Raw genomic sequence first — 72,089 nt, forward strand, 5'->3', positions numbered from 1 at the left:
TGCAAGTGCCGTGGCCCAGCTGCCACCTCCCTGTGTCAGCTGGGCTCATTGTCAGGCGGGAATGCCCCGGGAGGCACAGCTGATGTTCCTGCTCCTGCACAGATGGGCGCTTCCCTTCCTGCCCTGGCCTTTGCTGGAGTCCCCGAGCAGGCACTGCTGCGGGGTGGAGCTGAGCCGTGATGTCCCCCAGCCATCCTTGTCCTCCACCATCCCTCTGCAGTGCCCTTCAGCTGGGGAGCTCTGCTGTCTGTCTCCACTGGGCACTGGCACTAGAGTGACCTCTGCAGCACTGAACCCTTTCGCAACAGACACCAAAACCCCTTCTACATTCTTAAAAGGTCAGTTCGGAAATCGGCAGCATCAGCAAGATAAGGACATTCCCCAGCTGTCAGGGCTGCATGTGGGGGGGGCGGGGGGGAAATCCACAAATGTTAAAAAAATGAGTGAGGTATTACGGTACCACTGGATTGCATTTCACTTCTCTTTGCATTCCCCGAGTCGTTTTGTCAGTGTTTCTCGAGTTTCAAGAGGGGGAGCTAGTTAGCTGACAGAGCCTAGGTTGTTACAAAAACTTCCTTGACAGCAGCCCACAGCTTGAAGATTTTAGGTGAAGCAGAATGAAAACCGAGTTCACAGCTTCAGACTCATCCCCGAGAAGTACTTTGTATGGCATTGCTACTCCTGCTTTCCCCATAAACCTGACTGATTATTGAAGATATCACATAGACACAGCATGAAAGCTGATTATGTCTTGACAAGCGAAAAAACATAAACAGAATTTTTAATCATGAGACACACAAATGAGCTTGTAAAAAGCTTAAGAATGTATAATATACAGATCTAAGTAACCAAGGGAATATAAACTTACATACAGAATGACCTGTGACTGAAATTCTTGCATCAAAGATTTTAACATAGTACAGGATCTCACAGAAGAAATGTCAGGGAAGGAAAGCGGCTCATATCTATGCAGATGAGGACTTTTGCTCCTAGCAAGACAAAATGCGTTCACGTGTCCTTCAGAAACGCGGAGAAGCCCTGGGCCTTTGCAGGCTGTTGTACCAGTTTGCTTGTTACGTGGAAGAGCAAGTAACTTTTACAGCTCGTGCTGTCTTTGAGTTTTCAGAACAAAGATCGAGCCTAGTCCCTTTGTGTGGTTTATCTCTTCATTCGCTATTCTTCTTCCTTAGTTATAAACTCCCCACCCACGCACACACCTGTGTGCTCGCCTGCCCTGGAGGTGCTGCAAGTGGCAGAGCCCTGACTTCTGTTCTTCCCTGGGCAAACATTCGCACAAGCATGTGGCACGGGCTGAGAAATGTTGTAACTCCTGTAAGAGAGCTCGCTGTGAAACAACACGTGAGGCTTTGTGCAAGATCGCTGCTCTACTCCCCAAATACAACATGCTGCTTTTTTTTGTTTGTTTTCTTTTAGATATACTCTTTTAATTGAAAACAATTTGGCAAAATTGCCAGTTGTTACTCCAGTTGCTGGAACTGTTCAGCAGGCTACAAGTGTATGCTGCATTTGTCCCATCCAGCTCTATGAAGCCAGGCAGTTCAAATGGTGAATGACTTCTATAAGCCCTTCTTCCCACCAAGCTCTCGCTCGAAACATTGAGGCCTGGCAACAGTGGAGCTGTAAAAGGCCCATGCTGTGCTCTGAAAGTCACACATGGCGACTCTTGTTCTAAAATCATGTTTATTTCTCATTCTTGCTACAAAGCGATACCGTGACAGGTCAGGTCCCACTGCATGTGGCTGTTGCCAAACACCGACTCCACTCCCCTTTATTCCATTTCTGACTCTAGATTTTCTAAAGCATTTGTCACAGCCAAAATCATTTGCTAAGCTGAAGCAAGTAGCATATCATATTGCTATTGTCAATGTTCCTCCATGATTCCGTGAGGAAAATCTCCCACAGTTGATACTTTAACTCTTTGGTTTCTGTAATACTGCCTTCCATGAGGGGGACAAATCTTCTGCTCCATGGTAAAACTGATGCTATTTGTATGTGTCTCTTGCAAAGAATGAAATGTTGAAGTCAGTGGAATCGCTGTCATTGATTTCTTTCAAGTCTTGACTTAGAATTGTAAAGCTACTGGGGTTTCTAGGAATATGGGGAAAGTCCCAGAAAATCCCAGGTTTTCATACTCTGAAAACATGAACCCATGTTTCTTTTGTCTTTGCATTATTTCATGTTTTCATTTTCATTCTATTGTCTGAACCTTATGATGCAACTTAATTTCTACTTTACATGTCAACTGCTTTACAGATCAGCCTTCCTCACTTAGACACATGTCAAAAGAGAGTAAGGGCTGATTGTTACTCACAGAAATTACAATAATTTTGGTATGCTTGCCAACAAATTCCACTCCTGATATACAAAGCAAAGGAGATCAGCTCAGAAGAAACTGGCCAAGGCTAGCCTCTGTGGTCATTGCCTCCCAAACACCATTGTGTTTGTGGGCTCTTCCCAATTGAAAGCGTGAAAGGTGAGGAAGATTCCATTACCCTTTAGTTCCTTTGCAAATACAAATCACCAGTAAAGGATCCTAATAATAGGAAAGGTGGGGAGGTGTGCAATATGACATCTGCAAGAACAGTAGTAAAGCAAATAATAACATTAAAGAATTGCAATAGTAAAGCAAAATATATATTATTCCTTTTTAAAGTATTTTACCATTCGTGTTTTGTTCCTGGAGACAAAGAAGTAATTGTATGCTCACTGAGGGTACGCAGTCATTAGTGCCTGTTAAGGTGATCATGGTATGTTGCAGACTTGGAAGATGCAAAATCACTGATGCAATTTTATTCAGGCATGATGCTTAAACTTGAGACTGCTTGGCTCTCCCAGTGGACTGAACATAATCCCACTCTTCTGTCTGTTCATAAAATGCACAGTTGTGTTATTGTCCATGGGCACTTGCGTCAGTGCTGGGGAAGAGGCAGGAGCCTACCTCTACCTGACAGACACTTACCTACCAGGCAGCCAGGTGGATTGTACAACAATCTTTTTAAGGGCATTGCAGATGCAGCAGCAGAGGGTAACATGGATAAGGTCTGAGCCCAAAGGGAAGCATGTATCAGCAGAATCTTTGCAGATTACCTTGAGAGTAGATATACTGATTTTAATCACTTTTGCATGGCAAATCACATCACTGTGGTTGCACACCATGGTTCACAGTTATGAGGCAAACTCTCCCTAAGCTCTTTATGAGTTTGAGTAGAGAAGCAATCTGAATCACTATTGTCTAAAACTTTTCTGAACTAGAGTTTAATATTGCTCCTACAAGCATCAAGTTATTGGATCCAGTGTGTTATTTCCTTTGCTGTTAAGAGTTTCCAACTTTGGGAGAATAATGTTCTCAATTTCAGCTGAATCGTTCCTTTCAAGATATAAGATAAGGTCCATCAAATCACATTGTTTTATAATTATTTGGATAGTGTTTTCTGCCTTGATGGCGGTACTGAAAGTATGAAGTTAGCTGGCGGCAGAGGTAGAGATAGAGCTCATCATTCATAGTCTCCATGGATGAAGCTGAGCTGACTAGGTTCTGAGAAAGGGCACAGTCCCTGTTCAGAACATGAAACCTCAGGTGAATTTGTTTGGTGCTTAGGAGATCAAAATCTTTCCATTATTTGGGATGGGAAAGGCATGTGTATATTTGCTCCTGAGCTCCTCCTTCCCTGTCTCTAATCCTTGCGCTAGCCAAGTGCAATAGTCACTGACAGGGCAAGGAAAGAGTAGTGTCCTTTGTTCACAGCATGGTGTTTCAAGGTGATGTCAGCCCTGAATTCAGAAAATAAAACTGATGAACAAAGCAGGAGAAGCAAAAACATGACATGTAGAAAGGAATAAACTTTTGGATGATTCTGTCTCCACCTTACTATACAAAATGATTCCTGAATTAATTCTCAGTCGGCACGGCAGCAGCATGGGGAAGAGCAGAGGGGTATCTTCTAAGGCCAGGTTGCTCCCTTCCAATTAATGGTCCCCCAGGAAGACCGGTGCAGAGTCATGAAGAGAAAGCTGGAGTCCCCACTCTAGTGGTCTCTCCTAGGACAGACTACCCCAAGGTTGTTCACCACCCTGTTGCTCATTTCTGCTACGCTTGCCACAAAGACCAGATGCCATAGCACATAGTCCACTCATCTGATCCACTTCAGCAATTCCTAAATATTTATTATACCTTGTTATCTAAAATTAATTATCTATTACCACCATATTATCATTGTCTTCTGTGATAAAAACAAAAAACTTCATAGCAGCATTTAAGACTCCCCGTCAGAATCTTTACTCCTGTATACAGATTTTTGTAACACTTCTGTTTTCTTGCTTTCTATTTAGATTCCCTGGCATTTACAATTATATCAGGAAGGGGCCATCAGCTGAACAGCAGTGAACTTGCTAGCTGAAGCCTACAAGCTTTGTGGGACTTGTTTACCAGGCTTGTGAATTCTGGCAAAGAGGCAGCCGTAGATTTTCAATTAAATTAACAGATTTGCACAGAGCCCTAATACCTGACATGAACTGTTTGCTAGTAGGAAAATTACTGCATTCCTCTTTTAATTCCTTACCTTTCTCAGCTCTTAATATAAGCAGGAAAGAACAATTGCTTTTAAACTCATGGGCTCCCTTCCTTCCTCCCACTCCTGTCATACAATTTTCATGGGGCAGTTCAAGTGTCCTTCTACAGAGCAGTTTTCTTGACCATAGAGGGGCCACCTAGAAAATCCAGTCTATAAAATCCAACTGATCTGTGGTGAACATCTCAAATATCCAGGAGTTAGATATCATATGTTCAGAGATCCAGACTCCTCTGTGTGCAACTCTGGGCTTCTGACAGCCTTCTTCTGGCCTCTGGACTTGTGAATCTGTCAGGACATCTTGCCTCCTAACTGTTTCACCTGGGGACCTTCTTTGTATATCAAGTGTCTCCGTGCAGTTCAGGGGTGCTTTCTGTAACTTTGGGATTTCTGCCGGTCTGGAGGAGACATGATCCACCACAACCTTAATTACCTCCTGGACACACTTATTTCTCCTTTGCTTGCCTAGCCTTTACCTCTTAAAAGCGATGGCTGAATTCCCCAAATAAGTCAAATGCCTGCTAGTATTTTGCAGTCTTTCATGCTGCATGGATCCTAACAGAAGCAATCTATGGATCCAAGTCTATTCGTGGTTCAAGCTGAGCAATCCTAAAGAGGATGGAGGGAAAAGTCAACCCTTCAGATGACACCAGCATGGTTACAAGACAACCAATGGTCGGTCCTTTAGTACCTTTTGTATATGGAGTTTGAAAGGCAGCTGGCTATTAGTGAAATGCCTCCTGGAGTGTGTTTGTAGGTACAGTACCAAATTTCCAGCTGCCTGGGTGGCATTGCACTAATTGCCAACTGGCATTTGGACTATGTACACAAAAGGTGTCTTGTGACTGCCCGTTAGTGATGTCACAGCTACGTCAATAACCTTCAGTAAACACACAAAGTCTGACTTTTATCCTTTCCCTTACAATTTCCATTACATAATACCTAAGAGACTCTCCAGGCATTACATTTCTAAGGCGATTAGTGCATTTCTTGAGAAGCTAATGTCACTTGGCCTCTGGCTCCATGCCTCAGAGCTCCACAACTGGTGTGAATATTAACCATCCAAATGGCACTGCTTGTTGTGCCTGCTGCCTAATCAAACTGCTACATAAATGCCTCAAGTGTAAATTGCTTTAGAGCCACTCTAAATGCAGGAAAATATTGCAGCATAATTAGGGGAAAAAGGATTTTCCCGCTCTTATCGCCTGATAAAGAACATGGGAAGCCTCCAAGCCAAAGTTAGTTTTCCTGAGAATTCACAATTAAAATCTTAAGTCTTCTCTGTGTGATAAAAAAATACTTATTTTCTTTCTCATAGAGTGGGATTAAATCGACCATGTTTACTATGCCTCCTTACAGGCAGTACAAGCAGACCAGAATCTGGAGTGTAAAACCTCGGAATGAAATAACGTGTTCACTAACTGAATTGCTGGATGACTCTCTGTGGTAGCAGAAAACAACATATTCCATTTCTCTTACTGCCAAAAATATGTACATAAAAGAAATGGGACTAGCATGTTGTTTCAGCTCAGTTATGGAGAAAAGATCTGCAGTTTCCTCATCCTCACAGCCACCTTTCTGCCCTCAGTCTCAGTGCTTCAGTTAGCATTGGGTTTGCTGTGAGTTGTCTCATCACGGGTGACAGGCTCACTGGGGCAAGAGGTGCAAGATGAGATTCATGCTGGCTGACTTTCTGGGATGCAGAGGTCTTGTCACTGGCAGCAGTTCTGAGGTAGAGGAAAACACAGTGCATCGTAACACCTCAGGTCTTTGAAAAGTGGATTTCAATGTATTATGGCACAAGAAGGCAGCTGGGGAATTTATTAACCATGATTTTAGAAAATTGAAACTCTGCTTTATAAGGTGGGTTTTTTGCTTTTTAAGAGTAAGTCAGATCTGAGTTCAGTGCTCACTGACTGAATCTTCATTATGAATTAACAGCAGAATCTCATGTCATAAAAGAAACATTTTTCTCATTCTCCTCCCAAACCTCTGCCAGGTCCTGAATCTGAAGGTTGAGCCTGGAGAATACAAGGGGTTTAGATATGGGGGAAAAGAAATGAGCATTGACCTTATAAAAGAGTCTTCTATAGGATGTGTTTTGAAACACTGATGCTCTTTTTCCAATTCAGTCATTTTCCTCCTCCTGTTTTTGGGGTGGCAGTCTATATTTGCATCGTACATGTTTCACAGTGAGGATATACATTTCAACATTTCAACATTTCAACCCGTTCAATCGCTCAGAGCTACAACCAGCTACAGCTAGCAAAGCCAACTGCCATTTTGTGAGATAAACCCGACTATCTTGTTTTAACAAAGAAACAGAAACTGAAGACTTTAACATTCTCAGTGGTAACTTCCCAGGGGTCTGGTTTTCTCCAAACTCTTACAGAGCAGCACAGTGTGCTTATTGTTGGATGCATTGCCACTGTTTTTAACATATAGCATTATGTGTACATAAGCATTACATTCAGTAGCAAATGCTCAAAGGATCAGTCTTGCTTTTTAAATGGGTGAACACCAATCATTTCAATCTGTTTGTTTCTTGGTCAATCATATTAAAGGAATTATTCATTTGTATTTTATTTCCTTAATGCACTGCTTAAAAATTATGTTATGTTCCAAGATAGTTCTAAGATAAACCAATTTAAGATAATGAACCTAATTCTTCCTTTTGTTTAGCTCTGCTTAATGCTCCTCTGCCAGAGATAATGCCATTTTGTAGGTGGCAGCTATTAACTACAGAGGCACAGGGGTTTGAAACAAAAAGAATCCTCCTGTTGCTAGCTGCTGGTATTATGTCTCTTCTGCCCTTTCCTTAAAAGTTTTGCCATGCAGACCTCCTATGGAATGTTCTTGAGGAGCACAGTGTTGCACTGGCAAGTTTATCACCCTCTGTTCTGTACTGAATATTTCTCTTTCTATGCAAGTGAGTATCTCAGCAGTTATAGATGCAGTGGCCACCCTGAGACCTCGGTGGGTGCGTAGTATTGCCATGTAAAAGACAATTGTAGTATTTGGAGGATAACTAGGACGCACTCGCCTTAAAACAGTAAATTCCCACTTAGGCGAAAGGTAACTTCCACCCAAGGAAGGGTGGAAGGTTCAGCTGGCCAAAAAATTCTGATCAAACATTTTTTTGTTCTTTGAAGCCTTCCACATTTCATGAAAATAGTGAACTTCACTAAAATTCTGGTTGCCCTGCATCAACAAGACACCTGCATCCTCCACACAGGCTTTTTCCATTAACAGAGGAGCCCAAATCTCCCCTGACCCAGAATATCAGGGTGGGACCGAAACAAGCTGCCTTTAACATAGGTTGTTCAGGCCTTCCCAGGCCTGGTGCTCACATGAGCTCCAAAGTCCTGAAAGTCAGACAGCAAAGCTGATCTAGTTGTCAATTATACCAATTTCCTACCAGCTCCCTAGGCAGATTCACTCATCAAGGGTTTCTAAGTCTGCATCAATCAGCCAGGAAAATGCAAATGTTCCATTTTTTCCCTTCTCTTTTTTCTTCATTGGCTCTATTACAGACAAAAAGCAAGCAGGATTCATTCCTTGGTGGAAATCTGATGAACCCAACTTGTTATATTATGATAAAGAAATCAGTCTTGCTGGCCTAGTTTACTTCATTTACTTTGCCTGCCATTAATTTTCTACTTTTCTGCAAATTAATATATAAGCTGATATCCAAACAACCTTCAGTCTCTGTAATACTCTGTGCTGATAAAGCCATTTTCTGCCTAACAGCTAAAATAAAGCAACTTCAAGCAACAGTACATCGGTAAAAGTAATCTCAGATCTGGTACAACTCATTGCAGAAACTGCCAACACAATTCACACAGAAATGGAAGGCATTATCTGTCTGTCATGATCCCAGTAGTACATACCTCAGCAGCAGATTTCTAGGGAACATGGAGGACTTTGTCCCATAATATCACACTCTTTTCCATTTACACAGACCAGTTTCCTTATCAAAGAAGGAGCTCGATCAGTGCGTGAAATCAGAGTGATCTGTATCCTTCTAATTCCTCATGGTTTAGCCAGGAGGGGGTTGCCTATTTTATTACCTGAGATATTTCTTTCTCAGCTGACAAAAGGACCATATTGGATGCAAAGAGCAGAGGCCAAATGTTAACTTCATCTGACATGTAACAAATAGGAAAGAACAAAGCGGGGCGGGAGGGGGAATACGTGACATCTGCAATGTCCCTGAGAGCAGCTGGCAGCTGCGTATCACCAAAACATTCTACTTAGTTCATTTCAAGATTTTACAACACTTTCTGAACAGTACTAAACTAATCCCATATATTTTACAGTTTAGCTTTCAGAATTCGTTTTCAAAATCAGACACAGGCATGGAAATATATTGCCGTGAAAGCACTTTACATAACCGTTTCAGTAATGACTGTAGGTAACTAAAGTGATATCCACAGTGATTCAAAGCAGCTAACAAGGAATCCATTTAGAACACCATCTTCCCAGTTTCACAAGCATCCATGGAGCTATAAAAAATCTGTACTGTAATATGCTTGTCAGGTGACTAATGACCAGAATTAATTTGTTTTCACATCCCAAGATTCCTTTTCTGTTTTATCAACATTTAATTAAAACCATTCAAACCCCTTTGTAGAATCCAAGTTGCTCCAGAAATTCAACTACTATAAAGACTGCGAAAACAAGTAATAATGAATCTTGGTGTAGAGTGGTATTTGCCACAGCAATGAGATCTGGTCTTGATCTGAGCTTCCAGCTTTAGATTTATCTCTGAAAACAGCAACACTTTTCGTGATAGATTTGAAGCGTAGGTGAATTATCTTATGCAGGAATACGGGCAAACCAGAAATGATTGCCACCACCTCCAGCCCTATTTTCTGTTGTCAATTTTAAAAGGCTTTATTTATTTATTTATTTATTTGGAGGCAGCAATATCAGTTTAAAGAGAAGAGTGAGAAGAATAAACTGATTAGGTAGTGAAGGCCTCCCAGTTCCATTCAATACCCATCCATGTTACGAGGTTTATGGTGTAATGCAAATGTTTGCTGTGCAACCTTTTCTCAGCGGTACTGCTCAGGAAGTTAAGTTTGCTCTCCAGAAACCAGTTTGATAGGACAACTCCTGCAATGCAAATGTACTTGCCCTTGTGCTACCGTCCATATTCTAGCCGCATGCCCCAGTCACAACGAGGATCCTGCTGTCTCAATAAGGTAGAGCTATGACCTTTGTCCCACTGAATTTGTGATGCAGTGATCTAAACAGAAATCATTTTCAAGAGCACCTGAGTCAGAAGAATGAAGGTCTTTCTCCAATATGTCATATCTAATGCCTAGATTTAAATGACAACCTAATACTTAGAGAATATACCTGTTCAAAATGCTGTATTTGCTGGCACACCATTAACATACAATACTGTCTTTGTACAATAGTATGATCAACTTGTCAAGTATTCATCCAGTCAGATACTCACTTCTAAAATTCCTTTCTGTTCTTTTAGCATGATGGGAAATGAGGGAATTAAGTTCCAAGTCACATATGCATTTCTTAGGGTGTTCCCCAAGGAGGACAAATTCAGTATCATCACCTTCAATTCATAAAGAGGGATTTAAGGCAAATACAGATTAAATCAGTTCTCAAAGTTCACGCAGAATATCTGCAGCACAGATGGGATTTCACCCAAATTTCTCGAGTTCTCATCCAAAATATCATCCTTCCATTTTATTTTAATGATTTAATGTCTGGATGATAAGTTCTTTTAAACAAAGGTTTTTGTCTTCTTAATCACATGACAACACTTTGGAACTTTCTGCTAACAGCTTTAGGAAAAATCTGATAAATTGGATGCCTTTTTTTTATATAATACGGGAAGTTATATGATTTAATTCAGACAGCTACAGCCAACATTTTTCTCATGAGATATTTACATCGGGTTTGTCTTGCACACATTGTTATAGTTCTGTATGAATATGCTTCCCACCAGCAATGATGTAAAGTGTTAAAAGATGCCAAGTTATTGCTTAAAATGTTGCACCGATTCCCAACATTCATTCCCTGGAGATAGGGAAAAGTCTGGCATTACGTATCACTGCCTTCTAAATATGAACATCTTGAGCAAAACAATCACAGTGAAGTACTGTGATTGTTGTCATGTCTGTAAAACTAATATTTCGGCAGAGTAGCCATAGGAGCTCCCAGTCCACAGATGAGGATTAGATTCATCCTGTAAAGGTGAATGCAAAGAAAGATTCCTGCAACAGGACAAAACAGGGATTTGTTCTGGAGTACTCACACCTCCGTAAGTCACTGAAAGTCTTCACGTAAAGTCAGGATTTTGCAAAATTGACTCAGAAAAGGTAAGTAATTTACAGTTTCTTGTCAAATTGGCAATTTCATGTCTTCTCTAAGTCAGAACAATGGAGTAATTTCTTCTGAGTTCTAGATCAAACAAGAAAATTACTACTTAAGGACGTAATACATTTTACATTGCTAAAATGAATCAGTATCACAAAAGCTGAAAAGCGTTTGCAATCTGATGTGTAATCTTTAGCTGGTTTTTAGCCACCTAATGAGATGACACAAAGTGGTAAAAATCTGGCCATATCGAGAAAATGTGGGCTTTAAAGAAACCTCAATTGACCTGAATTTTATTTCTGGTGCTTAATTTCTGCTTTCGCTTAAGGAAACAAAACAAACAAACAACGAACCAAAAAGAAGAAAAAAGAAAAAAAAAACAAGAAGAAGAAAAAGTCTTCCTAGTCACATCCAATTTGACCTAAAAAAAAAAATTTTGTAACAATTTGTAAAGTGTATTGTCTTCAAAAAGAATAGGCACATGAGTTTTCAAAAAAGCTTGGCCTACACAGAAAATCGTTAATGGTTAATGACAATCATATTTTAAACAAGAAAATATTTAATTAAAAGTTCAAATGCCTCACTGGAGTTAATGGAAAAGCTTTTTTTTTTTTATTTTATCCACCATTTCACATTGAACTTTTAGTGATCTCTAACTTAGGAACAATTTGGTGAATTGCATTCAAACACCGCAGAAACATTTACCTTTAGAGTTTACCTAGAGCAAACCTGGCAATCTGTAGACAAAACATACTTTCCCAGCCTAAATCAAAGGATGAGGAGGGCTAAAATAAAACTTTTCAGTTACTTTGTTGCAGACCTTAACATTGGGCAGAGTTTTCCTCTTCCATGACTTACAGAAAAGCCCATGACAGCTTTCTTGGCAAATGCAGTAGTGTGCTCGGTGTGGCTATGTGGCAGTGATGGCATTTCTACAAAGTACAGCTCTGAATTTCATCATCCATTGGACTCCCATTGCTATGTCACGTTCATTTTCAGTGAAACCTCACATGGGTACTGAGCTCTTTCCTGGTGACTTTTCCTTTTTCTTGCTTTGCCCTTTTCATTTATTACATTACTAAGGCAGAGCATTAAGTGTTCATCTTTGATTGCTAATACATTATTAATCACAATCCACTAAAGCAAACTGAAGCAAGACTGTATCTGTCACAGTAAGCTGTACACCTCTGTCGCTTACAGACAGCACCGAAACAGAAATATTTTCTCTCCCAAATATCTTCTATTCCCACAATTTCCTCCCAAGCTCATGCATTATCTAGCTCCTGGAATATACAATAGCATTTGCAAATGCAATGGGAACATAAAACAGATTAAGAAGTGTCTTGAATTGTTCCCTGCAGAGTTCTGTAGAGCTGTCTTCACATGTAGGCTCTGTCATTTTATGCCTCCCTTTGTGTCTGCAAGACTGCTCGCTGCTTGCAGGCCAGGCTGCTGTGAGGGGAGGTTGCTTCTTGGGTGCCGCGCTGCAGCAGGCTTCTGCTCCCTCAAAGTATTATCCATGTAATTAGTTCACACAGACTGATTAAGAAAAACATCCTTAAGCCCGGGTAACTAGAGTTTGTTTTCACTCTACCAGATACTGAATTGAGCCAGTTAGGGCTTCTGGAAACTGGGATACTTTTGATCCACATGTTATGATAAAAATATAAAGGCTTAATCACTGACCTGGGCATAGAACTGTTGCTTTAAGACAACAACAGTGCTATTATTAAAAGAAAGAAAAAGAGAAATGAATAATAAAACCATGGAGACGTCATGATTTTCCCACAGTGAATTTTGTGACTTCTCATTATGGGGTTATGCAGAGGAGTGAAAAATGAAATCATTACTTTTTAACATTTTATGTTCTTAATGTTCCCACATTAAGTACAGGGGCATAGATACAGCAGAAGCACCACTGTGGCTGGCACAGTTCACAGTTCAGTTTGTGCTTCAGTCAAGCATCAAGATACTTTTAGAAATAATGTGTAGAAATGCATCATAAGCATCTTATGACTGATTAAAATTTCATAGCTAGAACTTTATCTAGTTACAAATACTTTTTTTTTCAGAAATGAAATTTTAACAGAAATTGTTGGCACCAATTTTTAATTCATTTCTTCAATATCCCTTTGCGGGAATTTATTATCACTGGGGCTATTGATCAGCAATTCCTTTGTAAGTTCGTATACTTGAAAATAACTTGTTAAAACATAGCAGAAAACATAACAAAATACATGACATGGAAAACAACCTGGAGAAATGGTAACAGCTTTGACCTGTCTTTCCAGATGGAGATTTTTTTTCTGCATGATGCAGACAGCAGTTAAAGTTCAGATGGGTTTTAATATTCAGATCGATCAGCTTTTTTTTGAGGGTTAGGGTTAACCTGGTGAGGGAAGCGGTTACCAAGGAGAAAGTGCGATGCTATTTGTTTGTCTGCATGCCGTCTCTGGGCCGCTGCAGCAGAAATAGCTGTGCAGTGCATTTGGCTATCAGAGGGTTTGACTGAGATAGCCCCGGAGCAGCTTCGCAATGAGCCTGGCTGGGGAAGAGGCTGGATGTTAGGACACGATTCTGCTCTCAGTGCAGCGATAGACTACAACTGCAGCTCTTATGAAAGAGCGCTGCTGAATTGCTGAGAACTAAGCATTTTCCTTCTTCTGGCAAAAAGTCAATGAGTGAAAGTAAAATTGCACACACACACCCTTCCATTGTTCTGTTTGGAAACCTTCCATTGCTTAACAACCCTGTTCTGTGAAGGGGGAGAAATGCTGAAAACAATATCCCTATCTGAGGATTTGATAACACTCATTTAAGCGTCCTCTCCGAATTATCTATCTACTGCAAAAATCCAGGTGAAATTTTCTTTCATGCGATCTTTAGTTCTGCAATCATTATCACAATAGCTTTCAGCCCACCCACCTGGAATTCCTGAAAGAACTACTAGTATTTTACGCCGAAAGTCCCTTTTACAGAGACCATTATAACTTACATATTAATGAACTAATTTGATAGAATTATTCTGCACAGTAAGTCATACCACAGCTAACAGTCATATCAAAAGGGCTAACTTTTGTGTCTCTGATTATTTTGCAAAATCCTTAATCTTTGCCTGACAGGTTCACTGTAATTTTGCTTCTCCTGGGAAACCTTTATCTCCCGTACAAGTTCAGACTCCCCATTTTCATTATCTGTACAATGTGTTGACATATGATATAACTAGCAACCGCACAGAATAGTAACACTGAATGGCGGGAGAGCGTCTCCCTGTTTATATTACATGAAGGTTGATTTGATGGGCTGCAGCAATTGCCGCTGAGAGCAGACATAAGAGCAGCCTGACTCTTTCAAGTTGACACTTTGCAAATACCATGCAGGGCTTGCCACGGCTGCATGCTTTGTATCAATTGCGCCAGGAGATACAGTAAATGTCACTCCCCAAAGCTGCACATTACCAAATTAGTCCCAGTGTCAATTGTTATCTGGCAGCGGTCAGTTGCCAAGCCGGCACTGCATTTCAAGGGCTTGCTGTTTTACAATGAAAAAGCACAGGCCTGAGAGGGCTGAAGAACTACAGACGCTGGCGGCTGCAACACGTGAGGATTGCCAAGCGGCACTATTTCCTTTTGTGCTGCCTAATAAGGCAACTTGTGTCATTCCCTGGGTGCTTGCTTAAAAACAGAGGACCAAATTTGTCCCGCTGTTATACTCTTCTATAAGCACCACTGAGTGTAACCAGTGGCAGAACCCAGTCCGAAAGGTACAACTGCAAAAGCAAATACAGTGTGACACAGCCCAGGCAGAAGACATATTTTTCCTGATGGGGAGAATGCTGTGAAGTGCTAAAGCCCCATCTCTGTTGCCTGAAGAACAAAGTGTGTTATGACTTAGGGATTTCTTATTCTTCTGGACTTCAACTGTCGCAGAAAATAAACTTGTCTGGGAGCCATGCACAAAAGCCCACCTTATTTCACATTTCATATATACAGAAGGAGATGAGAGAAAAAAAAAAAAAAAAAAACCATCCCACTAGCCATGTTTGAATGCTGTTTTCTTAATATTCCCTTTCTGAGCACACAGAACAGTCCATAAGACAAGAAAGGGGGGAAAAAAATACTACTTTAAAAGACTTGTCTTACCAGCAAATATTTATTTGTTTATGTTTTAAAATTAATTCAAAGTTACATCTTGTTTATTTCTCTGCATGTTGAATCTCAATCTTCTTCACCACATTTTCATTCTCCCACATTATCATCAACTGTGGCTTCAACTTAACCCCTGAAGCTAGACAGCCGACTTACAAGACACCTTCAGAAGATTTTCCCTAATGCCTTGTCTTCACTGAACACTTTTACAAGAATGTAGAAATAGTCATAGACTCAGACTCAGGTGGTCCCTCTCCTTCACTGTGGTGTAAAATACCTCTTGTAGGCCAGCATATGATAATATCTCTCTTACATTATGTCTCAATTTTGTTTTATACTTACAATTAGGATTAAGTCCTCAAATGTTTGAAGTTTGAAGATTAGTAATGATATATTCAAAATGTATCTTTAACATTGGGAGTGGGGAGCAGTCTTGCTTTCTCTGTAAAAGCACTAGCCTTGGCAAAGAACCTTGGAGATGACTTAGCAGCCAACTAGGAAATCACAGAGCACAATTTTGTCCTCTCCGATTTAGACAGAAGATAATGGGGTTTTGAAATTCAAAGCCTCTCTATTGCCACTGACACTGATCTACTGTCCCAGTTTCCCCACTCCCATACACCCTTAATATCTGTCTCACACAGTAGAGCTGTTGTTAGCAGTGTGTGTAGATCTTCATGTTCAGACCTGGCTTGTGGGTCTGGAACCTCTATGATGGCAAAATAGTCCTACACTATAATTCATACTCACTTTCCTGTTGTAGCAAAGAGGAGCAAAAGGCTGGACAAGGAACAGATTTACTGTACTGAGGATAGTGTTTGAAGAGAGGACCATGAGGTTGTGACCCCAGTGTACTTGGCACATAGGGGAGCAGCCTCAGACCAACACGTTCCCATCTCCCATCTGGATGCTGAAGGCAGCTGGCTGTAGTGTCTTGAAACACTGGTCTTCTTGAGGGGCTTCTTCATTTGCTTGGTGTCTCTCTAGCAAAGACAATGAAGACATATGAATCCCATTCCTCTCTTACCTGGTGTAAATCTGAGTTTACTGAGGCCAAATGAGGTACTCTGAATATACATCAGTGCAACTAGCCTTAGTTTTTTTTAATACAATGAAAGGAAAATGTCCTGCCGGTTTTTCAAGAGTGTTATAAAACAGCTCATAAAATATCCCACCTAAACAATAATATCCTTTGATATGTTTATATAAAATAGAGGACCTTTTGCAGAATAAAACGTCAGAGTGTTACAAATCTTCAGGGACACCCACTGCCTTCTTCCTGGAACTGTTCCTGCTGTCTTATCTCAGTACTAGGATTTGTGACTGATACTTGCTAGGGTGCCAAAACTATCATGGGGATACCCTTGTCAGGGAGAAGAGATGAAATTAGTGGTATTACAAGAACTTGTGCCAAAACAAAAATGTCCTAAACAAAGGGATAATTAAAGAGGTAGCATAGACAGGCAAATGCCTTGGTTTAACTACACCCCCATTCACTTTCTCTCCAGACACATTCTCTATATGCATTTTCAGCTAACAATACTTTAAAACACTACAAAGCTGAAGGAAATAATTTTATTGTAAATAGGCTGAAGGACATCTCGACCACAAGCACCTAGTGACTTAACTTCCTGAAGGCGTTAGGTTTTTCAGAGGTCGTATTGTACAGAAATATGGAAGGGAGTGACAGGCTTTACCTAATTCTTGGTGAAGATAAGGGAGTCTTTTAACAGGCATTAGTAAGCATTATATCTGCTCCATTATTCCTTCTCACTGAGCACTCTTGAAAGAAGTTATAGCATAGCCCTTTTATTACGGCTCAGAGCCTAGATGGAGAGACTATTCCCACGCCAAACTTCTGTACTTTTATTGGCAATTTACATTATATATCCTTTTCCTTGTGTTCCCCCAGGCAATACAACGAATAAATGTTTAGAAGAAAAAAAAATAATTTTTTTTTGCTTATTTCAAACTACCTAGGTCACCAGGCCTTCAAAAATTTCAATGAATTCCTCAAAGATGCAAGTTTTCTGAAAGTTTTGGCATATATGCATTGAGACACAGACTGAACTTCTAGGATAGTATTTTCTGAAGCTGGATCTCAGTACAAAGGGACAGGAGAAGAGAAATGCAGCTTCTGGTAGGAGGCCAGTCCTGATCTCATTAATTTCACTGCAGAAATGTAAAACTATATTACAAGCTTTTAGGACCTCACAAAAGCTCAGAGATCTGTAAAGAAAATCACAAAGTGTGTTTCAGCAAGTTTGTCCTGAACTTAGCCTAAACCTTCAGAAAACTTGCTTCATAATTAATATTTTTAATAGGATCTTTTATTAAAGGGTTTCAAAACAAAATTTGCAATTATTAAAATATTTGGATTCATATAATACCTGTGAGATGATACCAGTCTAACTTTGTGGATCAGGAAAAAGCTGTGAACATAAGGGTTAAATACTTGTGCCAGGTCAGAAACTAGGACTTAGCAGTACAGCTTGGAATATAAACCAGACCTTTCAACAGGCAGCACTTCGCTTTAGCCATATGTTCACTCTTACATGGACTGGGCAGCCAAAATAGCAGGAGATGTTTATCCCTGTTTAATTCGGCCATCATGGGCTGTGGCAGGGAGTAAAGCAGAACTGTATTTAGTGGACCAGATTCCCTATCTGGCCAGTTTAAAGCCATTTACTTCTATGAAGTTATTCTTAATTCATCCTGATGCAGCTAATAAAGGAATCAGACTTGGTTAGGAAAAGGATATTTTGAATAATCTTTTAAAGTCATTATTAACCGTCTTTGCATCTCATATATAGGGACTCAGCGGCTTTAAGAAATGAGCAAGGGTTGTCATTTCTGTTTGACTTTTTGTTCTGCTTCTTCAGCTACATAACTTATATCACACCCAATTGGGCTTTGCAAATCTCAGACAACAGTGATACAAAGTTTTTTTACAATTTCCCAGTTTCCCTGCTGACTTGTGATACTATTAAACTAACAAAATAATATCCCATTTCCCCTTTCAATTATTCTTGTCTTGCCTAGTGCTATGAAAGAATACAACATGCAAACCCAGGCTCAACATTACAAATCTACATACTATTTAGGAATATGCACTAAACCAACATGCCAAAATACACATACAGTAGGAACAGGGAGCAAAGCAACTCCTGAACTGCCAAAATACACATAACAGCATGCCATTCGTAAGTCACTCATCAGTACCAATATCCATATTACAAGCATGCAGGAAACTAGCCCTCCTCATTAGCAATCCTGGTTTGCTTCTCAATTCTTGCACAGATCTGTGGCGAGAATGTGTACTGAAACAGGTGTGTTTCTGCCACAGGAAGCCAAGATACACATTCTGAGTGTATAATGAGATTACTTCCATGAACATGCAGTTTGGGTTCCTTTAATAACCTTTCAGGGTGCAGACACTGATTCAGTGGTCAGTAACAGAAAGCCCCAGGTGAGGACAGAAAATATGAAATTCTTCAATTTGGACATCTCCAAAACATCAAGAAAAAATAAGATTCATGGATTCTAGTGCTTCTTCCCATTCAGTTTTGGGAGATGAGAGGCTATCCAGTATCTTCATCACGTAGTAAATCCTTGGTCTTGCTTTCTTCTCCAATACTTCTCTTTTTCATTTATTTTCCTGATGGATCACATAGTAAGTGGTAATCTAACCCTTGAGATACTAGCAGTCTAATCCAGGGCTTTCACGATTTGTCACCTAGGTCAGATCAACACAGTCAGTTCCAATGAATGTTATCTAAACTCATTAGATAAATAAACTCAATAAATGCTATCTTAGTTCATGGTATCTAAAACCTACCCTAAATGTGACACAGGTAAATGTGCAGCCCTGCACTTTTTGGGCTAGCTAAAAGACGCAATTTGTATTTATGCAGACAGCTTGCTATTGAGTATAAAGCCATGGAGACTTGTGCTATTTCTTACTTAATCATATGCATTCAATTATTCAAGTAGTTCGTCAATTTTCTACATTCAGGCAGAAGTACTTAAAGTGAATAACCGTTCCTTAGGACAAAAGCCAAATACATTCGTTTAAATGATTGAGTCATTGGTGATATAGATCTTAAAACACCTTTTGGAAGGTAACAATATTGTGTTACTTCTATATTTTCTCCAGTAGGGTCTCAGAAGTGTGTTCATTCCTCAGAGTTGAACAATGATTGTATCTCTGTTTGGATATAATTTATATCTCTCTCTAAGTATGCATTTGAGAGGATTTGGCTTTCCTCCATACAATTACACTTAGTTTATGGATTATGTTTTGCCAAATTTGGAAAAAATAATGCCAAAAATGCCAAAACACTTCTAAGAATTTCCTTCCTTCCTTCCTTCCTTCCTTCCTTCCTTTTCTCCTTTTATTTCTGTTGAAAAGTGGCTTTTCATTGCCAAAGTTGCAGAACCTTATTCAAAGAATGAAGCTTCATGAGGAAGAGGAAAGAGGAAGGACTAGAGGTAGCTTTGACCTAATTGTGCTTCACTTCGGAACTTTTATGATGAGTATTGCTTCTCAGTTGGTAAACCACTGCCCAATCCACAATGTGGAACCCCTTACTCAATGCATAAACAATTTAAAAAAAAAAAGAATTAGAGGAATTTGCTTTTTCACAGGTGCAGATTCTACTAAAGTCAAGAAGATTCTATAACCCAATTTTCTTTTACACTTCCCATAGGGAGATAAACCAAATCAGTAAAAGCGCTCTTTCCCACAGATTGTGAGAGGGTGTATTACCTGGGCTATACCAGCTTAATAAAAGTGATACGACCATCTCTATCTGTATCTCTATCAGTGTAATTTGTGGCTACTTTGCAGAGAGCCAAGAGCCTGTTCTCTAGTGATCATCACACCAGAAATTGAAGGAAAACCAGAGGTATATCCAGATCAATTAGTCTGCAGGCTGAGAACCCGTGGCTGTCTCTTCATGAGGCAAAAGTAAAATGAAATATCAAGTCAGTGTATGAGTACAGGCTCAACACTCTCTCTACAGAGGGAGCATTAACTCGGGTGGGAGAAGTCCAGAACTTCAAAAAATGTGAAAATCCTCTATGGAGCTGGTTCCATTATGTGCTTGCAGATTAGGCACCATAAGACAACTTTATGCACCAACTAAGAGTAATTTAGACAGTAAGTAACAAATAGGACATAGGTATGTGCAAATGTTCACAACGCTACTTACCTAACTCTTGAAGAATAAAGTACTTAATGCACACCCCTAAAGCCACAATTCCACAAACATGAATATAAAAGCAAACGAAGGGTTTAACTGCTAAAATTCCCGAATGCAGACATATTAAAATGATTGCAACCAGTTCTTGGATTCGCTCTACAAACAGGATATGGAAATACAAGAGAGTTCAAAGACAGGGACAAGGAATGTGCTGTATGAGGCAAGGCACAAGGAACTCTCTCTGTGCCACGGTAAAGATAAAGTGATTTGATCAGTGATATTTGCAAAGGGAAAACATCTGAGGAAAAGGGAAAGAATTTGGCTGTCAAAGAAAAACCTACAACAAATAGCTGAGTGCTGAATTAAGAGAAACAAGATACATTTTCCTACAAATTAGGGTATTTAAAGAACTGAAACTCTTATACAGATGCACCATTTGGAACTATTAGTATAAAATCATATTTTTTTAATAGAAAAGGCTTTGTTTCAAATAGTGTTTTAGCAAGGAAGGGCATTCAGGAAGGTTAAGTTCATCACAGTTAACATCAGCTACCTTACTGCGTACAGCTATATCACATAAGGTCAAAGGCTCAAATTTTCTCTATTCATGACTGAGATTTTTTCTGGCATTCAGGGATATAATCATCAGAGACCTTTCCCAACACTCAGATTTAATCTAGTTTCATAAGGAAACTACAGCCTGAATACACAGGAGCCCAGTCCAGATGATCATAGCAGTCTTTTCTGGCCTCAGAGGGTAGGGGTCTGCAAAGCCAGTCTGAGCCTGTGCCTGTCTCCATTAGCCAGTCCATACTCAATGGGGCACAACTCTGCTGCTGCCTCTCTGTGGGTGGAGCAGAGCCTTTAACTCCAACCAGTAGGTGCCTGCACTTTGAGATACTATGCTCAGTCCCAACAGACAAACCAACCAGAAATTTTAGTTCAGTAACTTGTTTAATTTTAGGCCAATCTCCCAAGTTTCTACCTCAGTAGGTGGCAATATCTGTCAGATAATTCCTCGTCCCCAGAGGTGCACAAAGAAGAATAAGGGCTAGAAATAGCAGTGAAGAAAAAGCACAAGCACTGAATAATACAATGTTATGCAAGGAACTAATCTAATGTACTGGAAGCAATTTAGCAGTAACACAAAACCAACATTCATGGGAATTTTTTTGCTACCCATGGCTTCATTTAATATAATTTTGGAAGATGTTCCTTTTAGAAAGTTCAAAACGTATGAAAAATGTATGAAATTGACTTAGAGGACTGATGTTATTTCCAAAAGATACCATTTAAAAAGCTTACATATGCTCCATTTTATTGTTTTAACTTGTAAAAAAGGAGGAATTTGAATCTATGGAATTATAATTGTTCTAAAAAAAGTGTTCGGAGACTATTTCCTTAGTGTACTAAACTTGTTTAGACACTTCAAAGAATTTTAAGTTGTATATCAAGAACTGCCCAAAGATAAATTAAGATTATTCTTATTTCACTTCATCTCTGGCCAGAATAGTCCCCTTAGATCCGCAAGTCATTTACAAGATTTCTGGAGTCGGTTTCTGTTATTCAGGCAATATTGTTCCATCTTTACATGCAACAGTTTAAAAATGCAGAGTACTCATGTCTCAACCCCTTTTTCTCATTAGTAATTGTCTTGTTTCTTTTTGTTTTGGGTTTTTTTTTTTACGTTGCTCCTTAAATTTTGGAGATAAAAGACTAATAAATAATGCTTTTCCTTAACTCAGCGGAAAAACTTTGAATATGCAACAATTAATGGTTTGCAAGTTTACAATACGAATTCACAGCACATCCAAGCGAAAAACTGTAGACTAAAATTAGGTATTGCAGGTATTCAAACTGCAAAGGGCATAGTATTAAAAACTAGACCCAGTGTGGTGGGTTAACCTTGGCTAAGAGTTAAAATCCCAACCAACCACTCGCTCACCCCACACCTCAGCCCTCACAGCAGGACCAGGGAAAAAAATAGGAAGAGGAATCAGCAAGCCCATGGGTTGAGATAAAGATGGGGAGACTGCATACCCGCTACTGTTGTGGTAAAACAGACTCGACTTGGGGAAAATTAACTGAACTTTTAGCCAATTAAAATAGAAATGTAATTAATAATTTGGGTAGTGTGAAGCAAAAAGGCAAACATTAAAACAACACCTTCCCGTTCCCAGGCTCCACTTCTCACCTTCACTTTTAATTCCTCTACCTCCCCATGTGGCACAGGGAGGATGGGTTATGGTGGGGTTACAGGCAGTACTCAGCGGTTCCTCTGCCACTCCTTCCTCTCACTTCCTATCTTCCCCTGCTCCAGCACGTGTTCCCCATGGCTGCAGTGGATACCTGCTCTGCCATGGAGTTCCTCCTTCTCCTCTGACATTGGTGTTCCTTCCCCTATTTCTCACTCTTTTTTTGTTCCCTCCTCCTCCACCTGTCCAGTGTTTTCTGCTACATTATGAATATGGGAGGCAGTCATGAAGGGCAAAGGAGTCCAGGAAGGCTGGACGTTCTTCAAGAAGGAAATCTTAAAGGTGCAGGAGTTGGCCATCCCCATGTGGCAAGAGATGAGCCAGTGGGGAAGAAGACTGACCTGGCTGAACAGAGAGCTTTGTCTGGAACTCAGGAAAAAAAAGAGGACAATTTATGACCTTCGGAAGAAGGGGCAGGCAACTTAGGAGGACTACAGGATGTCATGAGGTTATGAAGGAAGGAAATTAGAAGGGCCAAAGCCCAACTAGAACTTAATCTGCTACTGCCGTATAAAACCAGTTAAAAATATTTCTATAAATACATTAATAACACAAGGAAGGCTGAGAATCTCCAGGCTTTATTCGGCGCAGAGAGAAACACAGAGACAAAGGAGGATGAGGACAAGGCTGAGGTACTTAATGCCTTCTTTGCCTCAGTCTTTAATAGTAGTACCTCCAGATACCCAGGCTCCTGAGCTTGAAGATAGGGATAGGGAGCAGAATGAAGTCTCCATAGTCCAAGGGGAAATGGGTAGTGACCCACTACACCACTTAGACAGACACAAGTCTATGGAACCAGGTGGGATTCATCTAAGGGTACTGAGGGAGCTGGCAAAAGTGCTCACCAAGCCACTTCCAATCATCTATCAGCAGTTCTGGCTAACCAGAAAGGTCTCAGCTGACTGAAGGTTGGCAAACAGTCTACAAGAAGGGCTGTAAGGAGGATCTGGGGAACTATAGGCCTGCCAGTCTGACCTTGGTGCTGGGGAATGCATATTATCTTGAGTGCCATCACATGGCATGTCCAGGACAACCAGGTAATCAGGCCAAGTCAACCTGGGTTTATGAAAGGCAGGTCCTACTTGTCTAACCTGGTCTCCTTCTATGACAAGGTGACCCGCCTAGTGCATGAGGGGAAGGCTGTGGATGATGTCTACCTGGACTTTAGTAAAGTCTTTGGCACCATTTCCCACAGTATTCTCCTAGAGAAACTCGCTGCTCATGGCTTGGACAGCTGTACGCTTAGCTGGGTAAAACAACTGGCTGGATGGCCAGGCCCAAAGATTTGTGGTGAACGGGGTTAAATCCCAGTTGGAGGCCAGTCACAATGATGTTAACCAGGGCTCAGTATTGGGGGCAGTTCTGTCTAATACCTTTATCAATGATCTGGACGAGGGAATCAAGCGCACCCTCAGTAAGTTTGCAGATGACACCAAGCTGGGAGGAAGCCGGCATGTCATGTGGATCTGCTTGAAGGTAGGAAGGCTCTACAGAGAGACCAGAACAGGCTGGATCGATGGGATGCGGCCAGTTGTATGAGGTTCAACAAGGCCAATTGCTGGGTCCTACACTTGGATCACAACAACCCCATGCAATGCTACAGGCCTGGGGAAGAGTGGCTGGAAAGCTGCCCGGTGGAAAAGGACCTGGGGGTGTTGGCAGACAGCTGACTGAATATGAGCCAGCAGTGTGCCCAGGTGGCCAAGAAGTCCAAGAGCATCCTGGTTTGTGTCAGAAATAGTCTGGCCAGCAGGACTAGGGAAGTGGTTTTCCCCCTCTATTCAACACTGCCAATGCCACACCTTGTATATCGTGTTCAGTTCACTACAGGAAAGACATTGAGGTGCTGGAGCATGTCCAAAGGAAGGCAATGAAGCTGGTGAGGGGTCTGGAGCACACGTCTGATGAGGAGCAGCTGAGGGAACTGGGGTTGTTTAGTCTGGAGAAGAGGAGGTTGAGGGGAGACCTTGTCGCCCTCCACAACTACCTGAAAGGATCTTGTAGCGAGGTGGGGGTTGGTATCTTCTCCCAAGTAACAAGTGATAGGATGAGGGAAAATGGTCTGAAGTTGTGCCAGGGAAGGTTTCAACTGGATATTAGGAAAAATGTCTTCACTGAAAGGGTTGTCAAGCATTGGAATGGGCTACCCAGAGAGGTGGTTGAGTCCCCATCCCTGGAGGGATTTAAAAGATGTGAGTATGTGGCACTTAGGGACGCGGTTTAGTGGTGGGCCTGGCAGTGTTAGGTTTATGGTTGGACTTGATGAACTTAAGGATCTTTTCCAACCAGAACAATTTTATGATTCTATATTTTCCCAGAGGCACCACAATCTTGGCTCATGGTATCAGGTCTGTTTTGCGGTGGAGCCATTAGAGCCAGCTGTACCCAGCTGGAACCAGCTGTGTCCAGTCTCCTCACAGAGATTCCTGCAGTCCCAGTTGCACAGGAATTCAGCCCTTTCAAAATGAGACTGATCTGTCCCTCAGTGACTTAAGGACTTAAAATAGATGACTCAAAACCACTGCTTTAGTCTACCCATAGATCAGTCACCACCATTTTCTCTTTTTGCTTGTAGATGTTTACATAGATTTTTATAGTATTAAAGGTGGTATTAATTTTATTTATTCCTACAGCAATTGTTTTCACTGCACTGCACCACTATAATTGGGTCCTAATTCAGCAAAATGCAACTACTGCAGAATGGCAGATAAGTATATGCATTTAAGCACACACAAAAATCCCACTGAAGTTATGAAGTACATCTGTGTTCAGATGTTGGTCTGACCTGGGTCACTGTTTAAGGGGAGGTTGTCCTACTGGTTTAGTGGCCTTATACAATAATCCTATTGCTGATTGAAACAGAAAATAAAGAAGTGTCTTGTCTGGGTGGCTTATGCATCTAAGCTTTCTTCTTTAAACAGAGATTTTGTATGTCTCAAGAGGCCAAATCTTCCTCATTTTGCCCATGAGTGAAATTCTTTTGGCATCCAAGGATGTAATAACAACACTTTAACTTTACACAATGCAGAGTTAATACCATATCAAAAAAAAGATTGCTATGAGGAGCTATAATTTTATTCTTATCACTGCCATTAAGGCATACAAACTGGATCTCAATGTGCTCATCAAGGGGCCACTCTAATTATTAGACCTATAACCTTTGAGCAGGAAAGGAGGTAACAGAACAGCTTTGATTTGTGAAGATCCAAACCACACAATGGCATTTAGCATGATCATTACTGCTGGTAGACCTGCAGTGCTCGAAGTGACTTTCTACTAGACCAACAGTGAAGGGAAACTATGAGCCATCTAAGGCTGAAGGAATTGGACAGAAAATGAGAAAATCAAGGAGAAATGAGATCAGCAATGGTGTATGTTGTCTTTTTGGTGCAAATAGGTTCCTGTTATTGACATTCATGGGAGATGCATGAGTATGTAGGTCAGTGAAGGTGCAGAAGGTTTCTGAGTGAAGGTGCAGAAGGTTTCTGGACCTAATTCTTCAGGAGCTTTTAAATTGTGCACAGGTGAAAATGTACTGGAGGGAGACAAAGTGGCCATAAGCCTCCCCTACTAGCACAGCCACCTAGACCATATATGCCCTGAGATTTCCTCTGCAGCTCCAGAGTCATCATTGCATTACTGATGAATCATGAAACACCCCCTTTCCCCTTGCATCGATGTGGCAGGCCATGGACTATGGAGAATCAGGGACAAAAATCAGATTTCTCTAATTAAAGTAGTTGTACATATCACAAGTTTTTTTAAGTGCATACCACTTCTTGTCCTAAAGACGGTATCCAGAATAAACTTGAGAACTTACACTGCAAAGTATTTCTGACTGTTTTGATTACAAAGGGAGCACAAAGAGACTAGCTCGGTTGTAGATCTATATGTTTGGTCAGATTAATATCAGAATTTAAAATGATTAAATATGTCTCTTATGACACTAAGGGCTCTACCACTTCAGATACCAGCTCTGAGCTTTAATCACTTATGTTTTACTGCCATAAAAAAATGTTACAGCTATGTTATTTTTATTCTTCCATTGTCTTCATGCTTAAAAATAACTAAAGTTTTTTTGTAATTTTCAAATGCCTGAAGTAAATAATGATCCAGGAGAGGCCAGGCATGATGAAAAATATCATTTTAAAGGTGATTATTTGAGAAGTTTATATTACTAAAACCAGGAATGATTAGTTACTGAACAAGAATCAGCTACTGATAGGAATGAAAACTGCTAAGCAAGACCAGTGATATGGAAATGAAAATAAATATAAAAGGAACAATGGCATAAAGAAAGAGTACAGAGTGGAGAGGGCAATAAAAAAGAAGGATAGATTAATAGTGGTCTTGTAATGCATTCCTCGCCAACCATTTCTGTCTGTAGTTTTGCATACATTCCCTGTTTAGGCTTCAGTCCCACAGATAGGTGTGAGAATAAAAGTTGACTCATGATCAGCTCAACAGGAATGCATTTATGTTTACACTTCATTACAGCTTCAGAATCTGAAGAAGTGGGAGTGACCTACTTCTTACTGTTTGTAAATAGTTGAGGTTTGTGAGTGGTAAGACTCAAAGGGAAGATGTATGTTTACACGGACAAGAATCTAGAGTCAGAACAGCTAATGCAGCTATTGAAATCATAGCAAACTAATGCTCCAAAGCCTTATTTAATCTCTAATATTGATTAGAAGGCCTTAATACAGCACATATTATATTCTGCCTGTAATTGTCTTGAATTGTGCTCTGAAGCAATTGCCTTCAAAGACAGGAGCTTTGGTCAAATGACCCAATGCCTGATCCAGTATTATAATTTTAGGGAACTAATCACCTACAGTACTTTTGCCTATGTTTTAAAAGGTGCTGAGCACCTGCAATTATCACTGAAGTCAGAAGAGTCAGCACTTGGAGAGTTAACACCATATCAAACTGAGTCAATGCTAAGAAATAAGCTGCTATGTGCAAAACCCAGGAATGTGCTGCTTTGTGTAGGCAACAAAAGTCATGTTCAGCTGGGGAAGATCTTCAGTGGGTTATCTATATGCCAATATGTATTAAACCTTCTGTGTGCTTGAGAAAGGAGTTGGCAGTATACTGTACCTGCATAACATGTTACTGAACACTGGAATTCATATGCAGAAGAAGCTATGTCTTATCCTAAAATCCTAACATCCCTTGTATCATCTGGCCCATTTACACTTTTCCCGTGTTCTGCCAGAGCTGGGAAAACAGTCCTTCCTTGTCATGTTCTCTTACCACCTCCAAGATGTTCAACTCAGCAGGCAGGTGATGTAGAGGAGAGAATGAAGAGAGTGGGAGCCCAAGCATGTGTTAACACTGTGCATAGCTATAGATCTGACACATTCCCTCTCAGAATTTCTCCACTTCCCCACCCTCTTCCCTAGGCATATAAAACTCCACTCTGCTTCAAGATAGGGAAGCGTAGATGAGAAATACAATCATGTTCCTAGCTTCACTTCACAGCCTTCAGTGAAAGTACTGCCTAGTGAAAGGATATTCACTAGGCAGACTCTTCCTTTGGACTCTTACACTTAGATACATTTACTTGCCCACTGTCAGGCTTTTTGTCTCCAGGGCCGACCAAAAGCATTTTTTTTCCCGCATAAAATCTAAAGAATGCACTTGGAAACAGGTAACAAAATTTATACTTTCACCATCAAGTTTGCACTGGAAGTCATCCCTCTTGAAGTGCTGTGATCCCACTCAGCACATTGGTGTTTTGTAGGTAGGTTTAGCTTTGAGAAATGAGCATCTTCCTGAGATTTTATGTATTATTTCCCTCAACAGTAAGTGATGAGTTCTCTTGTCAATGAAACCTAAGAATGGAAGACCCTCCTATTTATGCTTCAAAATAATCACATTTACAGAGGTGATGTTGTATTCTATTGCAAGGCAGCATTTTTAGGTTTGAAGCTAAAAAAATCTTTTCTAAATTGGATGCTAAATTTGATATCCTCTTACAAAAGTCAAATACCTCCCATGTCCTCCCACACAGTCTTCTTCACACCCACGCAGGTATGTGACATGTACCCACACTCACTCAGTTTAGCAGTGCCACCACGCACCTTATTACCTCCTTCAATTTTTACATTTTTAACATCTTTTGCACCTTCACAGAAGGACTTGACTTTTCAAAACACCAAAATAACTTTGATGTGGGGATTTAGTGTGCATTCTCATCAGGCTTCAACTACAATGCATGGCATTTCCCTCAGACACGAATATAAAGGAAATATAATCAAAACAAAGAAAATGGAAGAATATTATTTATGAAGCAGAATTTGTAAACTTGACTGGACTTTTATCTAATGAAAATGTTTCTAAATTCATGCTTGTCTTTTTGTTGTCCCTTCTAGCTGTATCATTGGCACCTCTACTCTGGATGGATTTAACCTGTTCATTTAGGTTTCTCTAAAGCTCTAAAGGTTACCCCAAAGTTCAGAGTGGTGTATCACAATGGTCCATGTGAGTTTTTCCATTTTCCTTTTGTTTAGAGCAGAGTTCTTATAAGACCTGATGCCCTCCATGATTCTTGGCTAGTGAGTATTTGTACCCTGACGTCTTAATTCACCAATTATATGTCCCACAATTTATATTTTGCACCGGTATTGAGAAAGATGCAAATTCTCAAAGGTGCATGAGGTCTTATATATTACTCTGTTTAATGAAGCTGACAGTTCCTATGTATATCACATCACCTAATTGAAGTGACCAAGTGCATGTTACGCTGACTTCAAGGATAAGGAAATTACTTCATTTGAATGTAAGGCATCTGTGCTTCCTGATCTCCAAGGAAGTAACTGAAGCAAATATGCCTGCAGTGTCTGATGTCAGCCATGATCTGCTCTCCCTGTTTTAGGTTTCTATATTTCATTTAAATTCACACTGCATTAACCATATGTGAGGAGTGCATTATGTGAGGATTTAGGTGTTGCTTATCCGTCTGTCTTTTTAGCACTAGAGTAATCCAATATTTTATATCATTAGAGTTTCTCTGCCTTCATTGTGGTTCCTCCACATGCATGCAGATTTGGAAAGCTGAATAATCGGTCAGTGTCTGTATTGACTTCTGCATCTCAGACCACAGCTTCAATATTTTGTTAACCTACAAAACGTATCCAAATATTAAGCACCCAGTCTTTTTCAGTGTTTCCTGATGCCTGTCTGTTCAAAACAATAAAATTTCTCAGTTCACCTGAGTTCATTTTTCAGCCTACCAATACATACAGATGAGCCAGTATGGGACAACTAAGTTTCAGGTTAAAAGATTTCCTCCCTCTGACACTGTGGCTCCCAATTCCACCACATTTCTGCCATACATGCAAAAGGACTTCTGCTCCTGGCATAATTCTCTGAAAGCTGAAGAACAAGACAGAACTTCCAGCAAAACAAAAGTCATGGGACTCAAGTCGTATGTCGGCAGACTGGATGGGGCAAGTGTTGAGGTGAGAATGGCTCCTGTGTTACTTTCATCACTCCCAGGCTGCTCAGGGCTTCTGTCCCAGTCAACCTGACCTAAGCCAAGCCCCATGTTGTATCTGCTCATGGATGATCATCTTCAGCCTTGAGGTTGCAGAGGAGACAGGTTGGCATTGACTCAATGAAGTCAGACACCTGCTCTCAGTTCTTCCAAACCTCTGTTCTTCTGCTGCTCGCTCCCTGCTCACCTGGGCAAGAGAGGGGAGTGGAGGGGTTTTGTCCCAGTGCCCTTCTCCAGGGCACCTGAGCCATGCAAACTGGCATTTATTTACACATGGGACATGATTATCTCTTCCAAGGATCAACAGTTAATCAGAAGTTGAATAATTTTCTGAATCGTAGTTCTTTTTTCCATTTCTGAAGTACATCATTTTTCACCAGTGATACTGTGATAAAATCTCAGTCTTGTCCTGAGATGTTTTCTTAAGAGAATAGGGGCAGGAGTAGGAGACACCAGGATCTCCTCATAGAGAGAAGAAAAATAGAAGGAATTAGGGCGTGATACAATTAGACAAGTGACCTGAAATAATTTCAAGATTCTTTCATCGACTCTTTTTCCCTCTTTCACAATCCAAAATGATCGTTTCACATTAACTACTTTCATTGTATTTCCTGCTAAATTGAGTGCACTTAAGCAATATATTTGCAGTAAAGCAACAGTAGACAATTAAGTTCTGAAGCAGAGCTGGCTTTAATATTATTGGGAGAATATACTCTGTGTCCATGTGGGTCTACCCAAGTACTTCTTGAAATTCACCAGTATTTCATCTTCACTAAAAAAAAGGAGGTGGACATTTTTCACTATTTAAACTGTCCCATTTCTACATGTTTGAATTAAATATGAGGATTTCTTATTTGTTTACTTCAAATATTTATGTATGTTGCACATTATGAAAAAAGCTAAAAAAAAAGAAATATTTTAATGTTGTTTAAACAGAAGGCTTTGAAAGAAATAAAACAGCTTGTACTATTTCTTTCAGAAAGAAATTTGAAATTGTCAGGTTTTGTGCTGATTCTGAACAAAGCCAAGTTTTGAAAACATTAAATACAGCATTCCTACTCTTGGCACTGGATTTGTAATTTCTGCTTGATTCTTCTTTTGTTGCTGCTGACCAGAGGGCTATGTTGACCTGCACCTAATCCCCTCTAGCAAATTATTCCACTGTGGTGTTTTTCTCTTAACTTAGTAAATTCAAGTTCCTGCTCATTACTGTTCAGTTATACTTTTGGCTAAACATTACATAGAAATTTAGAGAACAAGACTCTTAATTCTTTTTTCCCCTTTCCAGTCAGATGGCTGCCTTAAAGCAATATGTTTTGATGAAAAACAGGGTTGCTTTTAAGATATGAGTTTCTCTTTTTTTTCCCTCCCATAATTTTTGATGGCACCTGGGGTAGGGAGGCCTGCTGCCTGCAAGAAGGAATGTTATATATGTGGTGCCTGTGAGTGAGGCAGCATCACAGGAATGGAATGTGGAAAACTGTCTTGTCTTGCTTTTCCTTTTCCCAGGTACTTTTGCCTATTTGTGCCTACAGCCTTTTCCTTTCCTCAGTTGTTTAGTGGGGTTTGAGGTTTTTTTTTTCCTCTTTCTTCCTTCCTTTGTTTCTTTCTTCCTTTATTTTTCTGCCGTTCCTTCTTTCTTTCTTTCCTTCTTTTTCTCTCTCTCTCTTCCTTCCTTTCCTTCCTTCCTTCCTTCCTTCCTTCCTTCCTTCCTTCCTTCCTTCCTTCCTTCCTTCCTTCTTTCTTTCTTTCTGACTTTTTAGATGAACTTTTAGGAAAGTCAGTTGAATTTATGCTAGTAGTTATCCCAGAGGGACAGGAATTAACTGCTCTAATTATTACTTGAGGGTCATATAGGGAGATTTAGAGCCTAAGGCCAGCTATTAAGGTGCAGGTTAAAAATTAGCTTTCTTGAATTTGAGAGGCAGTTGGTAACTCCTGGTGTTGCAATGTTCTTAATTGCCAGGGGAGAACCTGGTAGAACAGGTGGAGCAAATGGAACAGAAATGCGTTTATATTTCTATTTACCTGATTTTTCAATAGGACAATAGGCTAGATTAATGAGGCATGGTTGCAATGAAATTCTTCCTTGTTTAGAGAAATAATTTTTAAGAGTAAGACTACACCATGAGAGTATGAAAGACATGAAAAGACTAGTTCCTACCATCACTGTAGCAAGGCGATTGGGCTTACTGAAGCAGAACCAATGTAAGATCAGGATGAAACCCAGAAACATGTAATAAAAGTAATCTGAATGTCTGAAATAGGAATCAGTAGTTACTGATGTGACAATTCAGTCATTTGCATAAGATATTTGCTAGAATTCAGCAGCCAGGTCCCGCACTGAAGTTTTGTTTTGGTAAAGTTTTAATACCTTTAGGTTCCCAAACCTTTCTAAAGTCTTTGTAGAAGAAAAGCCTTTCTAGATGTTGGCATAATATCCAGTACAAATGAAAACCTGCTTGGAGACTCTTATGGCCATTTTAGGATTAATACAAACACTCATAATCATTACAGACCTGAAATAAATCATTTGAGGGGCCCATGATCACCATTCAACAGTAAAATCCCAACTAAGTCTCAAACATTTAGAAAAAAAGAAAAAAAAAAGGAAAAAAGGAAAAGGCGAGGGTGGGGGGAGACCCACAGTAATAATGCAGGTAAGAACTTGTTTTAATTATTTCTGTTTGGACATGATTTTTCTTTCTTGTCTGGACAAGGTCTAAAGATAGGTTTACACCAGTTTTGATTAATAGATTAAAACACATCCTGGTTTTCATGCCAGAGTCTTCCCTTGTGTTAAGTGACAGAATGCATCCTGACCTGGCAATAGGTTGCGTATGTGTAATGGGAAGAAAATTTATCTTCCAAATTCTAATCCCTAATGTAAATCTTGTAAGCACATGTACTCACCAGGGCTTTTTTTTATATTAAGACATAAAGAAGACTTAGCTGGTACTAGCAGGTACCAGTAAATGTAGCTTAGTTTACAGTCACCTCATTCATTGATAGCTGGCTGTAATGGTGGGCAGTGGGCATGAGACTCTAATGCAAAGGCAGATTGCCTGTCTTGTCAAGGTTTAGGAAATGAGTGAGAACTTAGTCAAAAGTGTAACAGAAAAGCTGTTATGTAGGTTATGTATAATCACCAGGCTCTGTCAGGTGTTGATGTAGATTGTGCTCAAGCCTTCACCTCACATAAAATGATGCTCACACCTTTAATAAGAAGACTTGATTAAAATGCCATAAACACACAATTCTGTAGGAAAACAGAGACTAAAGCAGCCGGAGGCATCAGAAGCAGCCAATAGCAGACTATGGGGGTGTTTTCTGAAGGTTAGAAGAAATCACTCCTGAGTAATTCCACCTTCCCCGTACACATGGAAAGGATATTTCAACATTTCAGTTAAAACAGGCAAAAAACCCCAAAATAACAACCAAACAAGACAACTCTGTCAGAAATGCAAGTGGCAGCTTCCTGTCAACAAAACATTCCCCTGAATTTTCATGCTTGGAGTCTTGGAGACTGGTGATGTTTCAAAATAGTTTCACTCAGAGTTTGAGTTGTTTGTTTTCATGGAGTCAGAGAAAAATGGGCAGAAAGGGACACGGTGGAATCATCCTCTCCCTTCTCCTCTTACCCTCCAAAACCAAGAGCTACTCTAGCTACATCAGCCCTGACAGAGGCTTGCAAGAGCAGCTGCTACACTGAAGAAGAAAAGTCCCAACCAGAACTTTGCTGGTCTCAGTAAAACCTACCGAGTCTTACCCTCCAGCTGTGCCAAGCCCAAGCAGCACACGTGCTTGCTCCAGGCTTGGCACCACAAGGCACAGAGCAGTCAGTGTCCCGTGCCTTTGCAGCACCCATCAAGGAGATTTTCCTGGCTTTCTGCAGGCTTGCACAGGCAGGCAAGTGTCACCTCGGGCACAAGAAGCTGTGCACAGGAGAAATTCATAAAGTCCTCTACAAAGTAATGCTTGCGGGGTTTTAAGGTTTTCACAGAATCACAGAATCGTAAGGGTTGGAAGGGACCTCAGGAGATCATCTAGTCCAACCCCCCTGCTAAAGCAGGCTCACCTAGAGCATGCTACACAGGACTTCATCCAGGTGGTTTTTTAGCATATAATAACTAAATATTCCCATAATTAGTATTGTCTTCGTAATGGATAATCTAGAATGTTCTTGCTTTATAAGAATTTGTTCTCTTAAAGCCCCATTGTGCGCATGCATACACATAAACACACACACATACACACACACAAGTTACTATAAAAATTTCAGCTGAGATCCCCAGCAGCTTAAAAGCACTAAAAAGACCACTGGTTCTTAAAAACCTCCAGCTTCAACGATCACATAGCCCTCCCAGCCAACTGATGCTACAGGCTATCCTTTCTATTATAAAGTCTTCTCTGATGTCATATTTTTAGTAGCAAAACTCACCTTAATATCAAAATTCAATTTAATAGCAGTAAGAAGTTTCTCAGAGCATATTTCCAAAGTACCAAGTACCCTTTTTATTAGAGCAGTCTGTCTGACCAGTATACTTCTTGCTTGGTTTTTATTTCCCTTTTTTTTTAATTTTCCTGTTTATTCCCCTTTTTTTTTTCTATTCTGGTATCAGAGCTATGTTGACTGCTTATTACAGATTAAATTGTGCTATTTGGACATTGGAAATTATATTAGTGAAAAGCTGGGCCCATCCAGAAGAAGCTCCAACTGAGGCTACAGTCCAACCCTCCCCACAAACACTGTATCATGTAGTAAAAGACTGTCTGATGCTCTATCATTTTAATTGGACAAATTTGCTTCTTCTAGTACAACTGCATTTTTTGAGTGGATATTCTCTTCTTCCGCTCACAGCTCACTCTGGTTCCTTTTCCAGTGCCAGGACATGGGCAGTGAATGGGCACACCATCTTCTTGGGGGCAGAGACTTCTCCTACAACAGTCCTTGCCTGGAGAGTAGAGGACTATACTTCGTCACACAAAACACAGGTTTTCATACCCATAACCCACAGGACGTTGGTGACCTGTTAGTGAAAAGTAGATGAATAGGACATCACAAAGGCATCTGAGATTTCAGGGATCCAATATGTTGTGTTTGTCTGAAATGGCAAAGAAATACCTAAGAACAGCAGATTCAGACAACTCTGGGACATATGATGTTTCTCCAGAAGGTTGTCTTGTTTGGTAGTTGATTTGCTGAAGGGAAATGCCTGGGTGGGACAAACCCATCCTGGGATATCTGATCTTTAATCTCATTAGCTGCAGCCTTTCTCCAGCAGCATCAAAGAAGACTGAATTTAACAACAGAAAGCGTTAAGCCCTCAGCATCTTACTGTGCTCTATTATACAGCAGAGACTTAGATGTGCACCCTCCACCACCACATCCATACCTGTGGGAATACTCTCAATAATACATTTTGAAATGTTAATTGTTAAAGTAAATATCAAAGTGTTAAACATGAAATGAATAATTACATAGGTTCTAGTGCTTTTAACGGAACAAGCCCACATGGGCCAGCAACCTACCAAATTAGAAAAGATTCAGACACAAATGGTCTCCTTTCCAGATTTGGGTCAGACTTTATTGTTAATCTAGGTAGTACTGCCTTGTAGAATGAGCCATGTGATGCTACCTTTAAACTCCTGTATGGCCTTGGAAACAATTTTGCCTGTTTCCCATATTCAACTGGTGTCTGTCCCATTTGTACATACAACAAGCTCTTCAAAGCACAAGCACTCTTACAGTGAGTTTCAGGAAAAGTGGCGGATGTACAGCCAAGCCCATGATTTAATGGTAGATGATATGTGGTTGTATGATTTCTTTCCACATAACAGGTGGATAACAGGAAGGTGTATGACCTGCCAAACCTGCTGGATATGTGCTTTCGGCAACAAAAAAGTTTCTCATATGAGTTATAGAGATACCAACAGCAATTTATAAGCACATCATTCCACCCATCAGAAAAATATGCTATGATCACCAGTATAGTGTGACCTGCTGCCCAGAAAACCCTAGCTGGACTGGAGGACAGAGTGCACAGTAGCCTTAAAGGTAGTAGATTTCTAGAGAAAATTAAATTGTGTAAGGGTTAGATGGAGAATCCATAAACACAGAACAATTCTAACACATTCCAGCTGGTCCAAGAATGCAGGCTGAATGCTCACAATAACAGGATAATTTTATTCTGAGCTAGGTTTCACTCCAGCCTGGAGTAATCTGGTAAACCACAGACTTATGTGATGTTGCCATATATGCTCCTAACTATACTTTCAACTTCAAAAGGGAATAATGATCAATTAAAGGATCCCATGCTGCTGTGAGAAGACAGGGACAAAGGTCTGGGGGCAAGGTACTGAGTATTCCTGGCTTGAGCAGGCCAGCATCAATGGCAGTCACAAGCACTATGCTCTGCCTCTGTGGACTGAACCCGTGATATAGAAAAGAGTAGAGAAAAAGTCCGCAAGCTCATGGATCTTTATTAACACGGAGCTTATGTAAATTGCACATTAAATAGGTTACAATACTTCCACTTGGCAAGAAGAGAGCCAACCATCTGGACTGATGTGATTAGCAATGTTCATTCTAATATTCTTTGACTAAAAAGCACATAGTTTTTTGGAAACAGATACACATAAGGAAAAACGGAGGATTTCTTTAAGCTGTATTAATAGTGGAAGTTGTGCTGTGTAATTCCAATTCATTTGGGTAATGAGGTGTACTAATTTTCAGGCTCAGTCCAGTTTAGACACACAGCATGCATATGCCCTGTAATAGGAGTGTTTATTAATTATATTTAATTGTCATCGTTTTTCCTAATGATAGTTGTGTTCACCCCCGTTCATTTTGTTTCTGAAATGGCGATTAGTGAGAACGGGAACATGGATGAATAGGCAGCTGGAACTAAGGAACCATGGGTGGCTGCAGCAGAAAAATCAGCCCTCAGCAAGCCAGCCATCAACACAGTCATCCGGGCCATCATGCTCCAGTGGTTGGGAAAGAAAAGCTTGACCAACCCCATTGCTGCTCTCTGATGGCAAGCAGGCCAGTTGTACAGACAAGCTGAGCACCTTTCATATATGGATGTCTGTACCATGAGCACAGGCTAATGAGAATTTTCCAATTAGCTGATTGCACATTTTTATGGGGTTAACTAGTGGTAACCTCCACATCACTCATAGCAGGGGCATTAGGGTTTATAGGCCTTAAAAATGCCACCAGCAGGTGGAGAACGAGTGACATGAATCATGCACACATGAGCACACATGCACTCGGTCTTGAGACATTGCTGTAACTTGCAGAGTTGCATTTTGTCACTAGAATACCAGTTTCCAAATATTTTCCAGTTACAACTTTACAGGTGGTTGCAAGCTGAAATTCTGGCTTAGTAGAAGAAACAGAATTGCCGTCACGACTCTTCATGAGATTGCAGCCTGTATGTTTGGAAAAGCTGTGTTACCGGATGATGTAGCCTTCACACATGCATATGCCCATCTAGGGTGGTTGTATATTTAAATGATCTTCAGCCTCTCTGAAGGTGCACCATGTTATGTTATGCCCAAGGTAGTATTTCCAAGTTCAAGATGCCATGAAATTATTGGAAGTATTCATATAATATTCTGGCGAGCACAAGGACCTTGAATTCTGTGTACGTCAGAGGAGAGCTGACAAGTGCTCCATGCATCTAATACATAACTTGTCTGTGCATTCACCTGTGTTTTCTTGTACGCTGTGATATAGTGAGATATACCTCCCAATTTCATGAGATAAAACTGGGGTAGAGGGAGGCTGTTGTTGCAGCCGTGTACTTCTTAGTGCTGGACTTCATTAATTCATTACATATGTGAATACAGTGATGGACAATTTAATTGTACCTCAGCCTACGGGACAAAACTTTCTTGAAATCCAGCTAGTTCTGTTGATTTTTTTTTTTAAAGTAGCAAACATTTTCCTCTCAGGTCTCACGATGAGACCTGACACAGGCCTCATCAAGATTTCTTCATTTCTGAGCCCAAAGTCCCTAGGTATCATTTCCTTTTCTTTTTTTGTTCATCTATTTCTGGGAGGTTAGGCTCATTAAAAAGGACAAGTGTGGTAGACTACTTTCATTCTGTGTGAGGCTGGGTATTGTTTCCTTTTCCTCCGTCCTGTGGCAAAAAGCAGTATCCATGACCATCTTGGACACCATATTTCTATGTTGCAACCCATTCCCCTTTTGCTTTCTGAGCATCTTCTATGACAGCAGAGAAGGCACTGCATCTTACAGCCCTGCAGTTTTTCTTCATAGGGCCTTCTTCCTGAGAGAAATTCTTGGGCCTTGCTGGAATGCATACATATAAAAAAATGTATTCTATCTGAAGATAATAACTAGAACACAGAATATAGGTAGATAAAGAATTTTTAGTGAAAAGACATCTTTTGCTGCAAAGATTTCAAAAGGGTTTTAAAAGAGATGTGTCACTGAAAAAAGAGGGACAGTATTTGTCCCTCTGCGTGCTCAGCCAGGCCTACCAGCCAGGACGAAGGACCACTTGTGCCAGCATTGCATATCTCTTTCTTCGTCTCTAGTTCAAGCCTTGCACATCTCTTGCCAACCTTTACTAGATACACAGCATTTTTCCACTGTTCCACAAACACTTTGAATCAGAAAGATGGTGGGTTGGAGGGGAATGAGCAATTGCATTTTGGCAATTGAAATGTACTCCCATCTTTTTTCTTCAGTCAGCAGCATCCTGTTAACTGTAGTCAAGATGACTTGTTTCACATTCCAGTTGGGACGTCTAGTCCTTTTGTTACAGCCTTTTGCTGGAGTCTGAGACCACATGCCTTATCGTATGCAATTGGGAAGCTGTCACATATATCACCCAACAAAAGCGTGGTGCCCTGGGAGAGCTCCAGAAACACTGTACACCCATGCTACCAGAAGCCTCCAGCACACTCCTAAAAGAGCAGCTCCGCATTTCAGGAAGTAACACATTACAGAATGATTCTTCCATTAAGATTTATGCTTAAAATAGAGGAGCCACAACCTCGTGCATCAGCAGAGTTTTCATCAGCTGATTAAGCATGACAGATGAAGCGGGCTCCTGACCTTTCTGAGGCTGAGGGGGGAAAAGAAAAAAAAAAAAAGAAAAGAAATGAGAAATGGCCTCTCTTTCACCTCCGTATTCAATGGTGCACTTCCTCAAACAAATAAAAAGACACTTTTGCAGCTGAACAAGAGGCCATGCAGTTAGCCATGGGCCCCTGAAGTTGTTCAATCAAGAAGGAACATGATACTATATGATTTGTCTGTTCATTGCTCCTGGGGTGGGCCACTGCTCCTAAGTGAAGAATAATAGCTGTCAATTACGTTCAGATCACTGTAAGGGCCCTGGCATTCTTAGGCAACCTGTTATTAAACCGTTAACTTTCTGATGTCCACCTTATTACTTTAAACACGCATACCAGACTGACTTTAAATATACACACTGAAAAGAGTAATAAATCTTTCTTAGCCCTGGGAACTTAATTTGCTGACAGCAATCAAAATGTTGGGATGTATGCACAGCTTTTAATTTTTAATGATCTTTTTTTTTTTTACTTTGTGAAGAGTTCTGCAAGCGTAAGTTGCTTTCAGTGAAGTCATACCACGTACCCTACAAAATGATCCTGTCGTGGAAGTCTCCCAGATCTGGGCGTGACTGTTTTAAAGGATGGGAACTAATATCTGGGTGGAAACGATTGTCCTGATTTCTTAAAAATATTTTAAAAAAAACCAACCACAAACTAGGGCATTGAAAACATGGAACAAATATACTTCATATATACTTTTAAAAATTTGATTTGATCTACAGTAGCATTTAAAGAGTTGTATAGAGGTCAGTGCACTTGTGACAGCACATGGAGCATAGCTGTCGTGGTTTAACCCCAGATGGCAACTAAGCACCACACAGACGCTTTCTCACTCCCCCCGCAGTGCGATGGGGGTGAGAATCAGCACAATAGCTTATCATTACCGAATGTGCCTTCATTTCTTAGCATAATTTAGTCAGAGTCCTGTTATTTAAGCATTGCTAAAGAAGTTAATTGAGATTAGATTCTTTTCTACAGGCTATACTCTAGTTCCAGTAGGAACTAATTCCGGGAAGTCCTATGTCCAAAGTTATGAAGTAAGTTACTCCAGATCATCAGAATATTTTCTTCAGAGTTTGTAATACAAAAATCTATGAAGATATGTCTGCTTTTTCTTACACCTACAGAAGCAGTAGTTAATTAAAATTATATATTACTGCAGAGAGAAGTATTAGTCTAATAACCATGTAGCCTTCATGGTTTTACACTTGAAAATTTATTATATGTTTAAAACTAGACATTACAATCTTTGCCGTGCCTTCTTCTTCCTTTCTTGCATGAAGGAGAAGCAATCCAGATAGACACATTGATCCTGATTTTTATGTGGATTCAAAGGTGGTTTAAGAAAAAAAGAGACGGGTTCATTCTGCAATTTTGCATGAAATGAAAACACAAAGAGAAAAATATTGTTGCTTTGATTGAAAACGCTGACCTCTATAGGTTTCCTAATCCCTTCTGAACTCCATAGCCTAAATCCAGCTCTGTGAAAGTTTTTGAATTCACCAGTTTGTTCTTAGAGAGGAGCGGCTTTGCTGGTGGAAAGTATCCACCAAAAGCTCTGATTGTCATGGAGGAGAGGTATACCCTCAGAAAGAGAAAACCAGCTCACAGAAAATGTCAACAACAGAAGGCAGAAACTTTGATTCAAACTTTGAAGTCCTGGGGAACTGGCAGAGAATGAAGCAGGAAAGCTACATGTTCACACTGGCCCATGAATTACCTTTCACTGTTTCCCAAATCAATGGGTTTTTCCGTCACAATGTGCTTGTTCAGAGCAGGGATTTGAACATAAATCCCTTACCTCATGCTTCATTTTCTTTCCCCTTCTGTTCTCCACCAAAAGACTTTGTAAGATCCCTGATCATCCCAAAGGAGAGTGAAAAATACAGAAATATGTCTCAAGAGTTTTATTAGATGGTAACAGCGTTTCTTACGCAGCTCTACATTCAATTTTAGGCAGATGGCAATCTGGAATTGTTCGTCTATGTGAAGTCTCCTACTTGAGGCAGCTGGATTAGGAGTGTAGCTGCTCTGAGCTTTTCTGGAGGCAATGAAAAATGAAGTCAGCAGCAGAATAGAATACATGCAAGTGCCAATACCTCTCCTGTCTTGCACTGATTGAACACAGGGAGGAAAACATGCAATTAGGTTTGTACTTTCATTAAGGGATCCTGTGGTCCCCCTCTCAGGACAACTCAGCCCTCACGCTAGTCGCTCACTCGCTCTAGAGGATCAGTGTCATCTACTATTTATCTAGTGGGAAAGTAAGCACTCGGCTAACCAAGTAAACAAAATACATTTACTCTTTGCCAGCCAATGTCAAGTTCTATTACAAAATACAATAATTCAGGTAAATATTTTCAGATGTTTTTTATGTGTGCTAGTTTATGCTATTAAGCAGAGTTTTCCAGGCTGACTGTTTCATTTTTAAATGCAATAAATGAATCTGAAAAATCAAAAAGTACACATAATTGTTGCCATGTCTGCAACTGATAAATAGAAATAGGAATTTTTCTTTTGCAGAATGTTTACCCTTCTGAGACGGATACAAAAATTGCTCTTTAATGGGATAGAAATGACATAATTTAAAAAAAATCAAAATACAGTATAAAACTATTACTTGACTGAGATGTTTAAGTTCAGTTTATTGAACTGAATCACCAGGTTTCACTTCGGCACCATTTAAGAATTTATTGTACCTGGACTAGTTACTGCAATATCAGATATTCCCCATGTTCTATTTTCTACAACAAATCTCCAGATATCCCAAGATATCTGAAAAAAAACCTTTGAGGCAACATAGCAGGTCAATAGAACATTAAAAAAAAATAAAAATTAAAAGAGCCCAGAATTTAATGTTGAGTTTCAATTCAGATTGCTTTATCCCAAAATGTTTTGTAAGTTTTCCCTAATATGTATCCCAAAATTTTTGCACAGGCAGAATTTCCCAAATTTCTGTCTGTGCTGTATGTAAATCTGAAGCCAGGAAGAGACCCACAGAGGATGTGAAGTGCCTGGGACAGCATTTTACTAATCTATTAGTCACCTTATTTACAAAAGAAATAGATTGAGTGGTTGTTTTTGAGACTCATATTGTCCAGGGATTCATCCAGGGATGCCTTTTTTTTTCAGTGATCAGGGTTTTGGAGCATTACACCCTTTAGGGTACCCTCATCAAAGCCTGTTGTTTGCAGAGGTCTCAAGTATTGACTGATGTTTTTACTGTCCAGGAAGGACAGAGGTCAGAGTCACAGTTGGAGGCTGAGCCTGATGACAATGCTTTTGTGACAGTGTGGGAATGGGCTGACTAGCGAAAAGAGGACATTGTGCCTGTGTTTATTCTCAACTTAAAAAAAAAAAATAGTTGTCTTGTAAGGCTGTCTCAGATGTTTGTAAAATAAGACAATAATTGATTTTATTGCAAAAATGTGCCTAATCATTGCAACCTGGATTCATGAAGACACTTCTGGTACAGAAATATTCTCCACAGTGTAACTTTGCTCCTTCTCACAGCTATGAGAACCCAAAGGAAAGATTACCTTGCTCCCATCTTTCTTCAGGAAGACACAGCTAATAGCTCATACCTACAGAAATATTGAAAGACTGTGTGTAGGCCCTCATGTTAAATGTTTTTTCTTCTTTTAGCAGAAAAAGTCCAACTTCACTAAGCAGTCTCATAAAAACTGATAGTGTTTAAAACAAGAACTTCTCACTCTGAAAGAGCCCATCCTTTCCTGCTGGGTCACCCAGTGAACTTTCCTTGCCTGATCTCTGATCTGACACTAGTCAGAAAGGAGAGGAATAAAGAATTTCTCATAACAGGTGTTGTGGTTTAACCCCAGCAGGCAACTCAGCCCCACAGAGCCACTCACTCACTCCCCCCCGCTGGGGTGAGAAAACTTGTGGGTTGAGATAAAGACACTTTAATAGGGAAAGCAAGGGCTTTGCACACAACCAAGGCAAAATAAGGAATTCATTCCCTACTTCCCATGGGCAGGCAGGTGCTCAGCCATCTCCAGGAAAGCAGGGCTCCATCACACATAACAGTGACTTGGGAAGACAAATGCCATCACTCCGAACGTCCCCCCCTTCCTTCGTCTTCCCTCAGCTTTATATGCTGAGCATGACGTCATATGGTGTGGGATACCACTTTGGTCAGTTGGGGTCAGCTGTCCTGGCTGTGCCCCCTCCCAACTTCTTATGAACCCAGCAGAGCAAGAGAAGCTGAAAAGTCCTCTACTGGTGTAAGCGCTGCTCAGCAACAACTAAAGCATCAGTGTGTTATCAACATTCTTCTCGTACTAAATCCCAAACACAGCACTTTACCAGCTACTAGGAAGAAAATTAACTCTATCCCAGCCAAAACCAGGACAACAGGACAGAGGTGATTCCTCCTTGCTTACATCAGTTTACATCTGCACCATCGTGTAAAATCACATACATCCAGAATCTGTTCTGAATTGCTTTTGAGTAGAAAGGAAACAGCCTTTCCCTCTCCCTCTCATATCAACCAGCAAAAATTGCTGAGCACACTTGCTGTATCCTGGGCTTCTCCTCATGGGAGATGACCTTTCTTGTTGCCAACATGAAAGGATGTTTAAGCCCAGAACCTGGAAAATTTGTTTTGTTCCCTGTTCAAGTGCAGACTTCCTGTGTGACATTAGACAAGCCATGGAGTCTTTCTTTGCCCCAGTCTCCCATCTGTTAAAGGAGATAATTCTACTTAGCCCTCTCAGAGGCTTTAAAAATTGTGACGCACCCAAGTCCTGCAGTGACAGAGGGCATGCCAACTCCTAACCCATGCATTTAGGGAGAGAGGTAGTCCCCCATTTGGGCCAGGTAGACCACAGAATCTGGCCCTCCATGAACACAATCAGAACAGCAAATAAAGTCAGCTGATGCATGAGGTTCTTAGTGGCCATTTCAGACAAACTTCAGGAACCCATTTTATGACCAGTCAGGGCAAGTTACCTGGTCAATAAGCCTTTACATTCGTGATTATTTCTACTAGTAAGCCACAGATATGATACAGAATTAATCCAAAGGAAGCACTGTTCATCCCATCAGAATTCTTTGCTTAACATATATTCAGTCTCAGGGAGAAAAAATAATCATTGTATTGCCTGCCAGGTACAAAAGCAGGAAAGTTTGAATGCAAACAAGAACATTTGTTATCAGTTAACGACTGTAACTATTTGCTGTTCATCACTCTTCTGCCTCTCATGGAAGTTTCAGGCATATGATGAGAGAGTCAAAACGACTCCAGAAACTTTAGCGATCTGTCACATACTGCAAGTGTGAACAGTCAAAATGATCAATGTTTGAACATGCCGTGTGATGGTAATTGACACAACAAGGAAAGCTTTTACCCATACTGAATAATTAAGAATAATCAATATATTGGCAGGACTGAATCACTGCTGATTCACAGACAAGGAAAAAAGCCATATTCCTCAAATCATTTAGTTAGCATGACTAGTTCTGTCATATCAAACCGCAATGCTATAATAGCACTTTATAAATGAGCATTGATTTCCATCAAGCATTTAGTAAAAGTTTACAGCATAGTTAGGCTGCTGTGTTGCTTCAGATGTAGACACGTATTGCTTCAGAAACAAATCCCAATGCCTACTTTTCAGACTGCAGTCACAAATCCCATCTTCCAGCTGGAACAATGGGGGTAGGCGTAGAAACAACTTGCCAAAGAGCAGCAGTTTTCAATGCAATGCGAGAAACTGGTGTGACTATGCAGCCTGCATGCCTATCTTTAATGTTGGATTTTCTTGATTTATTACAAGTTCAGAGAAGATGAATAGCACATTTCATTAAATTGCATGTTAAAATATATAGTTGGCCATACATAATACAGCTATTTGGCAGAATGTATTAATTATAAAACACAAGCCTGTCTGTGGTTTCCTTACTTTCAGGTGTTCTGTTTTTCCTCCTTGCTGACTATTTTGACATTTCTCTCAGCTTTCTCCACATTAAACATCCCACATAATCTCACAAGCAGTGTTTGGTATCATCTAGGTAAACTATCTTTTATATATCTTTTTCATAGTTACAGCACTGATTAAACAATTTGTTGTAAGGGTAGTTCCTTTCCCCTCTTCTTTTGCAGTGTTGTATTCAGCACAATCCATTTCCTAATCGCTGTTGTCATTTATCTCTTCGTTTTACCTTGTCACCTACTTAATTCCACTAGAGGCATTTCTAACATCTCTGTCTAATAATCTCCACTAACAATGCAGAACACTATTAGCATAATAAGCATTTCCCATCTGCACAAATGAGACTTCTTCTCATCAGTCTAAAACCTAACTACTGTACATAAAAATAGCCAGGAATCATTAGAATTAAAAGGGAACACGTTCCCTTGCAAAGAATCTTCTTCCCTCTCTCCTCCTGGAGGTAACAACTTCATCTGTCTTTCTAATAGTAAAGTATGCAAGTCCAGGATTGAGCACAAGGTCCTGGGCATCCACCCTGTCTAATGTTAGTATGGTCCTTTACACAGTTTTGAGCTAGTACAAACTGCCAACAATGCCCAAACTCCTTTTAGGTGTTTAGCACAAACAATGGGCTCATGAGCAGTGTAAAGAGCCATGGGTGAACACAGTTTGGCTGTATGAACCATACACACCTCTACTCCACACCCCTGAGTATGACCCAAACCCTATGGAGTTGAAGGGAGACTTGCCGTAAAATGTACTTGGACTTTTGACCTAGCCTCTGTTCTTCGTGGAGACCTACAAAGATGAGCAATGTTTGAATAAAATGAGGTGGCATATTTCTGCACTTATCATCTTTAGAAGCTTTTCCATCAAAAGCAGAGGCATAGGTGTTGGCAGATCCTTATCTTTGTGTCCTCTAAGTCAAATTAATACCTTCTTCACAGCATCAGACTTAGGTGACAGCCATCAGCTATCAATGTTCCCATCTCATCCCATGTTTACCTGGACTTTAAATTTGGCAAAGTCCTTGATCTGAATAGTTATTTCTCCAGTCAGAATTGCAGCAGTTTGCCTCATTCCCATTGTTTTGGGAGGGCCTGGCTTGTTCAAGGAGATACCTGGCAACCTCAAAACATGACCAAGGAAACTTCATATTTTGACCATAGGCCTCTATTGTTTGAACAGCATCTCAGAAATCAAGGGAAAGAGATGGCAACTAAGCAGCTAGAAACACAAAAAGGCCCATTTTTAATGCCAGTGAAGTCGTGCCTGTGTAAAACAGATGCTTGTGTAATATAGGCTCCATTTTTTAATGCAAGATGTCTTTTTCTCCTGAAAACTTTCACTCAGATTAAGCATAAAAACAGGTTTCTAGCCATACCCAATAACTGAAGAAACATTCAGAATGTCATTGGATTTGGTCAAACCATAGCTTTATACTTGCCCGCATATAAGGGCACAGAAAACACATTACTTTTCTGCATGACATAATCTATCACATTTGCAGGCCTATCATTTGTCTCTAAGTTTCAGTGTATTCTGAGTCTTTCTTTGCTCTCAGGTCTTTGATGAGAAAGGTGCAAGGATGGTGCATTTTTGAGTGTAAATGGCATAACATCCAGTGGAAAAAAAATGGTTGGGGGAAAGTTATTTTTCATCCTCTAGTTCCTTGTTCTGCTTCATTGCATGTCTGCACAAACAGTTGTGATGCCCCATTGGAGCTGGTGGGAGAGGAAAGCCAGGAATGAGGGAAAGGGTTGAGGGCAGAAACAGGTGTACTTCAGTTAACTTCCACTTTAGAAACAGGGGTTACCAAATATGTAAACACAGCTTTCAAAAGCTAAATTTTAGGCCTCTAAGATGGATCCCAGTTTTGGTTTCTAGACCCTCCTGTAGTTTGAAGTTGGTTCATAATATCTTTCAAGTTTGCTATGAGGTGGCATGTATATCAGCTCTAATTCTTTCATTCTACCTGTTGTCCTTTACATTTTTCCAGAAAAGCTTCCACCAAACCAAAACCAGCATTAATCTTTACAGAACAGTGTTATTTTCACCACATACTCTCTAGCACCCAGTTGCCAAGAATAGTGAGGATTTCTTTTTCTTCTTCTTTGGTGGTGGCTGTCACAGTCTCCATAAATAAAGGACCTCCATAAATAAATAAGACATTTGGAGGGAAAAGAAACTTTTGCTTCATGCTGCATTCTGCTTCACCCACACATACAGTTCTGTCCCATACGTTTTTCTGGAATACCAATTAGCCCAGGCTAAGAAGGAATTAGAAACACAGAAGGATTTCACGAGTTATGAAAAGGAAATGCAAACCAAAAGATAATACGAGGGCACTGAGTAAGCTATGAGCATTTCAGTGTCTGTCATTAGAGTCTGTCATATGTGGCTGTATGCTTGCCTCCATTTAAGGGCAGAGATAGGAGAAAACAGTTTCTTTAAAATGTTGCAGCTGTACTGGTAATTAAAAGCATCACATACGTCTTTGGTTCAGGAAGAGGGCCTTGCAGAGGAACTGAGATTGTGGCATGTAGACTTGGAAAGGAACGGCAACAGCCCTTCAGCTTCAGTGACGTTGCAAAGGACCTTTCTGCACATCTACCTCTTTGCACTGGTTTCCTTGAGACCACCACTGGCCAGACCCTGGTGAATTGTGTTACAGCCTTCAGTGAGTGACGGAACAAGTGAGATAATTTTGAAAAGCTGTAGAAGATCTTTCTTGGCCATTTTGAAACAGTTGTTTCTGATGGAGTAGATTTTATTTTCTAGTTATATTTACACATAAAAGCAGGAAACCTCAGGAAAATACATTGTTAAAAAAGGCTTTGCCTATACTGGTTGACTAGGACTGTAGAATGTAGACATGCCCTGACATATCTTCATCTCCACTGTTTTTGTCTCCTCTCTGGCAAAGACCAGGTACAGCTGAGGAAAGAGTATATGCAAGGGTCTATTGGCAGTCAGAGTGAGGCCACCCTGCTATGGGGCAGACACTTTAGCCATAGGGTCACCATGCCAGTTGACCATTGGATCATATAAGAGGCTCTGGCCTGTTTTATTTGCTAGTATTGATGTAGCTAAAAGCCTTCAGATCCCTGACCACATCTGAATTTGTGTCTGGGGCAGCTCCTGGTGCTTCTGGTGCCCGAGGTGCAGGTAACAGAGACAAACTTGGCTCTTCCAGCCCTTTGGCCTGCTCTCCCCTCCAGAATCTGCTGTCATTCAACTCATGAGACATTGCAAGTCATCTCATCATGAGAAGTGTCGTTACATATATTTGCAGATTCTTAAAACACTAAAAAGCATGATTGTTGATAAACTAGAGGTTTGTGTCATATGCCACATTTTCAGACTGAAAGAACAAATTTTCACTAGAGAGACTCTTCAAACAGTAGGTGGAAAAGACAAGGATTTAAATCAGGAATTGGGTAATGCTAAGCAGCTTTCATCTACTTTAATTAGAGATAATGTTTTTCTTAATCATAAAATTGAATTTATGGAAATCAATTTAAAAGTGTGAATTTTTAATACTTAGAAAAAAAAATCTTTTATATACTGAGAATATTTCCAGGCTATAAAACATAAAATGAAATGTCTTCATTACTATGCTCTGACCCACATCTCAGGTTGGAAATACCTGACTGATCTTATTCCTAACAAAAAAAAAAAAAATCCTGTTAATAAACAAGGATCCATCAATTATTTATTAGTAATAATAATTGCCAATTTATAGATCTGTTGCCATCAGATTTAAACATATAGACACAACCTGAAATTTTTCCATATCCACTTACCTACAACATGTGATGAAAAACATTTTGTCCTTAAAATATAAAATAGAGACTACCACATAGGTTGTTGACATTGGTCTTTAAACCCCATGTCCTTATCAGTTTGCTTATAGGCAGATTAAAGAGTTTCTTTATATGAATTTACCTGAACTCTAAGATACTGGAGAAAATATTTTTGATTCTACAGGAACAGTATGTAGAAATATTTCCAGCTTTTAGACACATTGTCCTTACAGCATATCTGTTGTGTTTGTGCTCACATACACAAACACACTGGGAATATCTGTTAATCTTATAAGTGAGAGTACTTGCTATGACAAAGAAATATATGGTGTGTCTGTGCGTGTATGCACATTTTTGTTGAATTCAGACAGTTGTTTTCTTTTTCACTTGTTTTTCTTTTCAAGTACTGAGTTATTTGGATGCTGAGTCAAAGCCCTGCTTGATGTAATAACACTTACTAGCGTGCAGACTGTCTGCAAGAGAAACAACTGCTTGGGCAAATAAAGCCAACACGAGATTTTCAAATACTTGAAAGCATTTATAAAAAATAATTAATATGCTTTTTCCTTTATGCCACCCTGATAGAGACATATGATGAAATTATATCAATATTCTAAGACTCAGTGGTATAATTCTTCTAAAGATGTTCTTGCTAAATATCTAGTGATACTGAACATTTTCCCCACTTTTTTCCCCTTTCATTTCCTGTACTGCCTTGCCTAATGGAACAACGCTGAATGTTGCTAATGTAAAAACATTGAATTTTACTAGAGTAGAATATTCAACTTTGTATCATTCACATATAATAATGTATCTTACATACATGTATCTGTATCTTACATGTATACACAATATTTGCACATGTGTATGTATGTATAATTTTAGGTCACCTATTACCATATCATATGGCATGGATTTAACTTTTCATTGGGTTTTACTTTGAAAAATCACCAATCCCAGGATTCTGAACAGCTAGATACACACAACAGATAGATGTCTAAGGACTTCTAAAAAAAGTCTATAAACTAAACTGGGTGATGTGACAAATTTTCTGGATAAATGCAGGATTCAACATGTTGAGTGGTACTTTGTATTTCAACATTATCTGCTCTATATGTTGCTAACGCTTGTTTACATATCAGGGATTTTTTTAGTTACATGTGCCTGAAAAGGGAGAATATTTTTATGACTTTGCGCAGTAGACCTCCACCCCCTCATTTACGATCACTGAGATGGAATGTGGAGATACTGACTTCAGTGATATTTGGATCAGGCTCTCCGACTGTAATTGGACACGCTGAGATCTCTGCTAAAAAAGTTCCTTAAGGCAAATGATGCACTTCAGAGGACACGACCTAAATATGGCTTATAGGGCTTTTAGGAAAGCAGAAGTTTGGATAAGAGAGCTTCTCAGACACATGCCTTTTTTCTTCCTGAACAATGTGAACATTTAATTTTTCCTACACATCTCCTCCTCTTCTACTGCCTGTCAGATAAAAAAAGGCTCACAGATGGTTTTGTGGGGGAGATAAAAGACCCTATTTTAACCTCTACCCCACCCCCCAAATAACTGCATATCCAATGCGAATTTATCAGAAGCCTTATGTGAGTTTCAAAACTTTTGCCAAGTCCACATTTTCTGTTTTACCAAAAATCTAATTTCAGATTTCATTCTTTTAATTAACAGATCACAGATACTACTTTAATTAATTATGCTCTACCAAATTAAATCAGCTAGATGTGGGTGCTTGCTTTTCTGCTGAGCTCAGTTGGAATTACACTATCAGCACAAACGTTCACTGATGGAGAGGACCTGTTCACTCTTATGACGAATGGGATCGTTCTTTAGAGCATTGTGTTGGGTTTAGCTGACCGGATCTCTTCCAGGCTCACACAAGAGCAAGAAAACTTCCCTAATGAATTCCATGACTAAGTGCCCAATCCAGGTAAACTAAATTCAAACAACTTTTACGACTGATTTCAACTGAGAGTTGAAACTGATTTCAAGCTCCCCCACAACCATATTTCCTATCTAGTGTGTGCACATTGTCCTTCAAGCAAACAGAACAGATGTCATGTTCAAAATCCTGAAGATGTTCCCCCAAATTTCAGCAATATTCAGTACTGCAGTGTCACACTACATAAGGTACAGACAAGCTCATCCTTACCTCAGGACTTCCTTCCATCCATTTTTCTCATATTATCCTAGAGACAGGCTGATATGTTTAATTTAATACACAGTAAGTCAGAAATACATTTTTTCATGACCAAATGAAAACTTCAACATGTATTCTTGTTCTGTTCTCATTTATCTCAGTTCCAACTATGTGTCTTAGAGTAAGGCTGAAAAATCAGAGACAAAGGAAATCCAAAATAAGCAAGGATGTCAACAGTTGAAATTGGCCCACAGCAAATTTATACAAAAGCATGGGAGTGCTTCAGTTCAGAAGGAAGTTCTGCAGTTGAGAACAAGAACAGAACCACAGTATAATAAGAGCAGTTTAGGGACCCCCTGAGGTCATCTAGTCCAACCTACTGCTCACAGCAGGGCCAGCCAGACCAAACTGACCAGGGCCTTGTCTAGTCCAGTTTTGAATCTCCACAGAAGGAAATTTGACAGCCTTTCCATGGAAAGTGAGCTTTCTAGGACCATATGGCTATTCACAGAATGACAGTGGAAGAATCTAGGACACCGGTGATATTCTTGATCTCACCTTCCTCTTTTCATGTGGCCCATCACCGTCTTTTATGTCATTTCATATTTTGTCCTTAAAGGTTACCAGTTCTGTGGCATGCTGAGTGCGCCAAATAGATGTTTTATGAAGTCATCTGGACTATGCATCTATTGACTGTACTTAGGGCAACTGGACCTGATGACCCAGATGGTCTCCTGCAGGTCTCTGTTCCTAGCTGAATTTGTAAATACTAACTGCACAAGTAAACCACTACTTGCATGAATGACAGCTTGTTTTTCATAGTCTACAACAGCATATTTTTGCATGTGAAATTACCTGCTTGTGACAGCATAGGCATGTTTTGCATGCATATTTTATGAGAGTTCCCTTTGAAAGATGGTCTTTGGATAACCTATACAGTCCTCCTGGAAATCCATATAAATTACTTGTGTTCCAAGGGTAAATATATGCAAATGAAATAAAGAGGTCCCACCCTTCCTACAAAATTTCAGCTTCACACATGTCAATCCAAAAGATGCATTTTGCGTATCTGCTTATTAGAGGAACCACACAAAAAATTAAAGGAGTGGTACACACCTCCTGTCAGCCTGTTCTCTATGTAGGCTTGCAAGAGATAGAACAGAAAAGATCATCCAATCCTTCACCAGCAATTAAGAGGAGAGGATTGGGCCACACCTAATTTGCAGATTTGTTTCCATCCACAGTTCCATTCTCTACTGTGAAATATTTAGACTGCTAAGGAATTGAGAAACAGTGTAAAAGAGGAATGTGCAAGAAATTAGGGAACATAAATTAAGGGGCAGTTACAGAGTAAGTATAGTATTTAGCAAGACATATGCCCTGGGCTGTTTAACCTGGACCATGTAGATAATAATGGGAATGGATCGGAGATACTACTGGATGATGGAGAAACTCAGTAGCAAGAGGAAAGCAATAAAAGAAGACTTATTGTTTCTTACATTCCTTAGCCTCACATTGAGAATCTTCATTGTTCCTGAATTTTGTATAAAATGCTATGTCAGGTTTTCCAAGAACTCTGTCAGAATGTACCTGTCAAGTGAATAAGGGAAGTATGGCATGATGAGGATGGTCCATAAAGACTACTGCATTGCAGACATTCACTATCTGACAAGGGTCATAGCCCTGCAGCAATACACAAAAAAGTTGGGTTTGATTCCTTCATGAACAAGTAGGTGGCCAGGGACAAGTCACCCAGGACTTCTACTCCCCAGTTCTGCACCTGCAAGATAACAATACCTCACTGAGAGCTGTAAAGAAAAAAATGTTGATTACAATGGAAGTCCTCTTTTGCTTTTTTTACAGGGAAAAAAAGCAGGGTATGGTTGAAAAATGTCCTTGACCCCAAGTAAAAGTTGAAAGAACAGGAAAACACTTTTTACATGAAAGATAAAAACTGTGAATAACATTTCTCCTCCTCTTTCTACCACCACACTGAACATACCTTTCATGCTCTTACCAACTTTGTGGTGACAGGCAAGCCTTGTCTTCATCTGTCCAGGGAGTGGGTTCTCAGCACCACTTCCTCAGTGACCTCCGTAGGGGGTCCTGCTGTTTGCTGCCTCTCTCAATAGAAGAGAAAGAGAAAATGAAGTAAGGCTCCAATAAACCCTTGCTTTTGCGTCCAAAGCAATTCCCTAGCATGTCTCAGCTGCAGGAAAGTACTTCCTACAGTCCGAGATACAAGAGCAGGAAAAAGGGAGTGCTCTCTTCACACAGATAGCAACCTGCACTTGCACAAGCAGAGGAGTTTTGAGTAGCTCCACTGAAAACTGTGAGGCAGTGCAGATGACTGAGGTTTCCAGAAGCTTCCTACCCTATTTGCATGATGTGGGATCCAGTATTATTATGCTGACCAAACTGTTTATGAGCATCCTGCTAATGGCCGTACTCCAGAAGCCTTGACTTTACCTCCTCTAAGGCCCAATCCAACAAAAAAGTAAATGAAACAAATCTCTTTAGACAGGAATGCTAACAGCACTGAAGGTACAGAGGAGACAAAGAGAGGCTGGGTCCCACCACCCCATAACACCTTCATGGCAATGCTGTGTTAAAACTAGCATGCTTTGCCATTTCTGTTGTTCCAGGTACTAAGTGCAGTTCCATTTCTATAATTCAAGCTATTAAATACATTCAGCATCTCATGAGTTCTGACCAAGTGGCATTTGTTCAGATACTTTACAAATGTTCATGGTATACATCCTCAGGAACAATGAGATCAAATTTAAGTTCATATTCAACATAGGAAATATTTCATAGAGTACATAAATGTTTAAAGCATGATTGTGCTCTGCTACAGCTCCTTTCAATGCAGTTTTAACTTCAGATAAATGCATGCGTGAGTACAACGAAGCAACAGGGAAATCCTGCACTGATATTGTAATTCTAAAGATTTATAAGGAAAACTGTGTGGAAGAAACCGCATAGTTTGGAAGGAAAGTGTTGCTTAATGGGAGAGAAAAAAAAGCAGTGGGAACAAGCCCTACATCGCTGCAACAGATTTTCTAACTACATGAATGTCCAGAAAGATCTTTAGCTTTCTCTCATTGTAACAGGTTAGGCTAGCCTTTTGATTCATAATCTCTGAAATACCTGTTCGTTATTACTTTCTCATCCCTAGTCATTATTAAAGTATGAAATAAAGCTGAATTACGAAAAGATCTAGGGAAATAAAAATAACCAATATTCTTTAATGAGGGCTGAAATCTTCCTTTTCAATTGTTTCCAAAATTAACAAGGAGCCTCTAAAAAAGCTATCTTGATTTCTATTTAAAAAAATAAGAGAAAGAAGGGATGTAAAAATAACTCATTTAGTCCATGCTCTTTCCTCAAGGATTTTTGATAGATTTATTATTCTAAGAATAGAAACGCCAGTATATTGTTTAGAAACCTTTTGTTTCTGACAGAGAGTTGCAGTATCTTTTATTGATACATCTACTGTCTTAAACTATGATCTGCAATTTTAAACACCCAAGATTTAATTTGTAACATCATGGTATCTTCTGAAGGAATTGCCCTATTCTGGGCCCCCAGTAAAATGGAGGTATGGACGTACTTGTGCAAAGCTGGCGAAGGATAATGAAATGATGAAGGCACTGGAACATCTGACTGCATCTGTTTAGCCTGGAGAAGAAAAAGTTCATGGGAATTTTTTGAATATATATAAGTACCTGATGGGTGGGGAGTAAAGAAGACAGAGCCACACAATTCGCATTGCTGCCCAGTGAAAAGTCAAGAGGGAATTGGCACAAACTGAAAGGCAAGAAATTCCATTTAAATGTAAGAAAAAACGTTCTTAATCTACGCTGATGCTCTCCAACCACTGGCACCTCCTGTGTTTCAGCTTGTGTCCATTGCCTCTGGTCCTGCCACTGGGCACTGCCTGACTCAATCCTCTTTGCATCCTCCATTCAAGCATTTACACACATTGATGAGATGCTCCTGAGCCTTCTCTTCTCCAGGCTGAACAGTCCCAGCTCTCTCAGCCTAGTCTCATAGGGGAGATGCTCCAGTACCTTCATCATCTTTGTGGCCCTTCATCGGAGTCTCTCCAGTATGTCCATGTCTCACTTGTACTGAGGAGCCCAGAACTGGATGCAGTACTCCAGGTGTGGCCTCATCCACACTGAACAAAGGGGAACGATTACTCACCTTCCTCAACCTGCTGGCAACATGCCTCCTAATGCAACATGGGACACTAAAGCTGGCATGAAACTGCAAAAAGCTCGCTCAGTTCTTGTTCATGTTCAACTTGGTGTCCACCAGGACCTCCAGGTCCTTTTCTGCAAAGCTGCTTTCCAGTCAGTTGGACCCAAGCATATACTGGTGTGTGGAGTTACCCCTCCCCAGTTGCAGGACTTTGCACTTCTTGTGGAACTTCATGAGGTTCCACACAGCCAGGTGTCATTACTTCAGGTGATGATTAGGATTAAATAAGACCTCCATTTATATACAAATATTTTATGTTTGGGAAATACAAGGTGTATATAAACAGGTAAATGGAGGAAAGAGATTTAATTTTTCTTTTTCAGCCACAGCCAAATAAAATTAGGAAGCATTTACTGAATCTAAAATGCATCAGCTTCTTTATGATATTCCAGATGCTGCTAAATGAATTTACATTAATTCAAAGCAGAAATTATAAATAAATACTAAAGGCCACATCAGATAAGAATTCACATCCAGCCTCCAGCCCAACCATGGACAAGAGAGTCCCCAAAAGCAGTTATCCACAATTTATGAAGTCTGACTTCCGGCACTCCTCTCCTGTAGAGATTATCTACTTGTATTAGATAAGCTTTTTAGCTCTTCTTTCTTTGTCCTCTTTTCATATTGCCTATTTTCATTAACCTTGTAGAAATAGGTCCTTGAAACCTCTATTTCTCAGATAAATATTATTTAAAAGTAATAATATGTTCAAATGTTAATGTATGATACACAGTCACACTTAAAACACAATAATAAGCACAGCATAATGAACCACAGCTGCTCTGAATGCCATCTCCTTAAACCTACACTCCAGAGTAATGGTGTGTATAAGATTTTCCCAGAAAGCAGTACAGAGGTAACGAAAACACTCTTGCTTACTAATTCAAGCTGACACTACAAAAACTAGTTCTCTCTCTAATCTGTTGCAGCAATGATGTAAGCCAAGTAACACTAAACATGCTTTAGTTGTAAGTAGTTGTGTTTCATAGCACTACAGCTAATTTAGGGAAATCCACCACATTGATTTAATCATGCTAATAAAGCATCTGGGCAACGCTGACATAAATATATTCCTTGGTCAGGACTAAGGTTTACTTAGAATGGCTGAAGCTAGAGCTTTCCCTGATTACTGATTTTTAGGAAAAGCAAAAATATCTGTGGCAATGACTAACATTCATTCCCCTTCTGCTCAGTCAGAATACAAATGAGCTGACCTACAAGGCAAGAAAGATATGCATGTATATCCAGACTTCTGCCTGTAGAGGTATTAGATGAAAGATGTCTCATATTTAAACAGTTGGATGCTGCAGGACTTCCAACTTATGGTATTTGTTAGCAACAATTAATACTGGGATCATCTGCTTCCTGACAGTCTCTGGCAGTTTGTTAGGCATTTTTGGTATTAATATATATTAAAGGTTAGAAAAGTCATGCAATAGGTGCATAATTGATAGATGGGTGGATATATATTTTAAAAAGGAGTGGAAAATCCTAGCAAAGTGAGAATGTAGCAAAAAAAAGAAAAAAGCAGAAAAAGGCAACAGCACCTTTTACTGTGTTCTCTACTTTTGCCATCTTTATTCATTCCTACTTGGTTTTCCAGGCATGGTTCATGATTTGCCAGAAAGAGATTGTATCACTAGTTTATGTGCTTATAGGGACTTAGAAAGGCTGAAGATTTGGACTCCAGAAAGACAAATCGCAGGCAATTACTCAGAAAGAACTATTACATGGTTATAAAGATATGTCTAAAACATAACCAGCTTGTAAAAATAGACTTCTTACTTAATTAAAAAGCATTTCTATGCTCAAGTGTCTTACTCAATTTGTATGTTACTTGATTATTCTACTTATATTGCATTTTGTATCTGTTTCTTTAAACCTGGACAGCAATTGTGTGCCATTACTGATAATGAATTTAAAAAGAATAATTATTTAGTGAAAGGAAAACAGATGTTTTCCCTTTAATTTTATATGCCTTCTTGTGATATGGCTTTGGTAGAAAAAAATCAGACCAAGTGCAAAGAAACAAGACAGCAAACCAGCCTAAAATTTCTCTTCATCTGTGCGTGGCTGCGGAAACTCGCAAAGAGGGTAAGGTTCTGCTTTTGTTTTATAGCAATGGGATTTGCAAGTTGCAAGTCTGTTTAATAGAGAAAGCTAAAAGCACCCCTGTATGGATTTAAATGGCAGTCTCATCTGTTCTACAGAAATACACCTTTCTTACTACTGTGATTTTGATCACCTGCTGTTCTCCAATTAAACCATGAAAAAGTAAAAGGAATACAATATATTTGCATGCAAAACGCAACATAGTAACAAACAGAGCTTTTTCAAGAAAAGATCGATTTGGGAAGAAAAATGTGTGTCTATAGTGTACAGCAAAGATTCCTTTATTCTTCTAAATTGAGAAAACAAAGTGCTGGAAGCTGTATATTCTTAATGAAAGAATCCTAGGATGATTTGCCACCCACCTGGGACTCTGAGTGGCACGGTGAGTGGAAGGCAGAGAAATACTGTGTGTGATAGAAACAGCTTAAAGAGTTGTTGATGGAAAGGACTAGTCCAGAAGATAGAAAATACTTGTTATATTCTTGGCATTATTGCCTACTTAGTGTGGAACAATAAATGGTATTTCATATCTGTGTCTCGGGTTAAAGAAGAATTTTCTTTGCTTTGCAAACTACTTCAATCTAAAAGTGTGGGAAGGTCTTAGTTACTGATCTATTTCAGTGGTTTACAGAGAAGTAACTGAAGCACTGTTCTTAATACACACCTGCTTTGTTTCACGAGTTTAACATTTTACATTTTACGTCCACAAGACTCAGAAAGGAAGAAAGAGGTACATGGAAATATCATCCTTGCTCTTACAGGACAGGGAACTAAGCTGCAAGAAGTGAGGTGCTGCCAGCAGCCACCTCACACAGCAGCCGGGCAGGCAGAAATGGCAGCTGGATCCCCTGGTATCCACTAAATGCCCTGATCCATTAGATTATATCTGTCATGTAATAATAGCTCTAATACAAATTAATGTACAAAAGAAGATTCAGTCTTATATCAGTCTTGTTTTCTTTTGGGTAACATAATTATCTGGGCTTTCACTGATGAAGTTTATAAAAAAAAAAAAAAAAAAGCCTTCAAAAAGCCAGGATATTTGCAAAAGGCATATAAAGAAGCACAGGAAAGAAGCTCATCATTTAAGGTTTCCAAAAAGCTGCAAGACAAAAGGAACCTGCCAGGACACCATATGGGCCAGGGGCAACCCGTGGGGTCTATCAGGGCAGGGCCTGGCAGCCAGGGCCCATCCCACCGCCCCAGCTGGGAGCAGGGCGGCAGAGGGCCATGGGGGTAGCCCCAGGCCCGGCCATCACGGCCCATCCCACCGCCCCAGCCAGGAGCAGGGTGGCCGAGGGCCATGGGGGCAGCCCCAGGCCCAGCCCTCAGGCAGCTCCCTGGGGATGGGGACAGGCCCAGGCTGGGCTATGTCATGGGCCCAGCTAAGTAGGGCCCATGGCCTAGTAGGGAAGGGCAGTAGGGAGCTGGAGACTGCATGTCTGGGGCAGGGGGTGACAGCCCCAGGGGGCTGACGTGGGGTCCTGGGCCATGGGCAGCGTTGGGGAAGCCCTGGGGGCCTGGTCAGGGACAGTGGGGGCTGGTGGCGCCCTCAGGGCCCTGGCAGAAACGTGGGTGTTAGGTGGCTTGCTGTGAGCCCTGTGCTGGCAGAAAGCTGTGCTGAAACGCACAGGTGAGTTTTTGCATATCAGCCCCGTTTATTAGATGCAACCCATTAGTCTCATGCACTCAACTCTAGCATTTCTGAGTGCAAATTGCTGTTATGTTTGTTATTCATGAGTGAGATAACACAGGTCTCTGCTACCTTTTCCCATAGGCTTGCAAGATTTTAGTTAACCTGAAACTTGCTTCTCTAAAGACTAGAAAGGGACTTAAAAATATACAGTCTTTTCAAGCACCCTTTGAAATAATACAGCCTACAAAATCACTAATTTTTCAGGCTCAAGACGTTTGCTGTGCCAGCTGGTCTGCAAATTCAGTGCTGGATTCAGAGGTTTCATGTCAGCACCATTGCAATGACTACTGTTGAAAGAGAGGTAAAGCTGGAAAATTTCAGCCTTGAGAAATGATCCAGCAATGACCACTGATGTCTTGGGGCAGGGTGAAAAAAAGGAATCCCACATGGATCACAGTGCTTACTGGTTTTATTTCCATAAACTCCAGTTCACAGGCTGTAGGGTTTTCTCTCTTATTAAAAGTGGTGTACACACAAGGTCTGATGGTCAGTGGCGGGGGCAGGAGCTGAAACGATTCTCCCCAGCTGACTCACACAACACGGACACCCCAGTTCATCTGATGAAGGCTAACCTTCAACAAGTGCTTTTAAATAGGTGTCCTGAATATGGTGTAGGTAGCCCATAACCCAAAGACAAGCAGCAGCCTTAAGCAGTAACAAGAGCAGAATGAACTTTAAATTTGGGAATGAGAGAGACAGGGGCTGATGGATGTCTCATTCCATGGTCCCTCTACCTTATTGCCTTCTTCCTGCAGATCTGGAAAATGTGTCTTGGGTTTGGGGTTTTTTTACATACTACCTTAATGAGGAAAAAAATAAAAAGAAAAAAACCCCAATACTGTGTAACTGCTAACCAGATTCCAGCAGTCCATCTTTTGTAAGGGAGCACTTAAACTCTCTAGAACTAAGAAAATGTAGCTTTTTAAGTACTTTAGTGATTTACATTCTCACCCACTAAGGTCAATGAGAATTTTGCCATTGGTTTCAAAGGAGTTTTACCAGGTACAAATGCTTTTGGAAAGCCCGGTAATATCATTGTGTTTCTAATCACAGGGACAACATTTTGTTCTGAAGTAATAATTTCAGTTACATCTGGTTAAAAATCCTCCAGTACACTACTGCCCATCAACAAATTATAGATTTTTCATAAGTCAAATATTTCAATGTGATGTGCCAATTCTGACAAAGATAATTCTGAAAGCAAAATTGGAAATAGGAAAATTCAATTTTTATCTCCAAATTACTTTTTTTCTAAGTGATTTGGTCAACTGTGAATGACATATTAGGCATTTCATTTCCAGAGAAATTTCAGAGACTTATTCTGTCTTCTTTTTCTTCTTTTTCTGAAGAGAAAAAATATTACAGATCCAAATAATTTTGTAGCCTTACATAAGAAAGCCACACTTCAGCCAGTTCAAACCATACTTGTGCTTGTGCTGATACAGTATCTATGCTGGATTCTCTCTTGGTTCTTATTTACTGTCATCATAACATTGCTGGATTCCCAGAGCAGCCAGGATAGTGACATTTTACAGTGAAATGTAGTTTAAACTGCATACCAGAGATGAAAAACTGACATCCACCATAAATATACTGCAAACCATCCCTGTCTGAATCTGCATTTCTGTTCTTGTTCTGTTGAAAAATGCATGGTGTTTGCAGCACTTACCTGACAACTGCATTTATTTTGCTCAGGTAAATTTAGTTTTATTTCAAGATCCTAAATGGAGTTAAATATTTTTCTACTCGTTATTATATTTGGAACAGTTCACTTTTCAGTCAGCTAATAGAATCCTATTGCATACAAACATAAAATAAATTTTTTTTAGCTTGTTACATTTTCAGGCCAAGAAGTGTTTCTTCTTTTTCAAGGTTAAAATTAATTGTTTGAGGAAAACAGTTATGTATTTCTTCAAAGGAAAAAAATAGCTCACAGAACATAGGAAACATTCAAAAACTGTTACTGTTGGTACTCTGTAAATATACAGAGTGTATTTATAGATGAGAAAGTAGTGAGTGAAGATCCTTCCAGGAATTATAGATATCCTATTCAAAGACCTAAGTAAAATAAAGTAATAAATAAGTAGCACACAGTATGCTAAATATTAACCTAAATGGTGCCTGCGTACTGGTGCATAATTAAGCCCTCTGTAAAAATACATATTGGCAGACAACTTAGCAATTCCACCCTTAAGATGCCTTCATCAGTCAAGTCATTTCATACAAACCGTAAACTTGTTATTTGCAAGCATAACTCAGAGCTATAACCTGAATTGCATGTATTACATACATCTCTCATCTTTGGAGAAGCACTATATAGCGTGTCCTCTCTCTGTGGAAAAATCTGGTAGTTCAGATGCACAGCCAAGTGGTGGAGCCTTCCAGAGGCAACCAAGAACTTCCCATATGAGTGGGGATGCCACATGTAGACCTCTCTATTGCCTTTGCAGAGCCCAGCTACTACAGTCCTTATGCTACAGTCTGTCTTAAAATAAGGGGACTTTTATTTTTGGTCTTTGCCATTGCCATCTGTCTCCATGCCATTGACCTGGTTCCTGCAGTGCCAAAAAGAGGTCTCTTAGCACCAGGATAAAGGCCATTTTGCTTGGTAAATATTATCATTTCTCCTCTTCAACCTTCTCATCCTTGCTCCGCAGTCCCAGTGATGTGGTGATTCCAGCCCTCTCAGCCTGAGCTCTGGGTTTAAATTCCCAGAGGCTAAAGCAGCCTTAGACCCCTGCTCTCCTACCTATGCCTCTGGTAAAAATTGAGTGGTACCACACCACTTTGCTGAGTGAAGTGGTTTTTATAACACAGGGGAATGTTGCCCCAAACTCTTCATTCTCTAAGTCCTTTGATAGTTTTGCTAACTTTAAATAAGCTTTTCCTGCCAGAGAAACAGTTTTGTTTTTCAAAAGCAAATGGAGAGGGTACACTTCTAATTATAGGACAGCTTGGTTGGTATGCATTTCAGTCTTCCTTAAAAATAAATAGACAACTAGCATAATGGCTCATCTGTTAAAGCAGTTCTTCAGCTGGCAGAGTTTTTGGGAAGTTTATCTGTAGGTGTCCACATCAAACAACATCAAACAGCACCTGTTTTCTCTTTACTCTTTATTCAGAGATCCGTCCATTCTCTGTAACCTACCTCTTTCCATGCACCACAAGCACTTTGCATGCCGAAAGCTTTTACTAACATGAATGAAACATGTTCTGTCTGACACCTGCATGTTTCCAGACATAAGTTTTGGGTTTTGTTTGGTTTTGGTTTTGTTTTGGTTTTTTTTTAAATTTTAATTTGGGCTTTAAAAGTTTAAGTGGGAGAAAAAAAGGAAAAAAAAAAAAAAACCAGCTTGATTTTCATTCAATTTTCCAGGTATCTTTTGGACTATAAGTAAAATTTCTCATTGCAGGTTTGAAGAATGATTTTAGCTCTCAGTTTGTTCATTCGTGTCCATGTTTTTTCTAGCTGTGACATCATTATTGCACACTGCTTCACCATAAATACACTGCAAAAATTAATACCAAACACCAAGATATGCTAACATAAAAAGATACGAATAGAAATTTTAGTTTAGACTGCAGGTTCATCTAGCACAATAATTTGTCACCATCAGCAGCCAACAGAGCCTGAGAAACAAATGAGGAGGGTAAATGTGGGCTGATGCATTCTCAGCTCAGTTTTTCATCTTCCAGTAGCAAGGCATTCAAAGACTTAAAGTAGTATTTGACGTCTTTGTGTTTAACTGTTCTGATGAGCATTTCTCCCATGAATTTGTCTAACTGTTGTTTGAATCCAGACACTTCATATTCAATTCCATTTATTATATATTTCAAAGGTGTTCAGAGTAACAGAATTAATGCAACTTTTTAGCAAGTCTAGGACTTTCTCAGATGAAAAATTTTAGGCAGAAGCACACTGGCAGAAGACAACTCACCAGAACTCAGCTCCCTGCTCTGGATAACATGCCCACATCATGGCTTAACTTCTGTTTCTGCACCATTCCTTACCCACAGCACGGTCTTGCAGGCAGTCATAAAGAAATAGGTTTCCCAAATCCCGGTCAGCACCCCACAACCTCAGACTTTATCACACCTACTTCTCTGGCTTGTTGCAATGTTATGCTGGATCAAATCCCTGTGAAATATCATGGGCTGGGTTTGGATCACGGTCTTTCACCACCACAACACATGCCAGTATTGCTTGTGCCACTGGATGAAATACAGCAGTAAGAAATCAAGGCAACAGAAACAATATTCACACACGCAGACATGTACCTGCATACCCTAAGGAAAACATGAATATATGGGCTCACTGTTTGTATGTGGCAGACCAGAAAAATTAACTACAGGTCATATAAGCAATATTTCCATTGGTTGCCATGATTAGGCCTTTGTCACAAAAATTCATTTTTCTCTGAGCATCGCAAACATGCTGGATTTCCCTGAATTTCTTTTCCTTGAAACCCTAAACATTCAAAAACCCAAAATATTTTTACTAAAAAGGAAGTCCTAAGTCAGTATTGACACTTGTAAAATGTTCGCCTCCTTTATTTCGCAGAATAAGCTTTATTTGTATTCATGGGTCCCAGACGTTTTTCTATCATCTCCAATAACATCCTGCTTATTGCTGACACACAACGTTTTCATACTTTTCAGGAAATTATGGAACTGAAGAGCTCTCACAGGCAATCAGATAAAAACATCTTAATTTTTTCTTTAAAATAGATATTGCATATTTTTAGAACATCCAATCATCACTTGGGCCTACGCACAATGGCCCCAACAATACTGTTGGCTGTTATCATAGCATAATACAGTACTTTTAAGGAAGATAATGGACACGTGACAATTACAAACACAATTACACTCATAGTAAGGCCAATGTTCTCTCCCTCCTTTAATAAGCAGCTCCTCATCCTCCTTTCAAACAGTACAACCCTTTACTGTAAGCTTCTAGACATGAGGGGCCACACATAAAGGATTCATCAGGAAGGTTGCCAAAGTATTGTAATGGGAGGTAAAAGCCTAATTGCCTCACAGGTGAATGCCTCCAGTAAGGATCTAAGCTACAATGTCTTTAAAAGAACTCAATCAGTTGTTTTAATGCCATTATGTTTCAAATTTTAAGTGCAGACACTTAAGGAAAAGAATTCCCCAGTTCAGGTCTATCTAGTAGCTCTTTATGTTTGAATGACTGACACCTGTTAACTTAATTAGGTAATTAGTTTACTTTGAATTATTAAGGGAAAGATCTGAAATGATAAAAGCTATAACAGAGCTGGAGGGCTTTATTATTTTTTCTCTTTCTTTTCTGGTTTAGCTGAAAAGATAAAGAGTGAATGCACAGAAACATATGGTTCCAACCTTCCTGAAGATAGGCCTATGGGGGATTTTTCCAGGTTTGTGAAGTCAGCTCCAGAGTGATGTTATCCGTTTTCAAACATTTTCTTTCCCTGTTTAGCATTTTGAGTTTTCACAGACTTCTCACTCTCCCTGGTTTTGATAAGAATCAGTCATTGATTTATTAAGTATTTTAAGAAAAGATCATTCTACCAGTATTTTCAGCTTGGCCAAAACTGGGACAATACTGCAGTTCTCATAAGGAGAAGACCTATTCTTACGAGATTTCCTAGCTGATTTTCATAACAAAGAGGTTACTGAAAAACTTTTTTGTGTTGCCTGAACCAAACCTTTTGAGATTCATCCTCTGGTAGAAGCCTTTCCCTTTTAACATGTTCCCACTGATATGTAGAGTGAAGACAGTCTCTGTGCATTAAGAGCAGCTTGCAATACAATGGGTTTTGAGAGCCAGTAGCTTCCCAAGCTTTGAAGCACCTGGCATAATAATGGCTGTGCTGATGGATGACCTGATGTGTTACACAGAGAGAGTATAGCCTATCAGCATTATACTGATGGATTCTTTCCAGTACCTAAAGGAGAAGATTTTGAAAGGAAGACCTATTTCAACTTCAAGGGAAAAACAATAGGGCTGCAGAGCTGTGGGAGAGTGATGTATTGCTAGACTATAGCTTCTGCTTCTAGGTATAGCTGTCAGAGCTTGAACGTTTCCTCTTCTCAAGTAAGCATTTTCAAAGGTTAATGAGATGGAAGGCAAGAAGACTGGTATTATACTAGGTAGTCTTAAAGGCTTGAATATGTTGAGCAGAATAATAAAAATTAGGTGAGTTGCTCTGTTGCAACTCATCAATGTTATATATAAGATGAAGCAAACATGCTATAGGGGATTTGTCAACATCACTTTCACTTTGGAGAATTAAGAATATAAACCACAGAGCTCCTTACATAACCAACAAGCAGTAGCATAGTGTAGATGGAAGAGCATTGATATTATCTCAGTTATGTTTCTCAGCAAGCTATATTTATAATGTTAATTGGAAAAACTTCAGATAACATTTCTGAGGACTCTGTTACTAATTCCTACTGGGCACCTTGAGAAAAAGCGAGTACAGAAACCCTTGCAGGCAGAGGATGTGATATCCACTAGCTGCAGCACAGACTTCAGGTATGACAGGGCACTTCTCTACACAAGCAGGTTCAGACAAGATCACTCTGACCAGAGCCCGGCTGACTTGGCATTTCTGATCTGGTAATTACACAGAAATCTTAGCACCGCCTTGTGCCCAGGCGGTAAGCATTGCTAAAGGCAGGTTATACTAGTTTGGACATTAACTACACCTACTAATCATAGGCAAAGCTGAAAGTGTGGGCAGAGTGTGTCTGTCAATATAAACACATAAATGGTTGTGCATCACTTTCTTTGCTGACTTTTTGTTGCACTATCTTAAATTGACTGAATTCCATTATTTCTCTGACCGTAAAAAGGGAAATAATTGTATTTCTCCATCTCACAGATATGCTGAGAACCTTGATCAATGCTAATCACATGCATGGGGGAATTCAAAAGGTGCAATGTGTTGTTTGTTCTCAGAATGAGGCAGCGCTGAAATTGCTCCCATCAGCTTTTACACAAAGCTTAAATGATCATGAAAATTCTGATTCTGTAAATACTAGTGAGAGAGAGAGAAGGCACAGACAACACAGGCTCTTTTGGAATGGAGGAAGGAAGATTTGGGAGATCCCTAGCCACAGGAGTTTTCAGAGGATCATGCAGTAGGTAGATAATTACATTCCTGGGAACCACCTCACTCCTCCTGCTTTCTTAAGTAATTCACTGTTCTAATTAGAGCCAACCACAGAGCACTGATAACAAAGGGGAGCCCATATGATGTATGACAGTTATTTAACTTGTCTTGGAATCAGACAGGCAACATTATGTCTCTGGCTTCAGGTGACTGAAACAAGAAAACCACGATTAGAGATAGATATGTAAGAAGAAATGCCTGTGTGTGGCAAAGGAAAGGATGCTGCACTGGTATTGTCACAGACACAGGTGACACCAAACGTATCAATGTCTTAAAAATTCATTGTCAATTATACACACATCCCTCTAATTTGCACTTCAGACACTTATTGAGGACAACAGAAGCTGTGAGCATGACTTGCTGTGTAAAGTGCTATATTTTTGTATGGCAAGTCAGAAGGGGAAGGATGATCTTCTCTGCTTAGGCTCAAATAGTAACGACCATGTACTTAACCTGGGAACCTGACAAAAACCAAAATGAATTATCTGCCTTTTAAAATCAATAAAGAGAAAGTGCTTTATTTGCACAGCTTGTAGTTCTACATGGACGCATGGGATCATATACAGGCAGCTTTCAGTGCAGCGTTTTCCTCCTGCCCATATTCCTGGGATTCAGAGCCTGATAGCCTGCCCATCTGCCCTTTTACAACAGAGCTAGACTCTCTGTTGTTGTCTAAGTTGAGGTCAGGAAGTGGCAAGTAAAGAAGCAGATGCAGTGTTAAAGCCTGGTGTACTAACAAGGGTACAGGCTTCCTTTCATTTATGCCAGATGCATAATGGCCACAGAACTAAAAATGCATCCAGAGGCTGACATGACAGAAGGACAACACGAACTGGACATACCAGCTATAACCTTGGAGGCAAAAGGCAGAACAGTACACAGGCATTATGCTGGTTATAGAATTTCTCAAGAGGGATGCTCCATTGGATAGTATACTGACTTTAAGCTCAGATTGCACTGCCAGTGTTAGATATTGCACTGGCAGCAGGTGAGAAGCCCAAAACCTTTGCTGAAGGTAAAAGAAGCTGTGAAAAAGACTTACCATGCAAAATGTGATGCTTTTTCCACAGCAAGTTTGAAGACGGTGTCAATATTTAGCACTATCGCATTGTGTATAGAGAATGTGAGAGCATGGTACACAGACACGTTCAAGAGATCAATGTTTATCAGCCATGGTTAACTGCATCACGTGAATTAGCATGAGGTTTGTCTTGCTTGCTCACAGTGCATAAGCTCTCCCATAGCTCCACTGAAATGAATAGGAGAATTTTGACAGTGAGTTACCACCCAGAACTGGTGAGCAAATCAGAATACAGCTTTTAATCATCTGAAAGCACAGATTTTGTGCTCTCTATCCAATCAACAGATCGGCAGTTTTTACACTGGTTTCCTGCCCCATATGTTCTCAGTGAAAATTTTTCCCAATTCTTTCATTCTTTTTTGTTCTCTTTTATTTGGTAGATGTTTCTAAAACTGCAGCTGTCAAACCAGTTCATCAGAACTAGGCATGAAACAATGAAAAGCTTCACAGCTCAGGGAACTTGGTGACAAACAGTGCTTTGGTGAAAGCCTTCCTCTTTTTCACAGCCTTCATGGCCAGAAAGACTTTTGACCTCAGAAGCACTCTCAAAAGGAACATTTATCTGGAAAATGAATGCAGGGGAAAGTTGCTCTGAGCCACTCAGCAAGTGATCCATCACCTGGGTCTATTTCTCTTACATTTGTCTGGAATTCACTGCAGAGTTCCAGGAGGACTTTTCAGTAGAAACCTTATGCCACCATTAATCAGAATCAATAAATTCATTAATGTTTTCTTTTTACACTCACCCGAGTATTTAATTTCTTTTCCTTTAATCTTCACTTTAGGATGTTAAGGGTTAGTTCTGAAAAGCAGCTCAGAACTGGTCAAACCAAGAACTGCAGGGACTCTCTACTTGCATTCAAACAAAAAACAAGTGGTGACATTTTCAGAAAGTCTCCAGCACAGTGGGTTTCCATTCTATCTGTCTCTAACATTTGCCACATTCTGCTTTTGAATTGTTTTCTGTCTGTTCTTCTTGGATATATCTATACTGGTCCTGCAAAATAAATGTGTGCCAAGGACTGTTTTCTGGCCCTGAGGCCAAAGGGCACACACAGGTGTCATCTACATCATATCGTGCTTAGTCCAAAGACTTCTTGGGACTTCAGGTGGTTTTAAGACATAGTTACTGTGTTGTACATTCCTCAGTTTAAGGATCTGAAACAAAGCAAGGACCATGTTATTGCCCATCACATTGAGATGGTTTCACGGCACAAAACGAAGGAAAAGTTAGATGCCACGTCATGTCGCAAGAAGGCATGGCATTTGAACACACACAGCCGGCATGCACACTGGTGGAAGGATAGTGTAGAGTGGAGGCAGACAAAACCGGTCCTATCCATGCTGCCTTTGGGACATAGTCCACAGCACATGCTATCCACCAAACTGTGGCCAGATGACATCTAGGAGAACACTAAACTGCTGCCTATGAACATACTAGCAAACAACCAATATGGACAAGCATTGGTCCAGTGCTTAAGCTCATGCCGTGTCCCTGTTTCATTTAGCAGTCTCTCTCTCATGTGATGTGTATTGTATGTGGTACAGTGTTTTCCATCTCCATGTTTCCAATTGCAGTATTGCAGTCAGCACTATTTTCCTGTCCTTTAAAAACATAAACATTTCTACAAGCATTCCAGCTATGCTATTCACACCATTCAGTATCCATGCCATTTGAACAGTCTCAGGCCTTTTCACTGTGGAGGCATAATCCGTGAGGCACAGCTTGACAATTACAGGTGTCCTACAGACTTGAAATGTTATAGAAACTAAAGCACTCTGTAATGAAAAAGCTGATCAATACTAACAAAGCAGCTTGGGATCCCCATCTCTTAACTTGCATTATATAAACAGAGAAAAATAAATGTTAGGTTTTGACCATTAGAATAGTCCTGCCTTCTAGTTTTGCATCTTACTGAATTCAAAGAAATACCACAAGCTGAATATTTGGTTAGTAGGTATATACATGAATACATATAGACTGAAACAGAAACACATGTACAGAAAAAGAAATAACAGATTACATTGCTAATGCCTGTGATACCAGTTTCAGGAACAAAGCTAGTGTATGTTTTACTGATATCAAAGGTTACATTTTCTTTAGCTGGTTATTACTGTATTACTTAAAATATTCCCTTGGAAAGTTCATTTTCAGGGTTTTTTTAGCCCAGTGGATGTCAAGCGCCATTGGAGAAACATATTACCTGACACTAATAGGGTTTTAAAAAGAAGCAGACAGTGTTACTAATATCCCTATTCTGGTCCCATAGATAAGGAACCTTTTTAATGCTTTGCTTTGTAGTAAGTGAAATTTCTCATCCTTATTTCAGATAAAATGTCAGTGGTTACTGAAAGCACATCTGAGCTTTCAGTTTAACAATCTGTTAATGGAGTGGGGTGCACTACACACTTTCCAGGATCCAATTTATTTATTGTAAATTTTAGCCAACAGCTATAGTACCTGTTGCATTCCCTGCTGACTCAATAGTCCATGTACCAAATACGTTGCTTCATCGTAAAGTTGCAAACAAGTAGTGAAATAATACAGAACTTATTTCTTGCCACCACCAGTCTCTGCTTAAATTAATAAAAGACGCCTTTCTCAGATCTGAAAACTTGAATCTAGTGTCATGAGTACGTTCAGTGTGCTGCATTCTGACATGATCTTCTATCTGCTGTATCAGCTTTTGTCTGGAGCAGTAGAAAAGAAAGAGCATATAACACGTGATCCAAGAAATAAGATCTGAGAGATCCAACAACACCCTCCTGTATGGTTAAATACGGGCACTGATCACCAGAGGCTTTTTTTGGCTTTTGGGCTTTTTTTGACATTATCCTGTCCTCCACGCTTTCACTTACGAATCAACGCGTTCTACTCATTTAGTCTGCAAATCAAGAATAGCCCTAACAGGACTCCCGTTGACATGCAGAAATCTCTGACTGCGTGGCATTGATTAAAAAACAAGCTAAGACAGTATTGAGCAAATCCAGAAGTGCCTCTAATACTTTAATTGACACAGCATGTGAGATTGTTCCCCAGAAGACACCCCAAATTCTCCTTTACTGTCTACCTACATATAAACTTACTGTAACTCTGAAATGATCTCAAGCTGAAATAGACAGCCCATTCCTGGACTCTATACCTGCAGTGTTCCTAAGTGTACTGGGTCGGGCTGAGATGGAGTTAGTTTTCCTCATAGCAGCCCTCAAGGCTCTGTGCTTTCTATCGGTATGTAGAAAGGTGTTGATATCACACCAGTGTTCTGGCTACTGCTGAGCAGTGCTCGCACAGCATCAAGGCTGAGTCTCCAACATTCCCACCACCACCACCAGTGGGCTGGGAGGGGGCAAGATCTTGGGAGGGGACATAGCCAAGACACCTGAGCCAAACCAACCAAAGGGATATTCCATACCATGTGACGTTGTGTCAGAGATAAAAGCTAAGTGAAAGAGGGGGGGCGCAGCAGGGGGCATGGGGCATTCGGTTTTTACAATATTTTCTCTTCTGGAGCAACCACTATGCGTACTGAAGCCCTGCTTCCTGGGAAATGGCTGGACATCGCCTACTAATGGGAAGTAAAGAATAAAATCTTTGTTTTTCCTTTTGCCACCACATGTGGCCTTTGCTTTTGCTTTTATTAAATCATCTTTATCTTGACCCACAAAGGGTTTTTTTTCCATCTCATTTTCTCCACACCTGTCCAGCTGAAGAGGGGAGTGACAGCGCAGCTTGGTGGGCACCTGGGATCCAGCCAAGGTCAACCTATCACACTAAGCTGTTCTTTTCCAACATGGTCATGTTAGACAACATCCAAGACAGCATTCAGTTAGTTGGACTAGCACTGCTAGCAAAGCTATAGGTTCTCTTGTGAAGAAAACATCCAAAAGCCTGTAGGGCCAGGAGCAGATAACTGAAAAATCTCATAGTTAAAGACCACACCTACTCATCTAGTAATGCCACTGGACTAGCTATGAGAAGCTAGATCAAAAATATTTCTCATCATGCAGAGCATTAGAGAGTTTTTTCCAACATCCCTATGGTGAAGAGGAGGGAATAGCTTTAATTCCTTTTTGATTCTAATGAAAACTCTTTTTTATCACTGAAAGCACTGAAAAAATTTCTTAAAGAGGATTCAAGAGGAGTCAGATGGAATTCTGAGATAATCCCATGTCCATGGTCACCCTGAGAACCCGCAGTACTGAATCTATGACCGCGGTCATCAATAACATTCCAATAAATTGTCCTTACATGAGTCCTTACTTTAACACTTCAAAAATTCTTGTAATATTTTTTGCTCCTTGGCTGCAGATGATTAAATGTAAATTGTGAGCAGTCCTTGAATTTTAACAGGCAGAAATATATTCATTCACTGAAGGATGAAGGCTTATTACTTAAGATTATTTTTTGGAGGGAAAGTGCTGAAATGTCACAGTTTCAGTTTAAACACTGAAAACAGGTTCAATCACCGAGACTGTTTTTTTGCTTATTGTTTAGGCACTTTTGGGAAAAAAAAAAAAAAACAAAAAAAAAACAACCAGGAAATCAACAAGAAAGACTGAAAAGTTTGTTATGTTCCATGTCACTGCTGTAAGATATATTTCTTCCTTTACGTTCTATTTCTTTGCATAAATTGCTCACATTCGTACTAAAGTAGGGGTGATAAGTCAATAAGATGCAATGTAGCTTTG

The sequence above is a fragment of the Egretta garzetta genome, unplaced genomic scaffold (genome assembly GCF_000687185.1).
Source record: "Egretta garzetta isolate BGI_Z169 unplaced genomic scaffold, ASM68718v1 scaffold15, whole genome shotgun sequence".
In the NCBI taxonomy this organism is placed as follows: domain Eukaryota; kingdom Metazoa; phylum Chordata; class Aves; order Pelecaniformes; family Ardeidae; genus Egretta; species Egretta garzetta.